Source organism: Garra rufa, chromosome 3 (assembly GCF_049309525.1).
Source record: "Garra rufa chromosome 3, GarRuf1.0, whole genome shotgun sequence".
NCBI lineage: Eukaryota > Metazoa > Chordata > Actinopteri > Cypriniformes > Cyprinidae > Garra > Garra rufa.
The window spans coordinates 54776689-54848777 of NC_133363.1; the positions used below are offsets into that span (position 1 = coordinate 54776689).

A 72089-nucleotide genomic window follows, 5' to 3' on the forward strand; every position below is an offset into this window, starting at 1 on the left:
TTACAATGCAATGTAAGCTTCACAGTGAACATTGTCAACGTAGACCATATCAACAACAAAAATCTATCTTGACTCCATATAGGCTAGTGGTTATTTTGGGAAAAACCAAGGCTTATAGTAGGATTATAAAAAATATATATGCTAATATAAATTTATAGCCTTTATAAAATTGCAAAATATGTCAGTACTTTTTTACTTAAGTACACAAAAAATGTAGTACTTTTGTACTTTCACTCAAGTAAAATGGAAAAAGGAGTACTTTTACTTTTACTGGAGTAATATTCTATTATACGTATCTGTACTTTTACTCAAGTACTTGATTTGTGTACTTCGTCCACCACTGCTTAACCCTTTGTGTACAGCTGGCATTGTAAGCTGCTCTCCCAGGTTCAGGAAACCAACACATTCTCACTCCCAAGTCGTCACATATTGACGTTTGGTCAGGACCCCTTGACATTGCATTTTGATGCTCAAGGTACCCCTTTAGCGTATTTTTTTGATGTGCAGTGTCCTCCATTGTTTTCAGTTGTTTGCCTTAATTTAATTGTTTGCATGCATTTGTAAAAAATATAAATCATTTTATATCAATTTATACTTTGATTGGAGTACCTAAACCCACCCCTACCCTAAACCTACCCACTTCTAAACAATATAAAACACAGGCAAATATAAGTACAGTCACAGGTATTTATTGCAAAAACTGACCATAAACAAGCAGTATAAAAGCATTACAAACAGGTCGTGTTGCATTCCAAGTCTTCTGAAGCTATACAATATCTATCTAACGTGCTCACATCTCATTAAAAAAGATACTCTTAAACAACGAGACACTTTTCACAACCAAGGCTGATGTAAGGCTTTTTGATTTCGCGTGACAAACAGGATGAGCTTTACAACGGACGGAGATGGTGATCGCGTCTGTTCCTCTCACAAATCAATCGTTTTGCCTCCCCTGCTGAAAAAACCAGCTAAAACCAGCCTAGGCTGGTTGGCTGGTCTTAGCTGGTTTAAGCTGGAAATGGCTGGTTTTAGCTGGTCTCCCAGCCTGGCCAGGCTGGTCAGGCTGGTTTTAGCTGGTGGTTTCCCAGCCTGACCAGCTAAGACCAGCCTGACCAGCCTGGCCAGGCTGGAAAAATGGCCAAAACCCCTCTAAAACCAGCCTGCCTCCCAGCTATGACCAGCTAAAACCAGGCTGGTTGACCAGCTAAAACCAGCCAACCAGCCTAGGCTGGTTTTAGCTGGTTTTTTCACCAGGGTCGGAAGACTTGGAATATAATTTTTTTTTTTAATAAATTGTGACTGAAGTTGTATCTGCCTGTTATATCTGTGTTTTATTGACAAATAGTTAAGTTTAGGGGGTGGGGTAGGTTACGTGCTCGTAAATGTGTAAATAGAGTAATATAAATAAAACTGTTGTGACTGTTTGCATTGAAAAATCACACCCCAATATATATGCAATAATGACAATATTCTTACCCAATATATCATTTAATCATGATTCCCAATGTCTTTCGCGTCAGCTTATTGACGCCAAGTGTTTCTTATTTAAAGCAGTGGAGGACCCTGCACGTCCAAAAATGACGCTGAAAGGGTACCCTCTAAATACAAAGTAAAACAAGAAACCATGTCATATGACCCCTTTAAAAGTCCTGGTTACAAAAGGTCAGTTAACTTTTCTGCTATTATGTGCATTACTCATTTAACAAACACTGATTCAGTGGCCTTTAGCACTATTATAAACATAACACTATTATGTATTTTGTCCCAATGTTGTTTACATATTTTCCAATTATTATCTCAGAGAAAACTAAGAAGGTTCTCTTGTTTTTCTTTTTAATCCAAGTATGTGCAGACTGCATTCCAAGCAGAAGTAGTACGGTAGAATATCATTCCAAACAAACCCTACGTCCTATACTTCAGGCAGCATTCAAAGTGTCAGCAGTCACACATGGCACCTCATCACCTCCAGCTGTCTCCCCTGACACTCTTTCCTTGGGCGGGAGACAATTTAAAGCGAATCGATAGCATTTCTCCCCTGTAGCATGGGAGGCAGGTTAGCGATTTCCCTGCCTCTCCCTGTCTCACCTCATTGGCATTTTCTATTTCCATTCCATTTTCAGCTAAATGCCGTTTGGCCTGTATTAAGCCCTGAACACAGCCGTCACTAATTCAGCACTGAGAGAGCGCTGAAGCCGGGGTTGAGTGGGCTTACTGCTTGGGTGGAGCGCAAATGGATTTAATACCATTTCACTATGAGCTTACCTGTTGGGCAGCATTTTAAGTCCTTAGAGCCTGTTCTGCATCCCTAAAGCAGGTTTGTTGGGGATTATTTAACATTAACATTTCAAATGAATAGAGAAAGCCCCCATGAAATGAAAATTGGAGTTTTGTGGCTTTTTGTACATGGCTATCTAGAGTGGGACTCAGTCGAGACAGTGGTAATATTGCTTGCTTGTATTCATTCATTCTATTTTCCAACTATGAATTTTGTCAACAGTATTGTTTAATTGAAATATGTAAATAAACTTTAGAATGTTTTTGTAGTGTTCTGAATTCGATTTTGAATCATGGATTGGTCTCATGTTCCGATAAATGCTGAAATTAGTATATTTTTTTATTTTTTTGAAAAAATTTTTTTTTTACATACATTGTAGAATGTAGTTTCCTAAATTAGATTTTGAATCCTGGATTGGTCTTAAATGTTTGGATTAACTAGTTTATTATTTAAAAAAAATGGAAAGGGTTCAAATACACAAAAATGCTGGAAAACCAAACAATTTGTGGGACCTGAAGATTTTTTTCTGAAGAACAGCAGCAGTTTAACTGTTTAAGCAGTTTAACAAAACAAACAAACAAACATTCAGATCATTCAGATAACAACAGAGTATTAAGAATCAAGTGTATGTAAACTTTTGAACAGTGTCATTTTTTTACAAATTCAACTTTTATTTTCTCTTGTGGACTGTATGTAAACATCTTTTATCTTACTAAGGTCAGTACTAAATAAAAAATAGCATGCATTTTGTTTGATCCCTCTTATTTTGTTAAAATAATTAACATTTTGCACATTCTGCAAGGTGTATGTAAACTTTTGACCTCAACTGTATATGCAAACACCATGTAAAAGTGAATTTTACATCCGATGTCCCCTTTAAAAACAAATAATTTGGAAATTTGGCCAAGAGGGACACTAGCATAATGCATTTTTTTATTTTTTATATACAGTTACTGTAACAGTGACTCAGATACTCACTGTGTCAAGCGTCTATAATCTGAAATGCTCGCCTCCACTTGACCACTCATTCAGCGGAGGTCTACAAGCAATTATACTATCTAGTTCAAGCCTCAGACAGAAGAACTTGTAATAACTCCAAAAGATGGAAAGTATTTTCATAGTAACGCTAGCTGGTAATGTAAGTTTCATTAGAAAAAGAGGCATAAAAGCTCTTCAGTTACAAACCAAAATAGCTGTGAAAATTGTACAATAAAGGTTTAGTGACAAAGTCATAAGACACTGCTTACACAAAGTGAAAAGAAATAACCACCAATGTGTGCTTGCCAACTCTAAACTTGGTGCAAAACATCAAATCCTCAACGCAGTCTTAACATTGAACATTATATGAAAATCCCACTGTGAGAAAGAAAAAGAAAATATAACATTAATCATTCAGATTCTTAAACATAGCTGAGAAACATAAATATTAGTTGTTTATATACCTAGCTTTGCATAAGCTTTCCATTATGTGGTGTTTACTCGGCAACGTCCCTCATCTGAATGCATGTGATAAATTCTGGATGCCATGCTAATGCTATTATGCATGCATGCTTCATGAATACTACATCTGGGGCTGTCATGTTTCTGCTTTCTACATGCATACACTGATACTGATAAGTGATTCAGCTTAACAATGTCTCTTTAATGCAACAGATGCAACACAGCAATAAATTTTCCCACAAGGCCAACAGCGGTGTGACATGGAGAAACTGAGATGAGAACAGAGATGAAGGAGTCAAGGATGAGTGAACAGTTGCTGTTTTATTCCCATTTTTCATTCAATTGCGGAGAGACAAGTTTGATGTTGCAGTCAAGGTGCAGATTATGTCATGGTCTGTGTCCTCACATAACACTGATTCACTAAGACTGCTGTAAACATCTGTACATCTGCAGTAGTTTTACCCTAAGATACATAAGATAAGTTGCCTAAGGTACAAAAGCTAAAAGGTACATCTTTGTACCTTATTTACTCCTTAAGGTACAAATTAGTACATTAAGTGTACATATTAGTACTTTTTGAAAGCGTACCGTCCCAGTGACGGTTTTGTGCCTTACAAATCTATTTACTGACTCCTCAGGATTTACTATTCATACTGTCATTTTGCAAGTAATGAAATTGGATCTGGTCGTTGAGATATTTTAGGCCGTTCAAAAGTTTCACTGTTTAAAAGTTTGACGTCAGTACGATTTTGTATTTATTTATTTTGAAAGAAATTCATACTTTTATTCAGCAAGGATGCATTAAATTGATCAAATGTGAAAGGAAAGAGGTTTACATTGTTACAAAAAAAAATTCTTTTAAACTTTCTATTGATCAAATAATCTGGTAAAACATGTATGGTTCCCATAAAAATACGCAGCACTAATGTTTCTTGAGCACCACATCAGCATATTAAGATGATTTCTGAAGGATCTTATGACATTGAAGACTGGAGTAATGATGCTGAAAATACAGCTGTATCATCACAGAAATAAATTATATTTTAAAATACACTACCAGTCAAAAGTTTTTGAACAGTATATTTTTTATGTTTTTTAAAGAAGTCTTTGATCCAAAGTGCATTAAAAACAGTAACATTTTGAAATATTTTTACTATTTATAATAGCTGTTTTCAATTTGAATATATTTTAAAATGTAATTTATTTCTGTGATTTCAAAGCTGAAATTTTAGCATCATTACTCCAGTCACATGATCCTTCAGAAATCATTCTAATATTCTAATTTGCTGTTAAAAAAACATTTAATGTGTTGAAAACAGCTGATTTTTTTTTTTTTGGATGAATAGAAAGCTCAGAAGAACAGCATTTATCTGAAATATAAATCTTTTGCAACATTATAAGTGTCTTTAATCATCACTCTTGATCAGTTTAAAGCATAAAAAAATATGAATTTCTGTCTTTTATCACTGAAAAAATGCTTTTCTTACTTTGATTGTTTTGTCTTGTTTCCAGCCAAATATTAGAAAATTCTTAAATCAAAAATAATTTTCTAGACAAGTAAAAATAATTTTCTTGTTTTCAGAAAAAAAAGTCAAAATGAAGTGCGTTTTTGCTTGAAACAAGCAAAATAATCTGCCAAGATTTTGCTTGTTTCAAGCAAAAACGCACTTAATTTTGACTTGTTTTTTTCTGAAAACAAGACAATCATTTTTACTCATCTAAAAAATCCTTCTTGATTTAAGATTTTTTAGATATTTTGGCTGGAAACAAGACAAAAAATGTAAGTAGGAGAAGTATTTTTTGCAGTGTAGTTAAATGCAGATTTTTGGATCTTTCTATTCAAAGAATCCTGAAAAAAAAATTGAAATATTGCAAAAAAAATAAATAAATAAAAAAATGAAAAAAAAAAAAAATAAAATAAAATAAAAATGTTTCTTAAACAGCAAATCAGCATATTAGGAAGATTTAGAAAAAAAACAACAACACCGAAAAATGTAGTAATTATGGTGAAAAATGTAGTTTTGATCAAATACTGTAAATGCAGGCTTGATGAGCAGAAGAGACTTCTTTAAAAAACATTAAAAATCTTACTGTTCAAAAACGTTTGACTGGTAGTTTATATTACTATAGAAAAGTAATTCAAATAGTAACATTTCACAATATTACTGTTTTTATTGTATCTCGGATTAAATAAATGCGGTGGACATAAGAGACTTTCAAAAACCAAAATCCCCAAGAGACCCTAGACTTTTAATAATTTTACACACTACTGTTCAAAAGTTTAACAAGTTAAATATTAAATATAAAGGTCAACAACTACATTAACTAATGTTAACAATCTTTTTGAAAAGTTTTCAAGTTACTTTCTGTTCTGACAGTATTGTCTCGGTTTCTGCAAATATATCTTCTGGGGAGTATTACGTTCAACATAGCGCTGAGCTTTGTCACATACTGAAAATTAGTAAACCATATAAACATTACATCTCATTTTAGAGGAGAGGTTGTCAAGAGTAAGAAAGTAATGACCTATGATGTGCTTTTGGCTGTTTTTAAGTGCTTTTCCCAAGTCTGTGACTTGGAAACAACTCTTTTCAGTTATCACAAACCCTTTGCCTTCCAATGAAAGCTATTTCCACAAACATATCATCTAAGTACAATTAAGTTGTATTTCCTTCAATAAATCATTAACCCATGCCAAACGTTACTCTGAATATTTCAGCAGAAGTTATAACCCCATCACATCCTTGAGTCAGCCACTCATGAGTGTCCTTGGTCTATAACACTTGGTCTTTATGTGGATGTTTGCTTTTGTTAACAACAAAATTAAGAAAATCCACAGCCTTTAATTCAAATTCAATGTGAAATTAAAAAAAATGGTCAAATTATTATTACTTAAACCGCTCAAAGAAGCGCGTGTAATGATAAACGAGTATGCTCCAATCCCAGGTCAGGCAGTTGTGCCTAGCTACTTTTGTGCTTCTTCAAATGATTAGCCTAATGATTGTCCCGATTAAAGAAACAGAAGAGCAGCAGTCGCCTACTGCATGTATTCATGGACAGGCATGCATGAGGGTGCAAAGGTTTTTCCTCAAAAATATCAAGAGCCTTCGCTTCTTCACTCCAGTTATTAAAGCTATTCAAATCAAGGTTTTCTATGCTAAAGACTTTCTTTTCATTACCAATGTCAGTTGGCTTCAGTACAACTCGTCGACCTTCATTTTGAGAGAGGAAATTTATTACATTTTGTATTTTAAAAAGCGTCAAAAGCACTTGATTTTTTTCCAGGGTTTGCTGACATATTATGATATTGAGGTAGTACACAAAGCTAGAAATGTGAAATATTAATTCATTCAGCATATACATACATACATATGCAGTTGAGGTCAAAAGTTTACATACACCTTGCAGAATCACCTTGTTGTTTCCTGAATGAACCACAGCTGTGTTTTTGTTTGTTTGTTTTCCCTGCTGAAAAAAACAGCTAAAACCAGCCTAGGCTGGTTGGCTGGTCTTAGCTGGTTTAAGCTGGAAATGGCTGGTTTTAGCTGGTCTCCCAGCCTGGCCAGGCTGGTCAGGCTGGTTTTAGCTGGTGGTTTCCCAGCCTGACCAGCTAAGACCAGCCTGGCCAGGCTGGAAAAATGGCCAAAACCCCTCTAAAACCAGCCTGCCTCCCAGCTATGACCAACTAAAACCAGGCTGGTTGACCAGCTAAAACCAGCCAACCAGCCTAGGCTGGTTTTAGCTGTTTTTTTCACCAGGGTTGTTTAGTGATAGCTGTTCATGAATCCCTTTTTTGTCCTTAACAGTTAAATTGATAGCTGTTCTTCAGAAAAATCCTTCAGTGTTCACAAATTCTTTAGTTTTTCAGCATTGTTGTATATTTGAACCCTTTCCAACAATGACTGTATAATTGTGAGATAAATAAATTTACACTTAGGACAAGTGAGGGATTTATATTACAGAAGGTTCAAACACTCACTGATGCTTCAGAAGAAAACATGATGCATTAAGAGCTGGGGGTGAAAACTTTTGAACCGAATGAAGATGTGTTCATTTTTCTTATTTTGCCTTAATATCATATTTTGATTCATTTAGTACTGCCCTTCAGAAGCTACTTACATGTTCCCCAAAAGAAAAAATAAGTTAAATTTACCCTGATCTTTAAATTAAAAGTTTTCACCCCCAGCTCTTAATGCATTTTGTTTCCTTCAGTGACTGAACCTTCTGTAATAAATGAGTCCTCAGTTGTCCTCAGTGTGAAAACATGGATCTCAAAATCATACAGTCATTGTTGAAAAGGGTTCAAATACACAAAAATGCATAAATTTGTGGGACCTAAGGGATTTTTCTGAAGAATGGCAGCCAGTTTAACTGTTCAGGACAAACAAACTGTTCAAAGAACAACTATCACTAAAAAAAAAAAAAAATGCAGCAGTATATCATTCATGTAACAACACAGTGTTAAAGGGACAGTTCATCCAAAATGAAAATTTGATGTGTATCTGCTTACCCCCAGGGCATCCAAGATGTAGGTGACTTTGTTTCCTCAGCAGAACACAAACGAAGATTTTTTTTATGAAAACCGGTGCAGTCTGCCAGCCTTATCATGGACGCCAAGCCTTATATATACTACGCCAGAGCGCCTTCACATGTCACGAGCCGGATGATGAGCTCGTGCTCATGACAGATGGACGTGGCTGTGTATCAAAGGTAAAAAATGATATAAATACTGTTCAGTTTCTCGCAAAAACCAATCGTTTCGTGTCTTAGGACATTAATGTATCGTCACGAGTCGCAGGGTGTAATTTGGATTTGTCTGTGCATGTTTTTGTTTACTTTTAAAGGTTTGGTGCCCATCCACGTCCATTATTTGGCTGACAGCCTGCACCGGTTTTCGTTAAAAATCTTCGTTTGTGTTTTTCTGAGGAAACAAAGTCACCTACATCTTGGATGCCCTGGGGGTAAGCAGATAAACATCAAATTTTCATTTTTGGGTGAACTATCCCTTTAAGAATCAAGTGTATGTAAACTTTTGAACAGGGTCATTTTTACAAATTCAACTATTATTTTCTCTTGTGGACTGTATGTAAACATCTTTTATGTGAAATATCTTATTCAGGTTAGTACTAAATAAAAAATACCATGCATTTTGTGTGATCCCTCTTATTTTGGTAAAATAATCAACATTTTGGACATTCTGCAAGGTGTAAATAAACTTTTGACCTCAACTGTATATATGCAAGATATAAAGATATGACAACAACATTGTTGAAATTACTGAATTCACTTTTTTTTACCCAACAGCTATAACAAAAAAATGATTTTGGAGGCAGAATGCACACTAATTTTTCTCATTTAGGAGGGTTTCTCAGACACATCCCTTCTGACAACTTCCCATGTGACAACTAGCACCAGTCTCTTCCATAATATGCTATTTAAATTCTCCTTATGTAGAATCTCATCAAATTACTGTTTATTACCACTTTTTTTCTTTTTTTTTGTCTGGAGGCTGTGCATTTATGCGCAAGTATGTCCCTGTATGTGTACAAAATGATTTATACTGATAATTTCATTCCAATAAACCCGATCCTCTCTGAATACACAGTGGATTGCGCTTGAAAGCATGGCCGAGAAAAACTGTCTTATTAGTGCAGTTCATTAAAATCATTAATAGTCATGAAATGAGAGTCGCCAGAGTCCAAAAGGCTTAATGCCCTATCCATATTAATTAGGCACTAGCAAATCTGAACTGAAAAAGAAAAGGATAGAGAAAACGGATGGGGGGATGGGGGACAAAAAAAAAAAAGGAGAGAAGCTGCACTGACAGCTCATGGATTACGCTGCGCTAACAACCTCCCTTGCCGGACGCACCCTGTCTCCCCCCACTCCGATTAAAATTCAGTTTAATTAAAATTGATTATATTAAGGGACTCATGTGCTTAATTAACTGCAGTCCATTCTGCTACAACTGACAGAGGCATTGTAGTACACCTGACCGTGGAAAGGTGAGGGCATAAGGAGGAGAACAGGTGAGGTATGGGATTTGTGTGAGCGTCTAAGCGTTGACACATTTTAACTTCTTTCACCTTTGCTTTGAGTATATATTTTTTCAGAGCAAGACTGCAAGTGACATTTGACATCTACATGCTAGAAGATACTTTACAGACTGCATGAGCCGAGATGCATTAAAAGCACATCTCTTGACCTACTATGTAGTACATATAGTAAGCAGTATATCAAAAAGTAGTCTGAATATGCTGTATTCATGCAACAGAAAGGCTAAAAAAAATCTTATGAAACTGTTCTTTTTTAGTCTGGAAAACCAAAACAAACACAATCAGTGACTGGCAATATTTTTAAGCTAATTTATGCAAGAATAAAAAGCCCAAAGGCTTTTATAAGTAGAAATGGCAACAAAGCAAAGAGAATGTGGTGGTTGAAAACAGCAGCTTTACCAGCACAAACAAAACATAGCGACTCTGTTAATTGTGGTTTACTTATTGTTTACTTTGGTCAACAATAGCATACACCACACTGGTTAAAAGTGTTGGCATTCATGTTTCTTATTTACAGCCACATAGTAGCTATGGTTATCACAATTACTGAATTTCTAGAGTGAATTGTGCTCCAAACACACAGAATTCACTCTTGCATTTAAACGACTCTCAAAACTTCTTAGTGCTTGTATGTCAGCCTTTGTGACTTTGTAGCACGTCAAAGACTGACACGGAAGAGAAGAAATTGATAAATAAAGTCATTATTTTTGTTTACTTTGCACATGAAAAGTATTCTCATAGCTTCATAACATTATGGTTGAACCACTGATGTCACATGGACTATTTTATTAATGTCCTTACTACCTTTCTGAGTCTTGAACGTGTCAGTTGCTTTGCTGTCTGTGCAGGGTCAGAAAGATCTGGTAATTTGGTCAAAAGGAAAATGATCCATTTGGTCCTGGTCTGCTGAACCTAAAGGCATACTGATATGTTCACAACCTAATTGGTCGGGTTGAATGATGTATATTTCGTGACGGAACTCATCGAACACTCCAAACAAAAGGAAAAGATGCGTTCGACTTAAAGTGGCACTGCGGGTGTATGACTTATTATTCACCCAGTGTCGCTTTAAAGGGGTAGTTCACCCAAAAATGAAAATTTGATGTTTATCTGTTTACCCCCAGGGCATCCAAGATGTAGATGACTTTGTTTTTTCAGTAGAACACAAACAAAGATTTGCGGCTCGTGACGATACATTAAGGTCTTACGACACAAAATGATCAGTCTGTGCAAAAAACTGAACAGTATTTATATCATCATTTACCTCTGATCCATCGCAACGTTCTACTCTCCTGAGCGTGTTCACAACAGATTGCACTCAATACAGCTGAATGTTCCAGTCGGATCAGAGGTAAATAATCAAATAAATAGTGTTCAGTTTCTTGCACAGACCAATCGTTTTGTGTCTCAAGACCTCAATGTATCGTCACAAGGCGCAGGGTTTAATTTGGTTTTGTCTATGTATGTTTTTTTACCCTTAAAGATTTGGTAACCATTGACTGCCATTATATGACTGACAGATTGCAACGGTTTGAGTTAAAAATCGTTGTTTCTGTTCTACTGAAGAAAAGTCATCTACATCTTGGATACCCTGGGGGTAAGCAGATAAACAACAAATTTTCATTTTTGGGTGAACTATCCCTTTAAGTCGAATACACCTAATGCCATCTGTTGGACTAAGTGCACTCATTACATGTATATGATTATTTTTACCACCTACGCACTCACAAAGAGCTCGTAATAGGCACTTTGCCTCCTCGTTGCTCCAGTACTTCCTGTTTTTGGTTCGTTTAAAAGTATTTGGTCCTTGTTGCGTGCATATTTCATTCGAACCGCACCAGAGTTCACTTGGAAGCAGACCGAGACCCATCTTTTTAGTGGTTTTGGTCCGCTTGTTTGATGCGCACCAGGGTTCGGATGGCTGCGTTCACACACTTACTCAAATGAACCGCACTAACAGAGCAATCGCACCAGAGTTCGTTTTAATCTAACCAAACAAGTGTGAATACACCCTTAATTGGACAGTAATTAATAACAGAATTTTCATTTTTGGGTGAACTATCCTTTTAAGGCTACAGAAAAAGTGTCCATTATCAAACAAAGCAAAGAATTAAGTAATGAGGTCAATAACATATTCTAAAAAACTGCATGGATTTTGAATAGAACAGAATAGAAAGGAAATTTGCTAAAATTTACTCACCTTCAGGTCATCCAAAATATCGATGAGTTTGTTTAAGAGAAATTTAGCATCACATTACTTGCTCACCAATGGATCCTCTGCAGTGAATGGGTGCCGTCAGAATGAGCGTTCAAACAGCTAATAAAACATTACAATAATCCACAAGTAATCCACACAACTGCAGTCCATCAGTTAATGTTTTGTTGTGACGTAAAAACTGTATGTTTGTAAGAAACAAATCAAGCATCAAGGTGTTTTAACTAAAAACAACTGCTTCTGCCCAAAATACAAGTCAATAATCCATAATAATGCTTGCGCCAGAAAAAAAGTTAATTCACTGTTGTCCTCTCACATCAAACTCCTCTGACAAAGCTTAGAAATGTTTTGGACTGTCTTCACTTGTAAACAATGGTTGATCTGTGCATGTTTCTCTTCTAATTCAGACAAGACTGCTTTTTTTTTTAGCTGGAAGCAACGGTTTGAAGTTAAAAACGTCTTGATGGATTTATTACAAACACAGCTTTCCACTTCACAAGATGATAATTAATGGATGTATTTACTGTTTTACTGTATTATACTGTATACTGTATTTTACTGTGATGCATTTATCAGCTGTTAAGACTCTCATTCTGACGGCACCCATTCACTGCAGAGGATCCATTGGCTTGTAAGTGATGTAATGCTAAATTTCTCCAAATCTGTTCCAATGAAGAAATAAACTCATCTACGTCTTGGATGGCCTGAAGGTGAGTAAACTGTATCAAATTTTCATTTTTGGTTAAACTATTCCTATAATTAGTTTTTCCACATCTAAAACAGGATTTCCCAAACTAAAATTTTTTAAATGGCGAATTTAATAATAATAATAATAATAATAATAATAATAATATGTAAATAAACCAAAAATATTAACTTAATTAAACTTTTTTTAATCAAACCTCTGCAAAGTAATTAAATGAAGTTATAGTCATGTCAGTCAGTGCATGAAACTAAACAAGAACAATTTGTAGTACTGTTACATGTACATGTTAGTGGGACATTTCAAACATTATCCTTATCTTCAGCAAGATCCTTCCTTGTATTCAGAATAATCGACCTCTTGTGGAGCTTACACGAACAACATCCGCTCACGTTCTCCACTCCCCTCATCTCTTTTCCTCCCTCGACAGAGTGAGAACTTATGGGCTCCGGCCAACGAGCTGACAGCGGTACAAACGCTGGATAGATAAGGCTGCGACCCAAGGGCCGGCCGGTGGATGAGATGAATACATTACTCAGACAGCGACGGGGGACCTGGGTCAGTGCGGTTCGAGATCCAGGGCGCCCTTAACTAAATCTGCTGCATCTGTAACAAGGAGGGCCGAGGGAGAAGAGGGCACGGCGCATGTAGAGAAGGAGAGAGCGAGAGAGAAACGGAGAGGGAGGGGGTTTGTCCTCCAGAGCCCCCCATGGCATCTCGCCGCACACGAGCAAGGTCTGCAAAATTGGCCGGCGTCCCAAATGCAAGGCCTCTTTACCACAAGGCCCCACTCTATCAAGTCTGCGAGTTGAGATGATGTGTGTGAGTGTGTGTGCCAGCCAATGGCATCATTTATCCAGCAGGGCAGACAAAAACAAGCTGCTGCCAGTATTGATGGGCCCTCCTCAGGGCCCTCTGTGGATTGGGGTCGCCGGGTCAGCGGTCGCCAGCAATCTGGAGGTAAATGGAAACTGGGGGCTGTTAGATGTACGACCGGCCACCGCAGAACAAAGCCCAGGTGTGTGTGTGTGTATGTGTGTGTTGGTATAAAAGCAAGTAGCTCCCTTTCTACTATATTGTACCGCTCTTCCTCTAACCCTGCCCTTTATAGATAACCGGATTAAGCTCTTGTTTATTGCCAGGATTTTGACCTCACTTACTCTCGTAACTTCATCGCACTGCCTTCCCAGTGTAGTGCGATAGCAAGCCGGCCAATTTGGAACAATAGGATTGTGCTGCGAGGCACACGCTTGGAAAAGCCCTCCTCTCAGATTCGCTCTCAGTGCATCTGAATGGCTGATCAAAGGAGGATGATGATATTGAACTTAAAGGGGTTTTTTTAAATAAAGGGTCTAGAAAATTTGAATTTGAGGAAAATTTGAGTGGTGCTTGGCTATGCAGAACTCACCAGTAAGATGTTGGGGTGTTGTAAATGGTCCTTAGGGTGTTGATATATAGATTCTGGAAGGTTGTTAAAAGGCTTACTAGCCCGTGCCAACATCTACCAATACCAAGACTGTGATGATGGCTTTTCGTGGTTAACATTTTAATAATACATTTAAAAATGTAATGTACATTTAAACTGTTCTTTGGTTTTGTAAGTTGATATTTAAAAAAAAAAAGGGGAAATTCTGTCAATAATTACTCACCCTCATGTTCCAAACCTGTAAGATCTTCGTTCATCTTCGGAATACAAATTAAGATATTCTTGATCAAATCTGAGAGCTTTCTGAACCTGCGTAAACAGTAATGATACAACCATGTTTGAGACTCAGAAAGGTAGTAAGGACATCGATAAAATAATCCATGTGACATCAATGGTTTAACCGTAATGTCATGAAGCGACAAAAATACTTTTTGCGCGCAAAAAAAAACAAAAATAATGACTTCTCCTAACAAAGACTCCTGCATCAGAAGACTGACATGGAAGAGAAGAAATTCTTGAATAAAGTTATTTTAGTTTTCTTTCTTTTCCTCGTAGCTACATAAAATTAAGGTTAAACCACTGATGTCACATGGACTGTTTTATCAAAGTCCTTACTACATTGGGTCTACAAAGTGTCAGTTGCGTTGCTTCTTAGGGCTCCAGACTGCGGCCAAATGGTAGAATTTTCGCAACCATTTTTTCTGTCGATGCGATTACATTTTATGAGCGCGCACTGTTGCAAAAGTGTAACAAAAGTACACTACCCGTTTGAGCCGCCCAACGCAGACCGTTTGTCAACTAGGACCGCAACGCAAACAAACTTGTCAAAGCTTTACTAGGAAACCAAAGTTGATTTTGCGACACTGTTACTGCACAGCGCTGCGAGAGAAGCATTCGAGTCATTTAAATTTCACCTAGAATTTTCTGTTTTGCACTTTAAAGCTCTAAGTGATCCAAATTGAATGTTATTTTTAATGGGATGACCAAAATATACTTTGTAGTAAACAAACACTTACGTAAAATAAAAAAATACGTAAAATAACCATTATAACCTATGAAAGCCTTTATTTTATTGCGACTTGTTATCTCACAATTCTGAATTTTTTTTCTCAGAATCGTGTGATACAAATTCACAATTTTGACTTTTTTTCTCAGAATTGTGAGATATAAACACAATTGTGAGTGAAAAAGTCAGAATTGCAAGATATATTTCTCGGAATTGTGAGTTTATTTCTCGCAATTCTGACTTTTTCACTCACAATGATGAGTTTATTTTACAAATTCACGCAAATTCCGTGATATAATTCACATTTGCGAGTTACAAAGTCAAAATAGTTTAGTTTATGAGTTTATATTACAATTATATTACAATTCTGAGAAATAAAGTCAGAATTGTGAGATATAAACTTCCAATTCTGTGAAAATATCACTCTTCTTTTCTCATCATAACTGGACTTTATAACTCACAATTGTGAGTTTACATCTTAAAATTCTGAGAAAAGTCAGAATTGCGAGAAAAAAGTCACAATTGCGAGTCCTGACTTTATATCCCACAATTCTGACTTTATACAATTCTGACTTTATACTTTACAATTGTGTGTTTATATCTCACAGTTCTGAGAAAAAAAAGTCAGAATTGCAAGATGTAAATTCAAAATGGCAAGAAAAAGAGCCAGAATTGTGAGATAAAAAGTCACAATTACCTTTTTTATTTTTTATTTAGTAGCAGAAGGAAACAGGCTTTCATAATAGGAGGTAGAGAAGCACTGTATTGGCTCATTTCATTTCTACTTTTTGCTTTATATTTTGAAATTATTAAAATCACTATTATAAAATATCAAATCATCAAGAAATAAGATTTTGTCAGAATTTTAGACATTTTTTTTGTGTATGAGAAAAGTCACAAAAAGTGCCACACATAAAATCACCTAAGTTGTTGGTCTGTTCCATATAATACTACAGAAAAATAATATTAAACTTATTAAAGCAAAACAATAGTAATTTTAGGATTGAATTATCTATACATTTTTAATATTCCCACACAGCACCCACCATCTGCTCTCAAATGTTAGTCTGGAGCCTTGTGTCTATGGAGGGTCAGAAAGCTCTCGGATTTCATGAAGTATATGTTAATTTGCGTTCCAAAGATGAACAAAGGTCTTACAGGTTTGGAACAAATTAGTAGTTCTTTTAAAACTGAAAACTCAAGCACATCTTACACATTTTGGTTTGTCAAATGCTCAGTCAGAGCCTTCTCTCTTGTGCAAGCGCTAATACTTATGGTTGTGGGGTTTGGCAGGCACATGTCTAATAAAGGAAAGCATATAGGGCAATAGAGAAGAGGATAGTAAGATGGCAGAAGAGGAGGAAATGCTGCTGATGGGAACCTGAGACCGTGCCCTTCCATTCACTCCGGTATCATTGTAACACATCATCCAATTTTCCGAGAGCTGGAGAGGGGAATGGGCCTGCATTTACATAATGCTGCGTCCTCAATATTTTAATTCACTTCAAGCGCACCCATGTGTGTGAGCTGCTGCTATAGCTGTTTGTGTGAGTGTGCGCAAGTGTGTTGTGGCAGGGTTCTTCAATTCTAATGGTAGATGAACTCTCAGGTAAGTTAAGCATAGTGCTCTTCAGATGAAGTACCAGAGCCTTACAGAGACGAGCATATGCTGCCGACATATTTTACACCGCATTATTAAACAGCCAATAGCATCGAAGCACTTGATACCCTGACACAAATTAGGCCTGGGCGTTAGACAAAATGCAGATTAATAGGCATTTTCGTCTGAAAATGTTTGAAATGACCATATAGTCATAAACTGTAAAAAACAAAACAACAAAAAAACAAAAACTCATATCTTTGAAATGTGTGATATTTTATATATTATATATATATTTTTTACATTTCACGCTTGCCCTATCTTAGATATTTGTGAATTAAAATGCATATTTAAAAAATGATGAAGATGAAATGAAAGATGAAAATTTCTCGGTGAGACAGAACTACAGTAGTGCTCACTTTAAAAGTCATTTTTGCTGTGTGCTTTAAAACACATACTTCAGCGCCACCTGCTGTCAAAATTGACAATAGACAAGAATGTGTTTGAACCACAACCAAAAGTTTCTCTTTCGTACATTGTTACTCAAATTAGATAGATTTGCTTGGCTTTTCTATATTGTTTATTTATGACCATACAATTATTTCTACTAAAGGAATAAATGTGCAGGTCTGTAAACACAAGCTGCCAACCAGTGGACCGCACATGTGAAAAGTCAGAAAATATTCTAATGGAAAATTTGATGCTTGGTACTACTGGTTGAAACCTTGGTACTAATATAAAACAAAACATGTGGCCCAGTTTGTAAAACCTTCTATGCATAATTGTAAAGTAGGTCTACTCATAATGCAAAAGCCAAGCACGAAGTCATCAAAAAACTTCCTGCAATACAACAGTATGGAAATTATTTTAATTTATATATAGTTTGTGCTATAAAATCTGATTGGAATTGGAAAACACTTTCGTAGAGGCCACCTACCCATAAAGGGAAAGCAAAGTCGTCAATACTCACAGATATTCGCAGACATTGTTTGGTTATCATGCCCTCTGTAAATCACGATAATCGACATTAAGTGAAATGGGTGGAAATTGGTAACGTGTGAGAACAACAGCGCGGTAAATGACACCTGTATAGGGCAAACTGAATTACAGCAATATCCTTCCACGGATCATGATGAAACTAGCGTTTCCGGTTGGTAGACATGCGCAATATATTCTGACGCGTTGCAAACATAGGCACTGAAACAAAAGTCTTACAGAAGTCTGTCTTAAGCGCCCCATGGCGCAGCTACTCTGGAATTTATATGGTTGTTTAAATGTCTTTATTGCATGTTTTTGATGTCATCAATGGTTAGAGTTCCTATGTTGTAACTTGTTTGTCACATTTATGTAAATGGTAACACGTATTTTCTTCATTACAAAACATGTTTTGTTTGATCAGATATATTTTTCACAGTGGAACTAAGCCGTTTTTGATGAATGTGCGAGACTTCCGGTTCATTAGCGCTGTAGGTAAATAACAAGAAGAATAATAAAGTGCAGTAAACAGTAAAACTGTTTGCACTACAAACCAGTGTGTAACATTAAAATAATACAATAAAGGTATAGTTCGCCCAAAATGAAAATTTGATGTTTATCTGCTTACCCCCAGGGCATCCAAGATGTAGGTGACTTTGTTTCTTCAGCAGAACACAAACGAAGATTTTAAACTCAAACCGGTGCAGTCGGTCAGCCATGGCAGTGGATGGGCACCAAACCTTTAAAAGTAAAAAAAAAACATGCACAGACAAATCCAAATTACACCCTGTGGCTCGTGACGATACATTGATGTCCTAAGACACAAAACGATCGTTTTTTGCGAAAAACTGAACAGTATTTATATAATTTTTTACCTTTGATACACAGCCACGTCCATCTGTCCTGAGCATGAGCTTTTCATCCGGCTTGTTACATGTGAACGCGCTCTGGCGTAGAATACGCAAACGGTGTAAGGGGAAATCGGTGAAAAGTCAACAGTCCCGGATGAGTTCGCGCAAGCAAACATGATCTTTTAGCTTTAAATCAGTTTGAACAATCAGGATAAGCGCAAGTAATTGCCATTTTGAATAGCCGCTATACCCTCAATATCTGGGCACTGTATAAACAATGAGTGTCCTATACACGCAACAGATCGCTTCTGGCATTTGCACGAGTAACGAGCCTGATGATGAGCTCGTGCTCAGGACAGTTGGACCTGGCTGTGTATCAAAGGTAAGAAACGCTATAAATACTGTTCAGTTTCTCACAAAAAAGGATCGTTTCGTGTCTCATCAATGTATCATCACGAGCTGCAGGGTGTAATTTGGATTTGTCTGTGCATGTTTTTTTTTTTACTTTTAAAGATTTGTCATTATATGACTAACAGACTGCAATGGTTTGAGTTAAAAATCTTCGTTTGTGTTCTACTGAAGAAACAAAGTCACCTACATCTTGGATGCCCTGAGGGTAAGCAAATAAACGTTAAATTTTCATTTTTGGTTGAACTATCCCTTCAAAATAACATGGTAAGACACACCAGTTTGCAATATCAAGCACCAAAACGAGCTGTTTTGTACAGCTAAAAATACCTGAAAGCAGGTAATTTTAACGCTTTTGATTTGAAAAATGCAAGATGCGAGCAGTGGAATGGGAAAACGGGAGGTCTCGAATTATACTTATTTTAACTTAAACTCTGCATTTTAGAACAGTCAAATGCATCACTTTATCACGTGTTTACTTCAAAAAACAAAAAAGTGGCACAATGGAATGGAAAAACGCTTTCTGTATGAACGGCTCCTGATGGATAAATGCATCCTGAGGTAAAAGGTGCTTTCTTAAGTTTTTCGGACGACACTTGATTCTTTTCAACTGCTCACTTTATATGCTGTTGCTACGCATGTTCTGTTAATAGTGTTATTTCACCAAAAATATTCAGAGCAATGACTTCACAAATGTGCCTTATGACACTAAAACCGCCAGGTGGCGGCAAATACCTGTTTTATTAAATAATTCATATTTTGCTCGTTCAGTCAAGGGGATGCTTTTTGCACAGACTGTAAAAAAGGCTTTTTGTCGTTTTTTTCAACAAGGGGGATTCCATCACCCCTCAATTCGAGTCCTGACTGTCAGTGATATTTAGAACAATGAGCAGATTCGCAGTGAACTTTTAGTTAGAGCTTTTTAATTCTAATGCCCTTTGTGAAACAGTCAGAATTCACATGATTTATATATGCATTGAAGTTAACTCGACAAGCTCCAACTGTGCTGAATTGTTTGATTATCTGATTCTGCTCCTCCCAAACCTTGTAAATAAAACATCTTATAAAAGGACAGGGTCAAAGTCTGATTTGTTCAAGACAGAATGGGAGCCTACTGATGAATGACAGATCTGTTAATGTTGTATGTCCTTATTGTATTAAAAAAAAAAAAAAAAAAAATCCTAACTGAAGCGCTCTAAGTGATATCCACTCACAGGTACATTTTGGAAATATCTCTTATTTTTCAGATGTTCATTGTTGAGTCTAGTTTAGACAGACTGAACACATTGAAAACTGCACTTTGTTGGTTAGATGAGAAAATTCTATTATTTTTGTATAATTCAATAATATATATGAGAATGTATATGAGAATGAATATAATCTGTTTTGCATTCATAATTTTTCATTTGTGAAGTGCTGGCTTTAATATGTAAAATCATAATAAATGGTAACAACAAAACGTTACAAATAGAGTGATTTTAATGATTTAATGCTGTAAAATTACATATTTGCTCTGCTTTATTTTTCCCTGATGAGGCCTACAGAAAAGCATAGCAATGGCAGAGTCACACAAATACAGAGAGAGTATGGGTCACTCTCTATGTAAGTCAACTGCTGAAAGTTTGACTGAATAAAACAAACAATAAAAAGAACTGTAAAATCTTAGCATCATGTCCATTGACAGTTATTTTTTACTCTACAAGTAATAATACCTAATATGTACAGTAGACATGAATTGCAGATGATACATTTTTATTATTTCTCTTGTTTTCAGCTCTGTCATCCTCCAGTGGTCCTCTGGCTGAGGAGCTTCGGTGTTCAGTGTGTCTGGATGTGTTCACTGATCCAGTTACTATTCCATGTGGACACAACTTCTGTAAGAGCTGCTTGAACCAGTGCTGGGAAAAGAGTCAGAACTGCATCTGTCCATTGTGTAAAGAAAGATTCAGTAAAAGACCCGACCTCAATATCAACACAGCACTTAGACAGGTTGCGCAACTCTTTAAGAAAAAGCCCAGTGTGAGTAAATCTAAAAAAATGATATGCTTTGTTGCTTGATGATACACTTCTCACTGTTGTCCTGTTTCTGTAGCTCTTTCCATTAGGCTAATCAGGTTCCTGTCATGATCCTCTTCGTTGACTCCACATACTGCAACGTCATCTGCTATGCTGATTACACCATGAAGACCTTCAAGGATTTGGTCCATCTTAGCTTTAAAAAGGTCCTGGGACACACTGAGACCAAGTGCGGAACGTGGTAAGGATTTGTGACTCCTCATCTAGATGTATCGAACAGTATCGAGTTTTTGCGTATAGCTTGCTGAATACTTTTGGGTTTGCAAACTTTGGGGTTAATTCTTCCAGAGTTGTAATTTTGTGAGGGCACCTCTTCAGGCTTGCATTTACCTGTAGTTTCTGTGGGTTTTAAACAAATCCGAAGTGACCCGTCTTTTTTTGTGCTGAAGGCAAGACTAGAACACCAATCCGTGTGCTCTTCTACTTTTCGCAAAACTCCTTGGCTAACAAGTTTAACTCATTATGAAGTTTGTCCTTGATGTGGATACTGCATTTACATGGAGGGTCAATGAATGGGTTAGCACCTTCCTTTAGAATGACCTTTGCTGTGCCTGTGAAATTGCCAATTTTATCCAATTGGTCTGGGTATTTCTCTTTAAGTTCTTTGATGTTTACTACGTGTTGTTGGGCTCTCTTTTGTTTGTTTCCCCTCCTTTGCTTTGTTTTCTTTTTCCGTCATTGCATCAACATTTACTGTCACAAGGGTGAGGAGCTCACATGTGGGTAGGCCAACCACAGCTGGTCCGGGTACGTAAACGACATAAAACTTTGCATCAGTCCATCTGGATTCTTTGTACTGGCATGGCATGTTGATGATTCCAAAGCAGGGAATTACATCACCAGTGTATGATGTCAGTTTAACATTGGACGCTGGTTTTAGATGTTCCATGCTTTGAGTCGATGTGCCATACATCTGTCTGAATGTGCGCAGTGGAAGTGTGTTTCCAGATGCCCCAGTATCTATTTTCAGGCGAAGCGTGTATCCATGTCCTTCCAGAAAAGGTGGTTTAACATTCAGTTGTGTATGCTTCTTCCCTGGGTAGTTTTACATGGATACTTTGCATGCATTTTGCACTGATGGTGATGGAGTAAAAGTGTTTTTGTATGCATACTCATCATCGTCTTTGGTAGTATTTACAGCGTTGAGGCTGGGCTCATCTTTACGTTTGTGGTCTTTTCTTGAGTTGGTGTGGCTTTGGTACCTGTTGCGTGTTCGTGACTTACTCCTACTGTGCTGATTTGATATCCGTCTTTGTCGTCTGCTCTTTTTACAACATTTTGCCCAGTGGCCTCTGTTACCACACATAGAGCCTGTATCATTGTATGCCGGACATTGTCTTGTGGTTCGTGTCACAATTTTGACATATTCGTCCTATTGCTATGGTATGGACCTTTTCAGTGTTTGACATGCTAAGCTGTTGTATCTATTCGTTTCTGGCTGCTAAGGCTTCGTACTTTCTCCCCTCTGTTAGTACATCAGCAATGGGATGGCCTTTAGGCTCGCTGTACAGATCATTTCTGAGAGCATCAAAAGGAGTACTGGCAACGATAAGCTCGACAAGACGTTCATTGAGTTCATCGTCTGTGAACTGGCACTTTAGTGCTAAAGTTCTGGCTCTAGTCACAAAATCATCAATGCTTTCATTTGGCTTTTGCCTGTATTCCATAAGATGGAGTCTGTGAATTCTGAAGTTTACATTAAGTTTGAGATGTCCTTCGAAAAAATTCCACAAGGTGTCAGGCTTTCTCTTATTTGCATCACTGAGCCCACTTGCATTAAAGGAGTACTTCACTTTCAGAACAATTTACAGATAATTTACTCACCCCCTTGTCATCCAAGATGTTTATGTCTTTTTTTCTTCAGTCGTCAAGAAATTATGTTTTTTAAATTTCTCCATAAAATGGACTTAAATGGTGCTTCTATTTTTGAACCTTCAAAATGCAATTTAAATGTGGCTTCAAATGGCTGTAAATGATCCCAGCTGACAAAAAAAAAAAAAAAGAGTCTTGTCTATCGAAATGTTCGGTCATTTTCTTAGAAAAATATATTTTTATATACCTTTTAAGCACTGAACCTCGTCTAGCACTAGGGCTAATGCGCGTTCGTGTCTATACATACTACGTGATCACGTCGAAAGGTCACACATGACGTATGCGAATCCCAGTGTTTACTAGCTTGGAGACGAAGGACCGTTCCTGTCACGGTTTCTATAAGAGAGGAATGCACTTCCTGATGCAGAATGATCAGTGACGGTTATTTATTGAACAACGGGCAAGACAAGAGATGGTGAGGGGAGTGAACACAGTCCAAACAATAGGCAGGGAGGAACTTGAAGACATGCAGGCGGTGTAAATGACAACTGAGTCCAGGTAACAGTCCAGTAGCGAGCTGAGATGGCTAGAAGCTGGAAGCTGGAAGTTAGCTGCTGGGCCAGACAGGAACCTGAGTGGAGGCCACTCCACACTCGGACCAGGAGCACCGTCTGCAGGACTGAACAGGACGACACAAGACAGGACTGGAGAAGAGACAGAATTCCACAAACAACTTGGTAGGGTATTAACGGTATATCAAATGGTAGACAAGCAGTTGATTTAGACAGTTACACACACAGAGGTAGAGTAAACAACGAACTAGTAAAGACAAGAGGGGAGGTGCACGCTAATATAGGGGACAGGATACATGAGGAACAGCTGAGAACACTCATACAAACGAGGACCAAACGAGAGGAACAGGTGAAGACACTCAGACAAACGAGGGCTAAACAAGGGGGCGTGGAAATGGGAAACAAGGAGGTGGGACAAGAGGAGCACATGGCAGACAACAACAAAGACAAAGCCATGTGCTCAAACACAACACAAACATAGACACATTAAACAATGACAAAACAGACATGACCTGACAGTTCCAGAGTTATTGCGTGGGGAATGACACAAATAAAATTCCTGCTTCCTGTGGGCATTTTCCACATTTGCACCAACATCTTGTCTCGTTTGAACGCGGTCTGCCCGAGGCTTGTGTCGCCGCCGCAGTATTCTCTCTCTGACTGAGTTCATCGTCTGTGTATTCCAGCTCAAAAAGGTAAGGAACGGCGAAAAAAACTCCATCTCATGTGCTCCTCCAGCTTCAAAATCATCCGACATCGTTGTACTTTATGTTGTACCTTGTTGCTAAAGAATGTTTGATTGCGTTGCACTTCTCTCTTCCCAAGTTTGCTTTGTAAACACTGGGTCTGTAGTTTCACAAACGTCACACGTGACCTTTCGACGTGATTACGTAGAACGTATAGACGCGAACGCGCATTAGCCCTAGTGCTAGACGAGTTTCAGTGCTTAAAAGGTAAATAAAAATATATTTTTCTAAGAAAAGGACAAGACTCTTCTTCGTCGACTGGGATAATTTACAGCCCTTTGAAGCCGCATTTAAACTGCATTTAAACTGCATTTTGAAGGTTCAAAAATCGGAGCACCATTTAAGTCCATTATATGGAGGAATTTCCAGAAATGTTTATCTCAAAAAACATAATTTCTTGACGACTGAAGAAAAAAAGACATATACATCTTGGATGACAAGGGGGTGAGTAAATTATCTGTAAATTATTGTTCTGAAAGTGAACTACTCCTTTAAAGGAACACTCCACTTTTTTTGGAAATAGGCTCATTCTCCAACTCCCCTCGAGTTTATAAGTTGATTTTTACCGTTTTGAAATTCATTCAGCCGTTCTCCTGTTCTGGCGATATCACTTTTAGCATAGCTTAGCATAAATCATTGAATCCTATTAGACCAGTAGCATCGCGTTCAAAAATGACCAACGAGTTTCGATATTTGTCCTATTTAAAACTTGACTCTTCTGTAGTTATATCGTGTACTAAGACCGGCGGAAATGTAAAGCTTCGGTTTTCAATGCTGATAGGATTAGGAATTACACTCCCATTCCGGCGTAATAGTCAAGGAAGTTTGCTGCCGTAACATGGCCGAAGCAGGCGCAGTAATATCACACAGCGCCTGAAATTAGATCCCAGCTAGGTAACTTCCAGTGTGACTGGTGCTAAGTTTGTGTAATTCAGGTTGTTGCAGCTGTCAGAGTTGCAGCTGGTAAATTGTTAGTGGCTGGATTTACCTGTGTGTGATTAGCTATGGTTATGTGCATTGTAAGGGGCTGTGATAGTAAGTCGAAGACGTAATCTACTACCATGTTTTATAGAATTCCAACGAAAAAAAAAAGCAATTCCGACTAATGAATCAATGGCTGGCTGCTCAGAACATGGATCTCAAAATCCATTATGACACTATAACCGCCAGGTGGAGGCAAATACCTGTTTTATTAAATAATTATTTGCTCGTTCAGTCAAAGGGGTTACAGAGGGGATGCTTTTTGCACAGAGTGTAAAAAGGCTTTTTGTCATTTTTTCCAACAAGGGGGATTCCATCCCCCCTCAATTCGAGTCCTGACTGTCAGTGATATTTAGAACAATGAGCAGATTCACAATGGACTTTTAGTTAGAGCTTTATAATTCCAATGCCCTTTGTGAAACAGTCAGAATTCACTTGATTTATACACATTGAATTTGTATACAGTTTAATGCAATACTTTCCATAAACCCGGAATGAAAGTCAAAGACAGGGAATGGTTTACTGTATACGTATTGAATCGATCAACTGGACAAGCTCCAACTGTGCTGAATTGTTTGCTTATTTGATTGTGCTCCACCCGAACTTTGTAAATAAAACATCTTATAAAAGGACAGGGTCAAAGTCTGATTTATTCCAGACATTATGGGAGCCTACTGATGGATGACAGATCTTTTAATGTTCTATATCCTTATTGTATTTTTAAAAACAACCAAAATCCTAACTGAAGCACTCTAAGTGATATTCACTCACAGGTAAGTTTTGGAAATTTATGAAATATCTTTTATTTTTCAGATGTTCATTGTTGAGTCTAGTTTAGACAGACTGAACACATTGAAAACTGCATTTTGTTGGTAAGATGAGAAAATTCTATTATGTTTGGAAAATTCAATAATATAAATAAGAATGAATATAATCTGTTTTGCATCCAATTTGTGAAGTGTTGGCATTAATATGTAAAATCATAATAAATTGTAATGAGGAAATGTAAAAAATGGAGTGGCTTTAGTGTTACAGTGAGGCTGGTTTGAATAAAAAATGGTTGATCTTGGAAGTTAACTAGCTCTTGTAAAAAAAAAAAAAACTTTTACTCACTTCACTGACATTGCAATAAACCGAATTGCAATAAAATTTTACAGTCCGACTGTAAAACTTACTTTGAGCCTTTTCCAAGAGTCTTGAATTTAAAGAAACAAACTGATGAATATAAATGACTCTATATGTCCGAAACACAAGAGACGTAAAGAGAAGAAGGCACAAAAAATAAACAAAACAATAAACTTACTTTGGTAACTTGGATTTAAATATTCCAACAAGTGTCAGAAGATGAAATATAAAAAATCATGTTGAGTGTTAAAATGTCTGTTTATAGACTGTCTATAGACTCTACATATAATGTAGACACAAAAATTGCCCATCTGCGGATAAAGCGAAAATGAAAATGTGAGATCTGTTAATGTTGTGTCATATTTCTTTTTATGCGTTTTACAGCGTTGCACATTATAACCAATTGCACACGATTCTGTTGAGCTTATGAATGCAATGGCCAATCAGAAGGTGTTCAGATTAGTCAAAGCTGAAATGCTGGAGTTTTGTTGAGGGCACATGCATTCTCTCATCATAAGCAACAAAGTGCAGTGTACAGGGTGCCACTGGTCCTCTTAGCAGCACAAGAAAAATTGCATTCATATTCTGAAGCCTAAAAAGCGTGCAAATAGCGCTTCCTTTAAAATTACTAAAAAGCTGTTTAAATAAAATCAGTAAATCTCTTACATTGTGTATACACTTTGTTTGTTATCATAAATCTGTGACGCCAATGTCCTATTATTACAGTTTCAACTGAGTCCTATAAAACTGTACACAAAGACACGACACAGGGCCAAAGTCTGATGGGAGCAAACAACAGCCTAATATGCATAACGCTTTAACAAAATAACCCAAATCCTAATTGAAGCATTCTTACTACATGTGACATTCACTCACAGGTGTTATTTATATATATTTATATATATTCCATCATTCTAATGTTTGTTGAGTCTAGTTTAGACAGACTGAACACATTGAAAACAGCACTTTGTGGGTTACACTGAGCAGTGCTTGTTTAATATTGGGAAATACTACATAAATCTTACCTGTTTCATTCACATATGACTGATGCATATGAATCACATTAAGTTTATTAATATGTTTATATTAAAACTATGTAATCCAAATGCATGGAAAATTTGCATGTAATTTAATTACATAAAGTTTATGTTTAGACCGAAATATTTTTTTGAGTGAAGATGAGAATTTCATTACCTGAATATTTTGATCATGTGGTCGTAAATTCACAAGAAACTGCATAACACTTATTCGGAATCATTTAACAGCTCTCTCTTCTAGTTTTAATTATTAAACAAGTTGTAGTAATCAAAAAGCACAACAATCATGAAACTTATACAATTTATCAATTTATTTAGGGCCTAATGATATCCATTATATTTATTCTTGTTTCTGTTTTTTTTTCTCACCAAATTCATTGTTTTAATTTTTCTGAATTCCATTTTAATGGTTTAATTAAATTTTTAGTAATGAAAAAAGCATGTCTAATTGAATTAGTAAATCTGTAACAATTTAACGGTTTATTATTGTTGTATTAGAATGTTTTTGTTTTTTAGAAAACAGTGTTGTTTTTCTCAAATGAATTAGTGAAATGCTGGTAAAGGGAAGCTTCACAGACACTAGTTTGTATGATGCTTTAATTAGGTTTACATCCCTACTTTTAATTGATTTAATTTGCCCAATTTTGTGACACTCCATGAACAACGAATTCCATTTTTATGACTGGATTCCACATTGTGGAAATTATAGAGCCCTAAAATGTTACGATGTAAAGTGAAATATGCCCTATGACTTTTTTTCTGAAAGGTCTAAAGAAAAGAAATGGCAGAAAAAAATCAATCACGAAAATACAGTCGCAGTAGCAATAACCCGCCACGTAAGTAAATTACTAAAAAATATTATTGAATAAAGCAAGTCATAAAAAGAACTGTAAAATCTACATCACCTACAATGACACTTAAATTGCTGTTTTGGTTACTGTACAGATACAGTTAAATAGTATTTGAATATTATTCAATATTTGCAGACATGAACTGCAGGTGATGCATTTTCATTATTTCGCTTGTTTTCAGCTCTGTCATCCTCCAGTGGTTCTCTGGCTGAGGAGCATAAATGTTCAGTGTGTCTGGATGTGTTCAAAGATCCAGTGACCATTCCATGTGGACACAACTTTTGTAAGAGATGCTTAAACCAGTGCTGGGAAAACACTAAGAACTTCATCTGTCCATTCTGTAAAAAAACATTCAGTAAAAGACCTGACCTCAAGATAAACCCAGCACTTAGAGAGGTTGCACAGCTCTTTCAGAAAAAGTCTAGTCTGAGTAAATCTAAAGTTCTCTGCGACATCTGTGGTGAAGTAAAGTTGAAAGCCATGAAGTCCTGTCTGGTGTGTCAGACCTCTTACTGTGAAACTCACCTGGAGCCTCATCTAAGAGTCCTGAGCTTCAAGAAACACAAACTGATGGACCCTGTGGAGAATATAAAGGACTATATTTGCCAGAAACATGAGAGACCTCTGGAACTGTTCTGTAGAGATGATCAGACGTGTGTTTGTGTGTTCTGCACTGATGGAGACCACAAGTACCACAACACTGTTACTCTAGAGGAGGAGAGTAAAGAGAAGAAGGCATGAGTTACTAACAACATTCAAATTTACTTCAATAACTTATTAACTCTGAAATATTCCAACTGTATCTTTTGTCAAAAGGTGAAAAAACTCTATGTTTAGTGATCAGGTGTGTTTGTGTGTTCCTGCTTGTCTGTAGAGTCAGCTGATGAAGACACGGAAAGACGTACTGCAGATGATCCAGGACAGAATCATAAAGATTCAAGACATCAAATACTCAGCAGAACTCAGAAAAGTGAGTTCAAGATATTTAATCCTTTTTTTTTGTTTGATACTGTAATGAAGCTAACTTATTAAGGGTCAAGCTCCTTCTTTTTCTTTGTGTTCTTCTTTTTATTCAGAAGCTCATAAACCACTACTTTTTCTAACTCTTCCTAGACAATTTTCTGTTTTAAAGCATGTTAAGATGCAAAATTGACATGAGGCTATGTCTCTGCATCTGATTCAGACCAAACTTAGTATGTGTTATGCTAAGCATGACCTGAGGGCACATGAGTACACTCTTAAAAATAAAGGTGCTTCAAAAAGTTCATCAAGCGATGCCACAGAAGAACCATTTTTGGTTCTACAAAGAACAATTCAGTCAAAGCCATTTCTTGCTTACCTTTTTATAATCTAAAGGACCTTATTTGGCACAAATAACCTTTTTTAAAAGAGAAAGATTCTTCAGATGTTAAAGTTTCTTTATGGAACCATTTAGACAAAAAGTTTCTTCTATGGCAGAGGTCTCAAACTCAATTCCTGGAGGGCCACAGCTCTGCAGAGTTTAGCTCCAACCAGCTCAGCTCACACCTGCTTGGAGTTTCTAGTAATCCTGAAGATCTTGATTAGCTGGATCAGGTGTGTTTGATTAGGGTTGGAGTGAAAATGTGCAGAGCTGTGGCCCTCCAGGAATTGAGTTTGAGACCAATGTTCTATGGCAGTGGTTCTCAATCCTGGTCCTGGAGGACCCCTGCTCTGCATATTTTGCATGTCTCTCTTATTTAACACACCTGATTGAGATCTTCAGCTTGTTAGTTCAGTTCATGGATCTCTACTAATGAGCTGATGATCTCAATCAGGTGTGTTAAAGAAGGGAGACATGCAAAATGTGCAGAGCAGGGGTCCCCCAGGACCAGGATTGAGAACCACTGTTCTATGGCATCGATTTTTCAGACTGTAGTTTCAGCATTGCGCCATCTACAGGTCAAAATATATAAAAATTGACATTTTTATTTATAACTTCTGAACTTTTGTTTGGCCGAAACCTTAAGATTAATCTTGTTATATTCAGAGGCATACCAAATCGAAAAGTACCCAATTTCCTTATGTTGGCCATTTAGTTGTATTTTACAAACACGTTCTGTAATGAATCTTATAGAACTACTTGTGGGAAAACTATGAAATTTGGCACACTAAGAGAGGCCGTTTTCAGTATAAAATCAAACAATTGTGGAATCTCTAATGCAAACTGTCTAGCACCAACAGGCCAAACTTGCATGCTTCTGCTAATAACTCTTGAACTGTAAAGGCTACAAACAAAAATTATTTTGCCTCTGATTCCAAAGCGAATGCATACCATACTTTGAATTTGTGTAGGTAAAGATTTTTTGCAGTTACTTACTGTAACTTAATTGCAGAGTACAACTATAAAAAAACTGTTTTTCAGAAAAGTACAGTACAAGAGAAAGCAGCCAGTGTTGAGCTGTTCAGCGATCTGATGCGCTCCATTGAGAGATGTCAGGCTGACCTGCTGGAGATGATTGAGAAGAAGCAGAAAGCAGCAGAGAAACAGGATAAAGAGCTCATTGAAGAGCTGCAGCAGGAAATCACTGAGCTCAAGATGAGAAACACTGAGCTGGATCATCTCTTACACACTGAGGATCACTTTCACTTCCTACAGGTCAGTGTCTCTCTGTCTGCTTACTGTACATCACAGGACTCGCACTCCTCATGCTGATTTTTCCTGTAAGAATCCACTCACTGGCCTGAAAGCGAAATCCAGCAACCTGGTTGAAGGTTTACTGCATGTTCAGTCTTTTCACAGCGCTTCTACAAATTTCACTTGAATTATCAAGATTTAGTTTCATTTTTGATCTAGCTCCATCTTAATCTAACTCCAATGATCCAATGATCATTAAATTTAGACTGTATTTCCAATCAAAAGCTGATCACAAACATCGATTATGAATTATTTAGATATTTGATCCTTCTAGACATTCTTTATTCTCAATTATTCGTTCATTGGCCTTTACGTGGATCATACGAACCAAACTCGCCAGCCTGATTATTAATCAGAGGTTGTAGAGGACTAATACCCTCTTAGCTAGCCGCCTACTGCTTGCTTTTCACAAAAAGTGTAGTTTACTGAGCCTTTCCCGTGCACAACTTGTTTACATCAGTTATAAGCAGAAATCAGGAGGTCTTAGAGGATGTGCCTACTGCTCCATCCATTCCCGAGCCTTCAGTTTGTCATATCCTGGCCATAGATTTGAGGTAACATCAGCCTTCATGATTTACTAGTCCTAATAATTTAAGGAGATATCTGAATAAATCAAATACAACATTTTATTTGTCAGGTAAAAATGTAAGCCAATTACACTATTAAACAATGAGAATCCAGTTCAATTTCAATTTAGATAACTACATAACCTCAATGACTCAAAGATGTATCTAAGAATTGGAAATGCATACCTGACTATCAGAGAGACACACTGCAGCATGAGAGAGACCTGGAGGTTTAGCTCCAGAGACTCTTACACACACAGTGTGGGGGTTCTTCTGACTACAGAATCCCCCATAGTGTTTTGTCATTTGCCTTATATACCAGACCCGAACAAACAAATCTTCCAATCAGTTGTAAAAACACAAAGACCTTTTGGTTTGTCAGGAGATCTTGGAACCCAGGGTCCCACCTGGTTGGAGATTGTCATCTCACTCTAAGGGGAAAACACACCCCTTAGCAGCAAACCCAATTCTATAAAAGTTTTCAATCTTTCTCAAGCTTCTTGGACTTTAACTTCAGCAAGTAATGATTTTGCCCCTTACACTCCTCTCTCCTGCTGTAGATTGATCCATCCCTGTGCAGTCCTCCAGATACCAGGAACTGGCCTGAGATCAGTATGAACACTGATGTGAGAGTGGTGACTCTGAGGAGAGGTCTGACTCAACTGCAGAAAACTCTAGATGAGAAACTCAGTCAATTCGGTAGGTCAATATCAAATACAGCACAAGGATTGATAGATGCTATTGTTCAAATTTGTAAAATTCCTTATGAGACACATACAATGGTCTTAAACACAATTTAAAAAATATTTTTGTAAGAGCCATTTAAGCTATTTGTTTATTTATTTTGATGTGTGAAGAATAATTGTTTAATTGAAGAATTGATAAATAATTGTGTTTTAATAATTTAAAATGTTTCTTAAAAACATTGAAAATGATGCTGATGTCATTTCCGGCGAGAGCCGTTAGAACTTGTTCAGGTAAAATTGGAGCGACACAGTTTTTTGACCGTTAAACATTTCCAGTTATTTTGTTATTAAACTTGCTGAAAGGAAATTGCTGGACTTTGGGATGTTTTTTCGAGTTCAAAATACGCTCACACAAGAAGACTGAAACTGAAATTAGACATTAGTTGGATCGCTACCACAAAATTAGTCAAAAAACTCGCTCTGTGAAGAAGGAAAGTGAAACTAAAAGTGCGTGGACGACGAGCTTGTGATAAGACATCATCGACAGAGGATCGTCTACGAATGAACACTGAAACGCTTGATGATCGTGGATTATAACCAGCGGACAATGCTTTATTCTCTGGTGGATTAAAAACTGCGTCATAAGAAGGACATCGCTACTCATTGAAGTTCAGCTTTGTGAATGAGGTAACGGACTTATGAATCGGCCATAAGATGACTCAGTGCACGTTTGAAGAAGCTGAAATGCATACGTTTGATGCAGAAAGGTATTGCGTATACTTTTAAACGTCTGCAAGCAGTTTGTGCGTTGATTAGAATTATGATGGCTGAGGGAGGAGAGGATGACGTTGCGGTTTTTGAACACAAGAGAGCGTGTAAACCCACCGAACGAGCATTAGAAGAACAACTTCACAGACGCATTAGTTTGAGAAGAGCGAAATTATCTGCTCTTACCAGTAAGATCAAAACCATTGAAGGGCTAATGGTTGATGATGCAAATCTGCAGAATGTACAAGTTTTGATGCTTGATTTTGCACAGTTGATAATTGAGTTTACGGATTTAAATGTGCAAGTTCAAGATCTTCTGCCTGAAGATGAAAAGACTGCAGATCAAAAAAATTGGTTTGAGCCTAAAATGGATTCCTTGAGACTTTTTGTAAAGAAAACGGAAGATTGGATGGCTGCTGTTGATGGAAAAGGCCAAAATGACAATCTTGATATGGAGGATGATGTTACTCCTCACGACAGTGCCTCACAGATATCTGTGAACAAGAGTAAATCAAAACCAAAACGTGATTCAGATATTGACAGTGGTTCAATTTCCTCTTCAGTACTGTCTGCATATGCACGAGAAGAATCAAAACGTGCAGCTTTGTTAGCAAGAGCAGCAGCTTTAAAGAAAAAACAACAACTTGAGATTGAAAAGATGCAGCTCATGGCAAAAATGGAAGAACTTGAAATTGAAACGGCGCTTGCAGAGAGTAGTGCTAAATTAAAGGTACTTAAAGAATATGAACATTCAGAGGATGGCAGAAGCAGTGTACAATCTAAGCACAGAAAAGGAATCCATCAGAAGCAATCAGAACTGAAAACAGAGCAAAAAGACTACTCGCCTTGTCATTCAGCTGTGGGGAAAAGTAGAACAAAGTCAATCTCAAATCCAGTGTCACTTGCAGCGCCACAGTTAGGCAATTCAGAAGGCCACAGTGTTAATCGTCCAGCAAATGACAGCATAATTCAAGTTTTGCAGAAACAACATGACTTGACGGAATTGCTTGTGAAACAGCAAAAACAAATTCATCTTCCTAGTAAAGACATCCAAGTGTTTACTGGTGATCCATTAACCTACAAATCCTTCATCAGGTCCTTTGAGCATACCATTGAACGTAAAACAGATAATGAAAAGGACAAGCTATATTATCTAGAACAATACACCGCAGGAGAACCCCAAGAGCTTATCAGGAGTTGTGAATATATGCCATCAAGCAGAGGTTTCAATGAAGCAAAACGACTACTCCAGAGGCATTATGGAGATGAGCTGATCATAGCAAGGGCGTATATCGATAAAGCGTTAAAGTGGCCTCAGATCAAGTCTGATGATGGTAAAGCCTTGTGCGCATATGCTTTGTTCCTGATTGGTTGCCGTAATACGTTGGAGGATGGAGAATCTATGGAGGAGATGGACAATCCTACCAACATGAGAGTTGTAATTTCAAAGTTGCCGTACAAAATGAAAGAAAAGTGGCGATCAGAAGCATATGACATCAAAGAACGCCAAGGAGTAAGAGCCAAATTTACTCATTTAGTTGACTTCATTGATCGTCAAGCAAAAGTGGCCATGGACCCTCTCTTCGGAGACATACTGGACAGCCGCAATGTTGTAGCAGTGAAGGTAAATCCCAAAGAGAAGTATCCTAAAAAAGGAATAAGTAAGAGCAGCTTTGCAACCAACATTTGCACGGAAGAAAGAAGGCCACTGGAGGTGTCAAGAAAACAGGTCATTCCACCCAAGATAGTCAATGCCTTTGAGAAACCATGTATGTTTTGCTCAAAAGGTCATGCTCTCGAGTCATGCAGTGAAATCAAAGAGCAGCCACATAAGGTACGTGTGGAGTTCCTGAAATCTAGGGGCTTGTGCTTTGGATGCTTAACTCAAGGCCATCTAAGCAAGATGTGTAAAAAGAGAATGGAATGTAAGGAATGTTCCCAGAAACACCCAGACATTCTGCACATTAAGGAGGACCACACAGGTACAAAAGATGTTGAATCTTCAGATAAAAAGATCTCATGTGCCCAGGTCTCCCTTAACCACCAATCAAGCAACTTCTCAGAGTCTGCAGGAGATAACTGTGTATTGTCAATAGTGCCAGTAAAAGTCAAGTCAAGTAAAGGTGACAGATATGTGGAAACATATGCTTTCCTTGACGCAGGAAGTACAGCTACCTTTTGTACTGAAGAACTGCGAAAGAAATTGAACCTGAAAGGGAAGCCAACTCAGATTCTGCTGAGCACTATGTGTCAAGATAAGCCAGGAGAGCAGAAGCTGGTAAGCAGTTTTATCCTTACAGACCTGGAGGTGTGTGCTCTGGAAGACACAAATTACTTCGAGCTTCCAAAAGTCTTTACACACAGCAACATTCCTGTTCAAAACGAGAACATTCCTAAACAGGAAGATATCAACAAATGGCCATACTTGAGTGAAGTAAGCATACCTAGCATTAATGCAAATGTGGATCTTCTAATTGGAGCCAACAATTCCAAAGCAATGGAGCCGTGGTACATCATAAATAGCCAACAGGATGGACCATATGCTGTGAAAACTGCTCTTGGCTGGGTGGTGAATGGAACCATCAAGAAAGAATGCAACACTGCAGAAAAGTCTAAACTGCCATACCATACAGTTAATCGTCTCTCAGTGGTAGAAATAGAGCAATTATTGATTCAGCAGTATAACTCAGACTTTCCTGAACGCCACTATGAAGAAAAAGAAGAAATGTCACTGGAGGACAAACAGTTCTTGCGGTCAGTGCAGGAAAATACGAAGTTTGAGGATGGGCATTACTGTGTGAAATTGCCATTGAAAACTGAATCAATAAAGATGCCAAACAATAGATGTGTTGCTGAACTGCGTGCAGCAAACCTGAAAAGAAAGCTTCAAAAGAACACAAGTTTGCTTGAAGACTACAGTAACTTCATGAAGAGCATTATAGAGAAAGGATATGCAGTTAAAGTTCCCACAGAACAGCTGGAGCGCAACGACAACCGAGTATGGTACATACCACACCACGGGGTGTACCACCCCAAGAAAAAGAAAATTCGAGTGGTCTTTGACTGTACTGCTTCCTTTCAAGGCATGTCTCTGAACAGCCAGTTGCTGCAAGGTCCGAACCTCACAAATACACTCATTGGTGTGCTCACCAGATTTAGAGAAGAACCGATAGCCATGATGGCAGACGTGGAGTCGATGTTCTATCAAGTGAGGGTTCCTAAAGAGGACGCTGATCTGCTTCGCTTTCTTTGGTGGCCAAATGGCAATTTGAATGCACCCATAGAGGAGTACAGAATGATGGTGCATCTGTTCGGCGCCACATCATCGCCTAGCTGCGCCTCTTACGCACTAAGAAAGACAGCGGAAGACGGAAAAGATGTAGCACCTGAAAAGGCTGTTGAAACAGTTCTGTACAACTTTTACGTAGATGACTGTTTAAGATCAGTGAGCACAGAACAAGAAGCAGTTGACCTAGTGAAGGACATTCGAGACTTATGTTTTGAAGGAGGTTTCTGCTTAACGAAATGGGTAAGCAATAGTAGAAAGGTATTATTGTCTATCCCAGAAGATCAAAGGGCCAGTGGAATAAAAGACCTTGACTTGGATCAGGATTCTCTGCCCATCGAGAGAGCACTTGGTATGCAGTGGTGTACGGAAAATGACACCTTCACTTACAACATCCAAATACAGGAGAAGCCATTGAACAGAAGAGGTATTCTCTCAGTCGTCAATTCAATTTACGACCCTCTTGGCTTTCTGGTGCCACTCATCCTACCAGGCAAACTCCTTTTAAGAGATTTGTGTAAACAAGGATACGGATGGGATGAAGAGATTGATGGCAAGCGTGCTGATCAGTGGGTCAGATGGCTAGAAGAGTTAAATCACCTCTCAGACTTCAAAATTCAAAGGTGTGTAAAACCAGAGAAGTTCGGAAACTCAAAGGAAGCACAGCTGCATCATTTCTCTGATGCCAGCGAAAACGCTTATGCCACAGCAACTTATCTGGTACTTACAAATGAACAAAATCAGAAACACAGTTCTTTGTTGATGGGAAAGTCGAGAGTGAGCCCACTCAAACAAATCACAATTCCCAGACTTGAGTTGTCAGCAGCAGCAGTGGCCGTCAAAATGGACAAAATACTAAGGCAAGAACTTCAAATCCCACTGCAGCAGTCCGTTTTCTGGACAGACAGCACTACTGTGCTTAACTACATTGGAAATGAGAGTGCTCGATTCAAAACCTTCGTAGCAAACAGGATCTCACTAATACGAGATGCTACTACTCCATTACAGTGGAGGTTTGTCAAGTCAGCACAGAATCCTGCAGATCAGGCTACTAGAGGTCTTAAAGCAAAAGACTTTGTGCAAGCTGGAACATGGATTAAAGGGCCCAACTTTTTGTTGAAACCAAAAGAAGAATGGCCACAAAGACCAGATCAATTGAGCCAAGTTTCAGAACAAGACCCTGAAATCAAAAAAGAAATCAAAGTCAATGTTCTCAGCATCAATGAAAGCAAAGATGTTATGAGCAAGTTAACTGATTACTACTCAAGTTGGTTTCAGTTGAGGAAAGCAATAGCGTGGATGCTAAGACTCAAAGAAACACTGTTACAATTACGCAAAGCAAGGAAACAATTCCAATCGTCCATTGCAGAAAAAGAAAAAGACCCAGAAAAACAAGCAGCCCTTTTACAGGATCAAATGCAAAGGTACAGATCAACGCTGAGAGGAAAGTCACTGAGCCTGGAAGACTTAAATCAAGCTGAAGTTCAACTCATTCAGCACAGTCAGAAACAACACTTCTTAGAGGAAATTGAAGCCTTGAGAAGTAATGTTCCTGTTAAGAGAAGAAGTCAACTGTACAAGCTTGACCCTGTGCTTCAGGATGGAATAATAAGAGTGGGTGGTAGGCTTAATAAAGCGGCCATGCCAGAAGAATCCAAACATCCTGTGATTCTTTCTAAGCACTCCAGAATTTCCACTCTCATTATAAGTGACCTTCATCAAAGATATGGACACTGTGGTCGAAACTACCTGCTATCTACGCTCAGACAAAAATTCTGGATCCCTCAAGCTAACGCAGCTATTCGAAAGCTTATAAACAAATGCTCAGTTTGTCGCAGACTCAGTGGAAGAGTTGGAGAGCAAAAAATGGCAAGCTTGCCAGAAGATCGCTTGCTACCTGATAAACCCCCCTTTACAAACGTGGGAGTCGATTACTTCGGACCCTTCGATGTTAAACGGGGCCGGAGTACTGTGAAAAGGTATGGAGTGTTGTTCACCTGCCTAACAATTAGAGCAGTACACATAGAAGTAGCTGATAGCTTGGACACTGGATCGTGCATAAATGCTCTAAGGCGCTTTATAAGTAGAAGAGGACAGGTGTCAGTCATGCGCTCAGACAATGGCACAAATTTTGTCGGCGCTGAAAGAGAATTGCGAGAAGCACTGAGCAACTTGAACCATAGCAAAATTGAAAATGCCATGCTACAGAGGGGGATTAAATGGATCTTCAACAGTCCAACTGCTTCCCATCAGGGTGGAATTTGGGAGCGTCAAATTCGTACCGTAAGAAGGATACTAAGTGCTCTCTTAAAGGAACAGCCTATCAACGATGACAGTCTTCACACCATCATGTGCGAGGTGGAGAGCATCATTAACAACAGACCAATAACTAGTGCATCAGACAATCCGAATGACCTTGAGCCTCTAACGCCTAACCATTTACTGTTATTGAAAACTCAACCCAACCTACCACCGGGTCTCTTCCAAAAAGAGGATCAATATGCGAGAAAACGCTGGAAACAGGTCCAGTATCTTGCTGATTTGTTTTGGAGTAGATGGACTCATGAGTACCTACCCATTCTACAGGAGCGCAGTAAATGGGTAAGATCTAAAAAAAACTTTGAGCCTGGCGATGTCGTGTTGGTGGTGGACAGTTCTTCCCCACGCAATTCATGGATAATGGGAAGAGTAACAGAAACCTTGCCAGACTCCAGTGGAGCAGTACGCAGGGTGAAGCTACAAACCAAGACTAATGTATTAGAGAGACCAGTAAACAAATTGTGTCTAATTCAAGAGGCAATTTAAATATGCAGAATAACGAAGAATCGTCAAGAAGAAAGACAAAGAAAATGTGAAGGAACTAAGTTGCTATTTCTTATTTTAAAATTTTGAAGTTTAATGTCTCTTAATATTTGAATATATCTGTGATAATTGGTTTGTCACGCGCCCAACCAATTAGGGGCCGGATGTGTAAGAGCCATTTAAGCTATTTGTTTATTTATTTTGATGTGTGAAGAATAATTGTTTAATTGAAGAATTGATAAATAATTGTGTTTTAATAATTTAAAATGTTTCTTAAAAACATTGAAAATGATGCTGATGTCATTTCCGGCGAGAGCCGTTAGAACTTGTTCAGGTAAAATTGGAGCGACACAGTTTTTTGACCGTTAAACATTTCCAGTTATTTTGTTATTAAACTTGCTGAAAGGAAATTGCTGGACTTTGGGATGTTTTTTCGAGTTCAAAATACGCTCACACAAGAAGACTGAAACTGAAATTAGACATTAGTTGGATCGCTACCACAATTTTTGTTTTATGATTGACTTCACAGTGTTGAGTAAGATGCAGCAATATGCAGGTATAATGTGATAGATTACATTTATTCTATCAAACAATTGTTGGAATATGGAGATCTTTGCTAAATTATAATTCATATTATCTGTTTTCTCTCTCAGTGGATGTGACTCTGGATCCTGATACAGCTCATCCATATCTGATCCTGTCTAATGATGGAAAACAAGTGAGACATGGAGACATTAAGCATGAACTCCCAGATTATCCAGAGCGGTTTAATTACAGTGCCAGTGTCCTAGGAAAAGGGGGATTCTTGTCAGGTAGATTTTATTTTGAAGTGGAGCTGCAGAAAAAGACTAAGTGGGATTTAGGAGTGGCCAGAGAATCTATTAACAGGAAGGGAAAGATCACAGTGAGTCCTCCATATGGATTCTGGACTGTGGCTCTGAGGAATGGGAATGAATATTGGGCTTGTGAGGATCCTTATGTCCCTTTGTCTCTAAACGTGAAGCTGCAGAAGGTGGGGGTGTTTGTGGATTATGAGGAAGGTCTGGTCTCCTTCTATGATGTGGAGTCCAGATCTCATATCTACTCTTTCACTGGTCAGTCCTTCACTAATAGACTATATCCCTATTTTTGCCCCTTTCCCAATGATACTGGTAAAGATTCAGCACCAATGATCATCTCACCTGTTAATTCTGAATATACAACCCAGATATGAAATGCAGCTCTTTATTTTCATTCTTTATGACACATTTTCATCTGAAAGGAGTATATAATGTATGCAGCTTGTAGTGCCTGGAGCCAATCAGACATGAAATAACTAGTTATATTCCTTAAATGACTTCTCCCCCATGATTAACACCTATGTGCTATGAGCCAGTCCTTTGTTCACTATCCAGCTCATCCCCCCACCATCAAGATAGACTTTCCTTATTCAGACATGCAGTCCCACATACAGTTATATAGAAATGTACACGTATCAATGTGTTACCTTTTCTTATATTGTTGTTTCTGTTATGTATGTCGGCCTCAAACATTAATCCGCAATAGGTGAATTATTGTGCATGCTAAGACTCACGTTTAGAATCACTCAGTCAACCGAGAAGATTCATAGATCATGTTTGGTGTCTATGAGCAGCATTTATTATTCCCTAAATGTTAATGTTTGTGGCATCCTAATAACTCCTTGCTTTATATGTATTATTGAACTTTTGAAAGTTTTGTGGCCAAACAACCAATCAGCTTCCACATGCGAAACAACATTTTGAGAGACAAAGACTTTCAATCTTCCCTCCAAAACTCAGATCAACCGGATTGGACAAGGTCCAACTGTGGGCGTGAACGACCTACAGGTTTATAAACCTTCCCTCATCTCTTTCTTGCTCTTGCCTTCGGGACACAAAGACACGTCACCCGCACCTCCCCCCAGATCCATGGGGGGGGGGGGGGGTCTCACCTAGCGGAGGAGATGATGAGGCCTGCAATACTCTCAAGGAACTGGAAAGGACTTTCTGAACTGAACATAAACGGAAACAATGCACAACAACAACAAGCTTGCAAGTATCCGTCCTTTCTACAAACGTAGATAGCTGCGTTTAAGGCGTTTTATAAAAGAAACGATTTCAGGATGTTCAGAACCGTTTCATTCCTGTCCCTTTGCAAACTCACTTTCTGTCTCTCTCTCTCTCTTACTCTCTCTCTCTCTCTCTCTCTCTCTCTCTCTCTTACTCTCTCTCTCTCACGCGTTTTCTGTCTATTTGTGTTTTATGTACGTTTGTCTATGTGCGATCGTTTGTAAGTAGAATAGTTTAATAAACAACCATATATTCACATATAATGATTCTCTGTGCTGAATGCTTACATTACAAAGTCACTTAAACTGTTTCGATCTCATATTGCTACCTTAAGCCCTATTCTGTTCAATTGTTTTAACTCCGTTCTGGTTAGTAAAAACGCGTTGCCGTGACGACGGGCCAACGTCAGAGTAATGGGTATCGCTGAATAATTTGCTGGACAAAGAAACCAGTCGATATCGTTATTACTGTTACTGATCAGAAACTGGAAATTGCGTATATTTAATGACGATTATTATACACGATTTCCTGTGAGTTAAACTACTTTCCCTGACTGAAATGTATGTTTTAAATAACTCATTTCATCCTATTCATTGGTCGTAAGACCTGGTGGAGTTTGCAGTGTATATGTGATGAGAGGAACAGTCTCATACATATACACACATATATTGATCATCTTAAATTCTTTGAGCTAACCAAAATTCTCTACATTAATTGGCGTTAGAATGCGGGCAGTTTTAAACTATGTGATGTGAGCGGCTCAGGAATAGTTTGTGTGTCTGCATGCTTGTTTATTCAAACTCGGCTCGCGACTCGCGTCTCTTTTGTTTGTGTGTGTGTGTGTGTGTTAGAACGGTGTGGCCAAGCCCACCTTTAACACCTTCACAGATGTTTGAGCCTCTCGCACAGAGAAACTAAACCGCTGTTGAAGATGTAACTTAACTGCAGTTTATATATTGACCCTATAAAACGAAGCAATCTTTTATAGCGCGTCTTAAAGCCACCCTAAATTGAGCGAAGAAAACCTCTATTTTTGCGTGAAGAAGCTGATTGAGCGATGTTCCTCTTTCACCTTACAAAGGCCATATCTTTATATTTTGAGTGTAGATAGATTAGCCATTGAGGTGCACTCCAATGCTAATCAGCTATCTTGCTCCTTTGGGTTAAAACCTCAGCTTAGCTAACTGATTAGGTTGACCCCGTTTGCTCGTCGAATAGATTTAATATAGTAAACAACTTCGCGTTATTACTGTACAAATCTTGATCGAGTGTTATTTATTTGTTTTGTGCAAAGCACACACAAGTCTTGTGTCAGCAGGCTGACTCAAGATCAAGGTGCACGCATCGTAACTAAGCAACCTTTTAATAGTGTAAGCATCCTATTAAGTTAAAGTTTGCAAACACATGTAGCCTACCTGTGTTCAGTAAAACGGACACAAGAAATATACACCCGCGATAACGCGTCGGCCATGGTAACTGCGCTTAGATGCGCGTTCAAATCCACACAAGGTGGAATCTGAAATCCCGCATAAAAGGTATTTCCTTCTATTAAAAGATAGAAGTCTGTCTAAAACCTCTTCCAATACCTATGCCTGATTTCATATTATTTATTTATTTTTTTATTTTATTTTATTTTTTTTTCTTTGAGCAACAACGCTTATAGATAGTCCCAGTCAGTCTCTCCCTTCTCTTTTCCTTTTGATGTTACATTATTAATTATTGTTATTTAAACCATAATGATAATTAACATAATGTATGTTTTTTCTCTTGTGTGTGTGATTTAATTTTAATTATTTCACCGCCTTAGATTCAACTCTCCTTTTAGCAATTATAATTGTATTTGCTCATTTTAAATTTTTGATTAAACAGTCTTGATTTAAATTTAAACTTTGACCAAATCGATCAAGTTGCACTCTCACTACCCCGGGTAATTCGGCCCATCCCAGGGGGGCCTTTCTCTCTTTTGCTCTCTCAGCTCTGCCATTTCCCAGGTGTGACGACTCCATAGCGCCCCCACCCGGTGGGCCCCGTCACTGACCTCAGGGCTGGCAGTCAGCTCACTTTCTCTCTTTTGCTTTAACCCTTTATACCTCTCTTTCTGATGGATTTTGTTTTTATTTTTCTCCCTATTAGAGACTGAACCTGTCTGAACATCAGTGAAATCTTTTGGTAACTACACCGATGAACTGAATAGCTCTAAAGTTAATCGCTCATCATTAAGTTTACTCATAGTTTCCTGTGTTTACCCACACAAACTATCTGACCCCTTCTTTACAGCTAGGATAATAAGCGTTTAGTTTGCGTCTCCATCTGATGACATCAGTTAAGGCGCAACACATAGCAACATTTTAGCTCATTAGTTCTGTACGGACTTGCATTGGCTCGTTGTGCTTTGTCTCTCCCTCTCTATTTGTGTCAACATGTCACTATCCAGTCTCGCCATCCAGTCCAGACAAGGCAAAGAGACCATCCTGCCCTGGGTCTAGTGACTACAGCCCCTGAGCGGAGAACAGCCGGACGACCGCGCACACAGGCGAATGGATCACGATCCAGTCAAGAGCTACGGCTGCAGAGAACCAATCAACTCATCTACAGCCCGGACCATCAGTGACCACGCCCTCAACAAGATCGTCTGACTAAAGCCGCAGCGGAGAAAGCTTCGCCCACGACGGAACCAGGACAGCGCGCAGAACCGCCTAGACCATCTGGATGTTCAGAGATAGCGGATGAAGAGGACAAGGACCTACACGAGGAGAGAGGAGAAAAGCTTCAAGACACGCCTGCAACACCCCCACAGACTGAGCGCAGAGAGCAGTACAGGAGAACACTCCTAAACAGCGGAAGCTCTCTTTACAATGGCCCCAGGCAGACAGCAACACTCATGCCACGGCCAAAGCCTTTTAAGGCCTCCTGCAAGCAGCCTACGCCGAAGTTCAAGTAACGACTCCGCAAAGAAACACAAAGTGAGCTGAACCCAGCACACCTTAAAGAACTCAAATGCTTGCAGATAACAATATGAACAAACAGGAGAGCTCAACACAAAATCTCTCCCGGGCCTAACAGCCCACCGTTCACACCTCACACGCCAGCAAGCTGGCCGGGAATCTGACAGCTGTCACCACAAAACGCTGTCTTCCTGAACACTGCAGTAGGCTACAACACACGCCTGTCTGCAAAACATTGACTCTTAAGCAAGAACATTGCCCAGTGTGACCACGAGACAGATCTGCTTAGCTCCACCTCCAGCTAACAGGACCCCAGCCATTTGTACCAGCAGTCAAAACTGTCAAAACTGAATACAGCAGCTAAGAACACGACTGCTACGACCAGCATCTGAGCCTACGTGAGACAACGCGACAGGCACCAAGGGAAGATGGCATCAACGCCAGAAAATCTTTCCCCTCAGATATCCACATCACACTGTGAGTCACCACCCAAATGCTACAGCCTTCTTCCGTACAGCGATCGCTCGATTCAGCGGACTCTACAGACCGCCGGAAAACAGCCAAGCACCAGAAGGCAATAAAGATTAGCAAAGTGATTGTCCAGCTGCCCCATGCCAAGGGGGGACGTCTGACTGACCAAGGTGAACAAACATACAGTGGTGTATGGGAGCTGAACACGCAGCGACATCACTGTGTGGGAGTGATCTGAGATCAGTGCAGGCCAACACTGAGGACACCTGTGCTCTGAACTTAACCTGGAATAGACAATGCAAAACCTGCTACTTCCTGTTTCTCACAGCCCTACGATACTCCCTCAACTGCGAGAAAGCCTTGCTAGATAAGATTACTCCCAGATGTTTACACTCTGGCGAACGAACTACCTGCATTCACCAAAAGGGGTCACTGTTCGGCTCAAAACACAGTGTGGCTAAAACCCTAATGCTGCACACACATTCAATGGAATACGTGAAGCAGTGCCCACTCTAGAAGCCACACCCCCTTTCTGAAAAGTAATCTTTTGCAGTGTACATACCATTCAGGTATTTCAAAGACTTTAAACAATTCCGTCATGAAGAGCCTAAAGGAAAATGGCCACTCAGAAATGGTGCCAAGCTGCTCTCCACATATGACGATGATGCAGAACTAATGTCATGTACAAGGCTCTCAGCAGAGCCCAGCACCCAGATGACAACAGCTGCGCTGCACAAGCCATCCAGCGATGTGCCAAGCACACCAGAAGACAAAGGGAATCACAGAGACCTGCCACCACTGTGTGATGTTTATAACTGTCAATGCCTGCAGACCAAGGATCCCACGCACACAAACCCATGTGCTCATAGACCCAAGAGCGAGGCAAGACACGCCCAGAGCAGGTACCTAGTGGAAAACGACAAGCCTGTCCCACTGCAACACCTTAAGCCGGGCCACCTGACATCACAGCACGAGTGACGGCAATCGGATCAACCTTTGTGTCACAGCAAGTCGCAAGAACTCCCTCTGAAAATTACTAACCTGCATAGACTCAAAGTAGGCTAAGCTCAGTTTCAAACAACACCACTCAGTTTGAAACAGACGAGCATCAACAACTGTTCCAGACAAGCAGTGCCATCACAATAAGAACATTTACATGCTATTCGTGGAAAAACAGTGAAAGGCCCAGAAAAAAACTGAGGGATTTTGTGGCTGCCTAAGGTTTTCAACAACAAAAAACCCACCCACCCAACCCAAGCATCGCTTCTAAGCCACAAGCAAACCCCTCACGCTGCTACGCCGCCTGCATCACACCCAGGCACACTGGCTCCACCTACAAAATAGCTCTGCTAAAGCAGCCTCCACTGCTCCCAAGCAATGCTGACACTTTGCACTGTCCGACCACACTAAGGCACTAAGCCGAAAACAACTCAGTGATGTCACACACATGCCGCATCTAGATGACACATCCTCACATTTGTTCCTGATAACCAAACACCGCCACAGCTCCCAGCTTTCCAGGAACAAAGGGGGGTCATTGCTGATGTATGCCCAAGATGCACCGTGCAGAATACACCAGAGTACCAAAGCCACTACCAATGCAAAAGTGGCGCACTGCCAAGCATGCAGTGACAGAGGACATCAGAATATGCTAAGTTTGATGCCAGCTCGAAACCAGCGGATTTCAAACGACACAGCCTCTCTACGATGCAAAGCAGTCAGTCGACGAGAAACATCTGTGAACGTTTACCACCAGATGGCACCAGAAACGACACCCGTGTCAACTAAGAGACCACCCGTGTCACCACCTACATTGCTCACCAGTACTTCAGTGAAACATGCCCGAGTGCGACACCTGCATCCAAAGAGCGCAGGAAGCCAAAAGCATGCCGCAGCCAGCGAGATTCACAATAGGAACTGTGAACCAGCGTGTCTCGGACATCCAGCCCTGCCACTCACCAGGACCAACTGGAGACTCAGCAGAGTACAGAGAACGGCATCCTTCAGCCTAAAGCAGCCAACGGCCTGCAATGGCAGAGAAAGGAACAGCAGGACTGCGACCAATGGACAACTCACATCCAGCCTGGACAACCAGGAGCTGAGCAGCATCATCTTCTCCTTGGCCCACACCCTCAAGGGCCTCAGACAGGAGGTAAATGAACTGAACCTGCAAGTCTCCGAGTACCAAAATTAACCGACACCCACAAGGACAGCTGGACACGCCTGCTTTTCCAGAACAGAGTGTCTGATGTTAACAAAGAGCTCCTTGAATGAAACTCCACTGAGAAGTACTGAAAGATAAACTTCTGACTCCTTGGCCAACGCAACACCGCATTAGACTTCCTAAAAGGAAAAAGCATCCCATGAGACCAGCCGACAGCTCAGGAGCAGCCAGACAATGTTGAACGGAGCAACGGGCCCACAGGACCAACAGCAAAACCCCTACCAACACAACTCAGACCCGCTCAAGTCAGTGTCGACACCCCCAACATCAGACGCCTGATGACATTTGAGCAAAACAGCGGGATAACAGACACCTGCTGCCCTCCTGCACCCTAACCGGGCCCGTCGGAAACTTCTTTACACTACAAAATCTTTACGACAATTCTCTGCGAACCCTGGAACTACCTGCCCTCTCACAAGTGAGAGTCCAACCAGCGATTCCAGACTGCAGGGACCACAGATACTAGATAACAACCACCTGACACAGACCAACCTGGGTCAGGATGACAAGTGACAGTGCCTCGACACCTGTTGCACAAAGCTCGAGGACCCATACCTTGCCACTGTCTACATTATCACACCTGATAACGTCGACCACGGCACCACAGCCACTCCTTGAAGCACCAACCTCCAGAGAGCCACCTCTCTCTTCCAGCCATGAGTGCCGGGTGCATGCCTGATTGTTCCGCACCTTTGACGTCGCTCGCAGTTGTCTGTTGGACGGACAACAACGTTCGAAAGAGGGGATATGTAGTGCCTGGAGCCAATCAGACATGAAATAACTAGTTATATTCCTTAAATGACTTCTCCCCCATGATTAACACCTATGTGCTATGAGCCAGTCCTTTGTTCACTATCCAGCTCATCCCCCCACCATCAAGATAGACTTTCCTTATTCAGACATGCAGTCCCACATACAGTTATATAGAAATGTACACGTATCAATGTGTTACCTTTTCTTATATTGTTGTTTCTGTTATGTATGTCGGCCTCAAACATTAATCCGCAATAGGTGAATTATTGTGCATGCTAAGACTCACGTTTAGAATCACTCAGTCAACCGAGAAGATTCATAGATCATGTTTGGTGTCTATGAGCAGCATTTATTATTCCCTAAATGTTAATGTTTGTGGCATCCTAATAACTCCTTGCTTTATATGTATTATTGAACTTTTGAAAGTTTTGTGGCCAAACAACCAATCAGCTTCCACATGCGAAACAACATTTTGAGAGACAAAGACTTTCAATCTTCCCTCCAAAACTCAGATCAACCGGATTGGACAAGGTCCAACTGTGGGCGTGAACGACCTACAGGTTTATAAACCTTCCCTCATCTCTTTCTTGCTCTTGCCTTCGGGACACAAAGACACGTCACCCGCACCTCCCCCCAGATCCATGGGGGGGGGGGGGGGTCTCACCTAGCGGAGGAGATGATGAGGCCTGCAATACTCTCAAGGAACTGGAAAGGACTTTCTGAACTGAACATAAACGGAAACAATGCACAACAACAACAAGCTTGCAAGTATCCGTCCTTTCTACAAACGTAGATAGCTGCGTTTAAGGCGTTTTATAAAAGAAACGATTTCAGGATGTTCAGAACCGTTTCATTCCTGTCCCTTTGCAAACTCACTTTCTGTCTCTCTCTCTCTCTTACTCTCTCTCTCTCTCTCTCTCTCTCTCTCTCTCTCTCTTACTCTCTCTCTCTCACGCGTTTTCTGTCTATTTGTGTTTTATGTACGTTTGTCTATGTGCGATCGTTTGTAAGTAGAATAGTTTAATAAACAACCATATATTCACATATAATGATTCTCTGTGCTGAATGCTTACATTACAAAGTCACTTAAACTGTTTCGATCTCATATTGCTACCTTAAGCCCTATTCTGTTCAATTGTTTTAACTCCGTTCTGGTTAGTAAAAACGCGTTGCCGTGACGACGGGCCAACGTCAGAGTAATGGGTATCGCTGAATAATTTGCTGGACAAAGAAACCAGTCGATATCGTTATTACTGTTACTGATCAGAAACTGGAAATTGCGTATATTTAATGACGATTATTATACACGATTTCCTGTGAGTTAAACTACTTTCCCTGACTGAAATGTATGTTTTAAATAACTCATTTCATCCTATTCATTGGTCGTAAGACCTGGTGGAGTTTGCAGTGTATATGTGATGAGAGGAACAGTCTCATACATATACACACATATATTGATCATCTTAAATTCTTTGAGCTAACCAAAATTCTCTACAAGCTGCTTATAGTCAAACAAGGAAATTTTACTATCAGTGTGTTTTCCATCTGCTTCTTAGCTTTGAAAATCTGCTATTATTATGCATAATCTGCAAAATTCTACAAAAATAAAAAATGTAGAACATTTGCACAGTTTGAGAACGTTATTTCTGCCTAAATATTGGATCAGTAAGAATACACAAATACACTGATTAAAACATGACTGAAAGAAAATGACGTTTATAGATGTGAGAGAAAAACGTTTCACAACCCTCCCAATCTCCCCCACTATTTTACTGGAATTATGCAACATGGAATTGGAAAAACATACCTAAACATACCTTGAAGCACTCATCTCATTCGTCCCCTTTGTTTGGTTCATGGTTGTAAGCACTTTGTTGATCGCTTGTTATTAAAAGTATATGTCCTTAAATTATTACAGGTTGAGAGAGTCTCTAATTTCCGCATAATAACATAATGGATGTTAAATTAAATGTTTTACAACCACACTGTCAGTATTTTGTCCTGTCTTGTTCTGTTTTCCTAGTGTTTTTCCCCCCCTCTGTTTCCAGTACTTATGGTTTAGTCATTGTCTCCCCATTTTGGTTTGTTCTTAGTTGGTTCAGTCTATGCCCATATTTGTATTTCCCCCTCGTCATCTCGTTATCTTGTTTGTTACCACGCCCTATGTTTTGTGTATTTAAGTCTGTGTCTGATCTCTCCCAGCGGTCCGTCGTTAACGTTTCATGTTCTCATTTCTTGCTCCTGGTTTTGATTTGTTTGTTTGTAATTTCAGTATTTTTGTTTAATAAACTTTATATTTCATTTAATCCGGTTCTCCTCCTTCATCGACACACCTCACCCAGCCAGACTGTGACACAAACCTGATTTCCCCTTCTATTTTACTAAATATAATTGATTGTATTCTATCAGTATTTAGCTTTCATCCAAAGTGATTTACATTGCATTAATTTAATATATTTTAATCCTGACCCATAACCTTGGCATTGGTAGCATTATGTTCTGTTGCTTGAGCTGTAGGAAGAGAGCGATATTACAGTAGGCAAAGACCACTACTGATTTTGTCAAGTCTATTCAAAACATTGTCAAAAATAGAATTCCTTGCTATTGAAGAACTTAAAAACCTGCTTTGCCTAATTATATTCTGTTATATGCTATCGAGCTCTTTCGCTTTCTGATGTAAGTTAACTTCTACACAACATAACTATAAAAATGTTCCTCTGGGCTGTAAAACGGCATAGGTGAAAGTCTGAAGTCCAGAAAATATGGGAGCGTGGCATGACTTAGGATCAGTGAGAGCTTCAGTGAATTAAGAAGAGTCTTTAATAAAGCTATCTCTGTAAATAATGATAATAACAACAACAATAGAAAAATTATATTGTTAAAAATAGCCATTCTGGGACATATGTGAACACACCTGATATTCACTTACAAGTAAGTTATGGAAATTTTGTTTCTAACGTTATTCATCTGCTTCCGTAGAGTGTATGTCTAATCTGAATGCGCTGGCCAATACCAGATTAAAGCACAAGTTCAATTGAACTAAACAAAAAGAAACAGGAAGTATGTGAACTAAAGACAGACGGAACAGAAACTTGCATTTCTTAGATTATATGAGAATTTCTTGTATTGTATATTTTAATGATGTTTGCCAGTTTATCTGATTTTTAGAAATGCAGAACACTCGGTATTTATGAATGAAAATTATTTATTTTACTTATACTCATAGAATATACTTATTTTACTCAATTTGAAATATACAATTGACATAGTTATATTTATTGATATATTTAACAACATTTCATTTCAATATTTTAATCTAGTCTGAAATTATAACTATTTTACTATATAACCAATGCGAAATGCTGAATGACAACAAAAACAAAAACATCAGCATTAAATCTAAAACCAAAGAAAAATCTAAATATGCGCCAAGGTTCATAGAAGTTGTGTAATGACATCCATCTAGAAAGTCACTCTGTAGTCCAGGGGTGCCCAAACATAACTTTAATTTTAAAATTTTTATTTTAATGATGTGGTCATGAATGCATCTGACTTTTAGAAATGCCAGACACTTATTTGGAATACTCAGCTTTCTGTACAGTTTCTATTCAGTGTACTGGATTTCATTACAACATGATCAAAACATTGATCAGTTTGGTGGTAAATATTTTTATTTATTTTTTAGGGGTTCTCAAACTTTTTTTGGTTCCAATTTCCAAGGACCCTCTTAGAATTTTTACTGACATTGGAACTTTCACTTAAATTTTTTCTGGAATTACAGTGCCTTGCAAAAGTATTCATCCCCCTTAATTTTTTTCACATTTTGTTTTGTTGCAGCATTATGTTAAACTGCTTTAAATTAGTTTTTCCCCACATCAATTTACACTCCATACACCATAATAATGACAAAGCAAAAACCAGATTTGCAAATTTTACAAATGTATTAAAAATAAAACACTGAAATAAGTACATTGCATAAGTATTCATACCCTTAACTCAGTACATAGTTGAAGCACCTTTACAGCCTCAAGTCTTTTTGGGTATGATGTGACAAGCTTTGCACATCAGCATTTGGCAATTATCTGCCATTCTTTGCCTCACATTTGCACCTCTCAAGCTCTGTCAGCTTGGATGGGGGCTGGCAGACATTTTCTAGAGTCCTAGTTGTTTCAATCCTCTTCCATTATGGATAATGAAGGCTACATGCTTCTGTGAACCTTCAATGCAGCAGATTTTTTTCTGAACTCTCCCCGAGACCATTGCCTTAGCACAAGTCTGTCACTGAGCTCTACAGGCAGTTATCTTGACCTCAGGACTTGTTTTTTGCTCTGATATGCATTTTCAGCTGTTAGACCTGAGCAGAGCTCATTAACATTTAAAGGAACATGCAACAGAATAGTTTGCTCTAAAAAGAGCTGTTTTTGACAAGGTAAAAAGAGTGTTTTATACACTACCATTAAGAAATTTTAACTAAAGTAGGGGAGAGTGGGGTGATTTGTGCCAGGGGGGAAGTAGCTCCACCCCTTGTTTCTAGAAAACCATAGAAGAAATTGGTCATGTGACCAAATACTTTTGAAGAGCCATCCAATTTACCCATCCCTCAAAGAAGAGAGACACATGGCATGAGGGCAAAGCACATTTTAGCTCAAAAAACAGTTTTTTTGTCTTTCAAAGTAAAATTTATATGATCAAGGTTTTTTGATTGTTGCGTCTGAACAATTATAGACACGATTGAAAATATTTGATATGTGTTTTAGTGCTTTAGTAGGCTACACATTGAGTCTATACAGTTAGCATAATGTTAGCTCTAAACTGCGGGATCATGCTAGTTTATCAAAATTGTCGGTTTGGGGTAATTTGTGCAAAAGGGGTAGGATTAAGTTGTGCCAGTGGGATGTAAAGTAAAAGTCCAGATCTAGACCATCTAGACCAGGGCTGACCAACACTGATCCTGGAGATCTACCTACCTGCAGACTTTAGTTCCAGTCCTGCTCCAACACAGCTGTCTGTAATTATCACATGCGACCTAAGAGATGAATTAGCTGGTTCAGGGGTGTTTGATAAGGGTTGGAGCTGAACTTTGTAGGAGGGTAGATCTCCTGGAACAGGGTTGGGCACCCTGATCTAGACCTACATACCCACAGGGGATAATCTGTGTGAGCAGATGAGCGTGCCTCATCAGTGAGTACGTTTACATGGACAACAATATTCCGATTTTAACGCGATTAAGACAATACTCTGATTAAGAAGCAACCATGTAAACTGAGATTTTTGATTAATTTAATCCGACTAAAGTCATAATCGGAGTAAACACAAATCGAATTAAGACAGGTGGAGTATTCCTATTTTAGTCGCATTATGGAAGACATGTACACACCTTAATCAGACTATTCCCCTTGTGTAGGACTTTTCGCCACATTTTGTGACAGGATACACACTAATGCTGCGTTCCAGGCAGGTTTTTGAGCTCGTATCACGTCTTCAAACCACGACTCAGGACTTTGTAGCGTTCCAGGCAAGTCACGCCAAGCATGTATTAATTTTAGCTATATTATTAATAATTTGATTGCAACGTTATATTGTCTTACACTCTATCTTTCCACCGTGTGCCACTTGCATAAACACCGCACCCCAGAGGCTTTATTGTTGTTTCGCGGGCTGTGTCACCTCAGAACTCAGAACTGGGAGTACGTCGATCTAGTACGAGTTCACGAGTGGGAATTCACGGGTTTGAGTGCCTTTCCAGTGCACTTTCACGGGTAGAAGTTTGGGAAAACACAGGTAACGGGTTGATCGCACGTGCTTATGCTTTGGTTTCATTTTTTTTTTTTTTTTTGCTACAACATGGGATTAATCAATGCTCATGGCTGATAAATGGTTTGTCTGTTATCATAATTTATAGTTTTATGGAAACGTAGTTAACCCGTTCTTTTTCATTAGTATTATTTGTGATTTTAATTTTGTGAACGGGATTTCCGCTATTGGAATGTCTTAGTATGCTTTTCACTTTTACTATCGGGTTCATGATCTTGGTTTTGCTTACATATATAGGCTACACCTATCAATTTTAAGATTAAAACAATTTTTTAAAAGATGGATTTGTTATTTTTAATTAAACAGCATAACAACAATAAAATAAAACCAGCTTATATCATTTATTAACAACAACTAATAAGACGAGGCATGGACTCCATCACATGCTGTGTTATATGCCGACTAAACAATTACAGGGCACGCAAACACTGAGCAATCAAATCAATCAATAAAAAATAAATAAAAGAAAGCCTCTAAAGCGTAATGTGAGGTAAACGGCAAAGATAACAGGGTTTTCAAAAAGAAAAAAGAAAAAAAAGAAAAACTAAAACTAAACTGGCTTTCGACTTGCGTGTTTTTTTTTTTTTTTTTTTTTCCCTAAAAACTGACTGCCTCTGAAACGCTCGCTGTATGGAGCAGACGATTTGGGGCAGCACAGCATGCACTCGCACAAATGCGACCACGGCAAATTTTAAATCACACATTCTAAAAAAATTGTTGCATGTCCAGAGCCACCGAAACATCTAAAAGTCTAAAACGAAGATGAACTGATAGCGTCGCGTGTGGACCTAATGATGTGTGTCATTAATCGATCTATGTACTATAACATGTAAAACGGGAACATGAAAGGAATATTTTAAAAGCAACTCATGTAAACAGCTTAATCATATTATTGTCTTATTCAGAATAAGGTCATTAATTAGATTACTGGTGTCCATGTAAACGTAGTCAGTGTTTGATTTACCTGCCATTTGTCAGTTTTTTAATGGGATGTTCAGAAATGTTCATAAGAAAGTAACATTTTTCCTATGTTACATAATTGACAGACAGCGTTTTGTTGACAGACAGCGTTCTAATTATTCACAAATATCATATATTGTGTATTTAAATTTTTTTTGTGTTTTCCGAAAAAAATAGAAAATATGACATTTCAGTAGTTTAATAGGGTAACGACTTCTAAATAAACCTTAAATGTGCAATTTTGTATTGAATTCGTCTTGATTGAATATAGCATTACAGTTCATGACAATAAAATGTTCTTTTTTACTTTAATAATCACTGGCACAATTTACCCCGTATTCTCCCCAAAGGCACAACTTAACCCGCACCGGGGGCAAGTTGTGCCACAAGACCACTTTTTTTCTGAAAGCTATAATTCTGAATCAAAGTTATTGTTGCCAGGGATGCACCACATCCTGAAATATATGTAAATGCTTAAATTGGAGGGATTACTGTCATGACTTCATCAAAGTCACTTTGAGTAAAAACTGGCACAACTCACCCCACTTTCCCCTATGTTATAGACTTCATCATTAAGACCCTAAAGAATCATATCAGCTTGTGGAAAATAAGCAACAAGTCATTTGATGGGTCGTCATAGAGGCTTTTGAGTTTGTGTATATGGTATATGAATTTTTGAAATGGTGGCATTCCATGACACTCCAGAAAGAGTCAATTCCATTTTATGACTGGATTCCACATTATAGAGCACTAAAATGTCATGATGTGTAATGAAATATGTCCAATGACTTTTTTTTTCTGATAATGCTTAAAGAAAAGAAAAGCAATGGCAGCAAAAATCCGATCACGGAAATACAGACGCAGTAGGGATAACCCTCCATGTAAGTCAATTACTGAAAATATTATTGAATAAAGCAAGTCGTTATAAGAACTGTAGAATCTACACATCACTTGCAATGTCACCTAACTCCTGTTTTAGTTACTGTACTAATAACAATATTTTTGTATATTATCCAGTATTTGCAGACATGAACTTCAGGTGATACATTTTCATTATTCCTCTTGTTTGTACAGTTATGTCATCCTCCACTGGTCTTCTTGCTGAGGAGCTTAAGTGTTCAGTGTGTCTAAATGTGTTCACTGATCCAGTCAGCACTCCATGTGGACACAACTTCTGTAAGAGCTGCTTGAACCATTGCTGGGAAAACATTCAGAACTGCTACTGTCCATTCTGTAAAGAAACATTCAGTAAAAAACCCGACCTCAAGATTAACACAGCATTTAAACAGGTTGCACAGCTCTTTGAGAAAAAGTTTAGTCTGAGTAAATCTGAAGTTCTCTGTGACGTCTGTGATGACAGTAAACTGAAAGCCCTGAAGTCCTGTCTGGTGTGTCAGACCTCTTACTGTGAAACTCACCTGGAGCCTCATCAGAGAGCCCTGAACTTAAAGAAACACAAACTGATGGACCCTGTGGAGAATATTAAGGACTATATATGCCAGAAACACGAGAAACCTCTGGAGCTGTTCTGTAGAGATGATCAGATGTGTGTTTGTGTGTTCTGCACTGATGGAGACCACAAGACCCACAACACTGTTCCTCTAGAGCAGGAGAGTAAAGAGAAGAAGGCATGAGTTACTAAGCTGAATTACTTAGCAATTAAAAAAATACTTCAATAACCTTTTAGCTTTTAAATATTCCAGCTATATATTTTGTTAAAAGATGGCAAAAACATATTTAGTGACGAAATTTGTGTGTTCCTGCTTGTTTGTAGAGTCAGCTAATGAAGACACAGAAAGATGTGCAGAAGATGATCCAGGACAAAAACGAAAAGATTCAAGAAATCAAACACTTCACAGAACTAAGAAAAGTGAGTTTAGGATATACAGTATTTAATAATGCTTTAGTTTGATACAGTAAATAAAGTTAATTAGGGGCCAAGCACCTTCTTCTTCTTATAATAATAATAATAATTTGTTACATTTATATAGCGCTTTTCTAGACACTCAAAGCGCTTTACAGTGTCAGGGGTATCTCCTCATCCACCACCAGTGTGCAGCATCCACCTGGATGATGCAATGGCAGCCATAGTGCGCCATACTGGTGGAGAGGAGACAGAGTAATGAAGCCAATCAGAATATGGGGATGATTCAATGGCCGTGATGGTCAGAGGCAAATTTGGCCAGGATGCCGAGGTCACACCTCTACTCTTTTCGAAAGACATCCTGGTATTTATAATGACCACAGAAGCTTTTCGGCAGTACAGTGTCCCCGTCACTATACTGGGGTGCTAGGACCCACACAGACCACAGTGTGAGCACCCCCTGCTGGCCTCACTAGCAACCTAGTTTTCCCAGGAGGTCTCCCATCCAGGTACTGACAAGGCTCAACCCTGCTCAGCTTCAGTGGGTGACCAGTCTTGGGCTACAGGTTGATATGGCTGCCGGTCCGGTTTCTTCCTCTCTTGACACAAAACAAATTGACATTTTTATTTGTAATGTCACAGTTTTGCCAAAACCATAAGATTAATCTAGTTATTTTAGAGTGAAATCGAGCAGTACCCAATCTAACTATGTTGGCCACTTGGGGCATAGATCTCATAGAAATTTGTAGTAAAATGCTGTGTTTTACAAACATTTTAGTTTATTTCTATGAATCCTATAGACGTATTTGCAGGAAAGTTACGAAATTGGATGGCAATGAGGAGAGGTGTCACAAAAATAATAATTTAAAAGGTTTGTTCACCCAAAACTGAAAATTAGCCTCAAGGCGTCCTAGGTGTATATGAGAGAATACAGTCAATGATCAAATAAAAAATTATCCTGGCTCTTCCAAACTTTATAATGGCATTAGGTGGGTGTTTCTGGTGTTAGAAAAGAAGTCCAATAAAGAACATCCATCCATAAAAAAAGTGCCTTACATGGCTCCAGGGGTTGAATAAAGGCCCCCTGTAGCGAATCGATGTGTTTTTGTAAGAAAAATATCCATTTTTAAAATATTATAAACACTTTTCTCTAGCTTGTGCTAACTGTTGGAAAAAACGAAATCCATGTGCCTGTGAGAATATGCTAGTCTTGTGAAAACAAATGTTTGTTTACAGGATCAAAGGAAGCAAAGTTTCCGTTCTTTAGCAATGGAAAACCTCTTGGGCTATATCGAAATCCTCCATGATTTTTCTTTACAAATCCTCATTTTGTACTTGTAATTCGTGACCGTTGACCGCTGTTGCTCTCTTCTCTGCGCGTCTGCGTCTGTACACATTCAATCAACTTCATCCACCTGGAATGGCTTCCACGTATGACAGTTAGCGCAAGCTAGAGAAAAATGATTATAGCATTTTAAATACGTTAAACAAAAACATAACAATCCTCTACAGGATGCCTTTATTCACCCCCCAGAGCCATTAAGGATAGAGGAACTTTATTGGACTTATTTTTTGGACTGTTGAACAGAAACACCTGCCCACTGCCATTCTAAAGCTTGGAAGAGCCAGGATCATTTTTAATATAACTCCAATTGGATTTGTCTGAAAAAAGAAAGTTATATACACCTAGGATGCCTTGAGGGTGAGTAAATCATGGGCTAATTTTCATTTTTGGGTACTAATCCTTTAATGAATCGATAGCCAAAAAGCTATGTTGTTTGCCATTAAACAATCATTTTGGATTTAAGTATTTTTAGAGTATTAAAAAAAATGCAGATTTTTTTAGACAGGTAGGTATTAATTTGCTGTACTTCTCATTCATTCCTGTGGAATCCATAAACAGCTATTCAATTACAGTATAACTCGAAATGTACTGATGGCTTGCACTGAATTTCTTTCAGAGTTGCGTGACAGTCAATCACTGATCTGATTGTTTATTAACGCATACATTTCAAGTTGACCGATACACTTTCTTCAGTGGAAGAACTGCAGACCCTTGTATCTCAATAATAAGACAATTTCTGACTAAAGTGTGCAGTAAGGTAGCCGTAACCGTTTTTGCCTCTGTTGTGCTTGGCTTCTTAATTGCAGGCTAAAGCTATATATACAGTAGAGAACATTTGAAGTGGATCTAAGAATTTAATCAAAATTCTCCTAAGACAAGGACTGTAATGTTTTGGTTTAGGACAACTTTGATGAGAGGTTTTGATCCACTTCAAATGTGGACTACTATATATATATAAATATATTATTATTATTTTTCAGGCAAGCACAGAGCAAGAGAAAGCAGCCAGTGTTGAGCTCTTCAGCGATCTGATGCGCTCCATTGAGAGATGTCAGGCTGAGCTGCTGGAGATGATGGAGGAGAAGCAGAAAGCAGCAGAGAAACAGGATGAAGAGCTCATTCAAGAGCTGCAGCAGGAAATCACTGAGCTCAATATGAGAAACACTGAGCTGGATCATCTCTTACGCACTGAGGATCACTTCCAGCTCCTAAAGGTCAGTGCATCTCTGTCTGCTCACATCACAGGACAACACTCACACTCCTCATGCTCAGGGATTTCTCCTTTTTCCTGTTGTAGATTGATCCATCCCTGTGCAGTCCTCCAGATACCAGGAACTGGCCTGAGATCAGTATGAACACTGATGTGAGTGTGGAGACTCTGAGGAGAGCTCTGACTCAACTGCAGGAAACGCTAGACGGGAAGCTCAGTCAAACTGGTAAGTTAATATCAAATACCGCATGCACATCATAGGATGTTATTGTTACACTATTTAAAGTTATAAATTTACAAAAACAAATATAAAATCTTTTTATGTTTTATGATTGACTTCACAGTGTTCAGAAGAATACAACAGCATGCAGGTACAATGTGTGATTTTTCACTCTTCACATACATACAGTATGTGAAGAACAGAAGAATAAACAGAAATAGTTTATTTTTATTCTACCAAACATGTCAACATGTGGAGATCTTTGTATTGGTAAAATATGATTCATATTATCTGATCTCTTTTAGTGGATGTGACTCTGGATCCTGATACAGCTCATCCAAATCTAATCCTGTCTATTGATGGGAAACAAGTGAGACATGGAGACACTGTGCATGGAGTCCCAGATTACCCAGAGCGGTTTGATAAGTGTGCCTCTGTCCTGGGAAAAGAGGGATTCTTGTCAGGGAGATTTTATTTTGAAGTCCAGGTGAAAGGAAAGACTAAGTGGGATTTAGGGGTGGCCAGAGAATCTATTAACAGGAAGGGAAAGATCACAGTGTGTCCTCAGAATGGATACTGGACTGTGGGTCTGTGGAATGAGAATGAATATTGGGCTTGTGCTGATTCCTATGTCCCTCTGCCTCTGGGAGGGAAACTGGAGAAGGTGGGGGTGTTTGTGGATTATGAGGAGGGTGTGGTCTCCTTCTATGATGTGGAGTCCAGATCTCATATCTACTCTTTCACTGGTCAGTCCTTCACTAATAGACTATATCCATATTTCTGCCCCTTTTCTAGTGATACGGGTAAAAATTCAGCACCACTAATCATATTACCTGTTAATTACAATACATGAATATACAACCCATATATGAAATAATCAATGTAAATGAATCAAATAAATAATTTACTATCATGTTTTTCCATCTGTTTTTTTTCTTCCTCAGTTTTCCATAATTATTCATAATCTGTACAATTCTACATAAAATAAAATGTAAACATTTTCACAATTTCTGCGGGAGAACTGGATCACTACGATTACTGGAGTACACCACAGTAAACAACACGACTGAAATAATATAGTGAAGCAATTTTGTTATATATGTTATTATATGTTATATAATTCTGTATTTATATAGCATGGTAATGGGGAAATGCACGATTTATTTTATTAAATTAAAAAACGCCTTTTCCATACTGCCTGATTACCTATGTTGACGTTTGCATCACACAACCAGCTCTATATGTGTTGCTCTTCTGACGTAGTAAACCTGTTTTGTAGCTCTGGTACAGTGTAGCACTTGCTACACGAAGTGGTCGGGTATAGTCAACGAGTCACGATAAAATGGCATGGCTTCAGGTAATGGATTAGTTTTTCTGTACATGGTAGCAGGTAATTTTTAAACTCGATACTGATATACAAACTGCCTCTTTAGGCTATAACATAGGAGGAGCTACCCTGTATCAACCTCCCGCTCTCTCTATTGAACCAACACGGAAGTGGCCTTAGTATGAAGGTAAAACAGTAGCAAAACTCTAGAGCTTGTTGATCTGAATGTGAAAACTTGTCATATTTATATTCGTATTTGTAAATGGATATTTGCACTCACAGCTGTGATCTGAAAAGCTGAATCTTTCGATTTGCACACACAGTGATCAAAACACTTTTGAAGTTGCAAATTAATAGTTACAAATGTGTAAAATGACATTCACATAAATAAAATGACAGACGCAAGTGTGTACTACATATATTATTTCGCGCATTAGTTTCACTGTGCAACCTCTAGTGGGCGAGTTCCAACCTCTCACATCTGGCAGTACAACTTCAAATCCTAGCGCTTTGACTTTTGCTACTGCTTTTTCGACATTCCTGTAGCAAAACTCATTGGTGCACTTGTAAATCAGGCATCGACCAATGAAATGTCTTTATTGACACCCTAGCCCTGCCCCCGACTCTGTTCTCTCACGCAATATCGCAAATCAGAGCTGTGAGTGCAAATTTCCAATTACAAATACTAAGGGGTGAGCGGGGCAACCAACCTAACGCGGGGTTAATTGTAACACGCGTGGTTTAAATATTTCCACACACGCTAGCATAACCAAATTTACGGTGTTTACTAGTTGCCATAGCAACACTATGCAGAGAAAAAAGAGCGCCAGAATTCAAAAGCCTTTTGAAGATATCGCTGAATATTTATTTTACCATAGTAAAAGTACATTTCTGGCTGAAGTAAACTTTTCATTTCAGTTTTAAATATTCATTTAAAATTAGACAAATCTGCTATTATTTTAATCTCCAATTTGTTATTTATCAGTTTAGATGGTTTATTAATGCTTCGCAAACCAGCAGAAGACACTAACCTGTTTTAAACTCCAGTCGCGCAGATGGGGAACGATGTAACTCTGTGTTACAATATTCCCCGCTGTTATTAAACTATGCTATTCTGTGACATTAGCGGTGCAGTTTACACGATTTACTTCTAAGGATTTCGATAAGATACCTCAAGAAACAGGTGAATAAAGGCTGACAATCAATGTTTAATGTTCAGAAGTTATTATTTCAAGTAATGTAAAGCATTTTGGCTCGTTTATGTGTGTCGTGTTCTATGAGAGCTGTGTGTGGAGGAGTTGAGTGTTCTTCTGAATACAGGGCTCGAAATTGCGACCATTTTGGTCGCATATGCGACCAAAAATTAACCTGTGCGACCTCAAATTATATTTGGAAGCATTTGTGCGAGTGAGAGAAATGATTGTGGTGCGACTCGATTTCAAAACTGTCGCTATCCTTACTGCACAGACTGCTGTGAGCTGATACAGTGACGGTTTCGCCGATTTCTCCAACATTACATAACTATTTAAGTTAATCTTCACATTATTACCTTAAATGCAGATTTGAGATATTAGCCGGCAGGGCTCGTAAAATCGCTAGCCCGACGTCCCTGGGCTCTTGTGTTTCCAGTAAGGCTACCAGAGTGTTTCACCGGACTGTCAGACGTACTATCGTGAAGTAGAGGACTTCTGCAGGTCCTTAAAACTCCTCAATTTATTTGTATCAAATGCAAGGCCATAAAAAGTTATAAACATGTAAAATGGTGTAAGAAAAGTCTTGATTAACGTACAAGTTTAAGAGACGGAAAGTCTGGATAAATCTTCAAAAAGGCAATGATGTCATTGAATAAATATGCAAGCTGTACGTTTCAAAGTCAAAACGCGGCACGGATGTCTTTATATGAATGTATCTGAAGGGAACCGGCTGTCCTCAGAAACGTGTCGTTTGCATTGTCAATTCATGTCTGATAAAACTGCGTTAAGGCTGGTTTGTGTACAGCTGTTACCATGGAAACCGTATTATTTCAGCGCTCCTAAAGCGCCCCCTCGTGACAAACATTAATTTTTATTTCTAATACATTTTTTCAACTGTTTATGGTCAAATTATTGCAATTATCGATCCATGTGTAAATGTGAAAGAATTTAATGTGCCTTTGTTTTAATAATCTAAACAATTAAGTAATACTAATGTTATATATCTTATATAAATATAAGAAATTATAAACTTGATTTATCCCTTTTAATGGTATAAAGGTTGAAATGCCATTTTATTAGATATTTTTTTTGTGTCTGTATCTGAATTATAAATCATGTCATTTTATGGCTTAATATTCTACCGTACATTGTCCAACCCCAGCTCTTTAAAAAAAAAGGGGTCATAAATTGCCTTAAATTGATATTTTAAAATGCTGCAGCGACACTAAATGGTGAAATAAAATTCCTTCCTTGATATTTGTTTATATTTGTGTATTGAAAACATTTTTGATTGACATTTAGACTCCTATCTGATTTTCTATATTTAAAAAAAAAAATGTCTTTTTTAATTTGGGCTAGTTAAATTAATTTTTGGGCAATCAAAATCTGTTAATCAGAATCGCCCATGAAGAATCAAGATCGGTGCATAACTAAAAAGAAATTGGGTGCTCCTAAATTTTTTGGGATGCTCCTAACTTTTTAAAGTTGGGAGCACCAGTGCTACCAAGTAAAAAAGTTAATTTCGAGCCCTGGAATATCTAAATGTGTTTCATCTATCTGTCCACATTGTTTTGAACTACTGTACAGCTGTGTGTTGCGATCAGGGCCGTTCAAAGCATTGTTGCAATGTGTTCATTTTCAAACTCCAAAATTAGATCATTTTTATTTTTTTAAAAAACGTCATTACTTCATTTGAAAAAGTTAACTCATGTATTTTACTGACAAAATATTTAAGTTTGTTGTGTATATTTTTTCCATTCGATCAGATAACATTTTAAGCTGTCATATGGTCGTGTTACAACGTGTCCCTCAGATGTTACAATGTACCCCACCTATGGGGCATGTTGTCACGTTTCACTTCCTTTCTTTTGAGGCAAATAACGAAAAACGTATACACTGTAAATATGAAACAAAGCGATATATTTTTACTAGACAAGTGTGAAAATAACCTGGATAAAAAATTGTACTCTGAACCCCACGTCGATTTACATAAACCGCGAAATTCAAAAAGTGTTAGGTTGTGCCCCGCTCTCCCCTAATTTAGCTCTCAAACGTTGCTACTGTTTTACCTTCAAAGTAGAGACCAAAGAGAAGAAGGCATGAGTTACTAACAACATTGAAACTTAGCTACTTAACCTGATTTTAAATATTCCAACCAGGTCTTTTGTCAAAAGAGTGATAAAATACGTGTTCCTGCTTGTCTGTAGACTCAGCTGGTGAGGACACAGAAAGAAGTGCAGCAGATGATCCAGGACAGAATCAAAAAGATTCAAGACATCAAACACTCAGCAGAACTCAGGAAAGTCAGTTGAAGATGTTCAATATTTCATTGATGATCTTTTGATTTGCCTTATTACTAATGCTGATTATTTAACATCAATCTGTAACAGAAATCTACAGAGCAAGAAAAGGCAGCTGATGTTGAGCTCTTCAGCGATCTGATGCACTCCATTGAGAGATGTCAGGCTGAGCTGCTGGAGATGATGGTGGAGAAGCAGAAAGTGGCAGAGAAACAGGATGAAGAGCTCATTGAAGAGCTACAGCAGGAAATCACTGAGCTCAAGATGAGAAACACTGAGCTGGATCATCTCTTACACACTAAGGATCACCTCCAGCTCCTACAGGTCAGTGTCTCTCTGTCTGCTCACGTCACATCACACTCATACTCCTCATGCTGAGAGATTTCTCCTTTCCCCTGATGCAGATTGATCCATCCCTGTACAGTCCTCCAGATACCAAGAACTGGTCTGAGATCAGAATGAACACTGATGTGAGTGTGGAGACTCTGAGGACAGCTCTGACTCAGCTGCAGGAAACTCTCAATGAGAAACTCAGTCAAAGTGGTATGTCAATACCAAATACAGCAAAGAGATTATATTTTGCACTGTATCAAGAAAATTAGCTATTTGAAAACTGAAATGGATCACTTGCACACAAAAATGTAAAGAACTTTTGTTTATCTCTACAGTTATGAGGATGATGCAGCAGCATACAGGTAATGTGTGATCTGTTCATAAAAATAGCATATATTGTCATATTTATTCTACTAAACACTTTTAAATAATGTGATTCATATTCTCTGATCTCTCTTTCAGTGGATGTGACTCTGGATCCTGATACAGCTCATCCAAATCTCATCCTGTCTGATGATAGAAAACAAGTGAGACATGGAGACATTAAACAACAGCTCACAAACAACCCAGAGAGGTTTGATCAAAGCTTCTGTGTCCTGGGAAAAGAAGGATTCTCCTCAAGGAGATTTTATTTTGAGGTTCAAGTGAAGGGAAAGACTGGCTGGATTCTAGGAGTGATCAGAGAATCTATTAACCGGAAGGGACAGATCTTAATGAGTCCCCAGGATGGATACTGGGTCGTGGGTCTGTGGAATGAGAATGAATATTGGACCTGTACTGATACCTATGTCCTCTTGTCTCTGAGAGGCAAACCGCAGAAAGTGGGGGTCTTTGTGGATTATGAGGAGGGTCTGGTCTCCTTTTATGATGTAGAGTACAGATCTCATATCTACTCTTTCACTGGTCAGTCTTTTGCTGAGAAACTCTATCCTTTCTTCAGTCCATTACCCAATGATAGACGTAAAAATTTAGCACCGCTGATCATCTCACCTGGTAATTGCAATAAATGATTTGACACCCAAGACATGAAATACACAATGAAGATCATATTTATCTCAAAAGAGTATATGTGCATTTGTAACAATAATGTTTGTAAACAAAAACAGTCATATTGTGTTTTATTGTGCACACTTATGAAAATATATCTGATATAACAGTGAAGTTAAAGATGCTAAATCAAAAGGTTTAACAACTCTTGTTTATTAGTTACAGAATAGTGCTGTTTTTAAAGTTACTTTATCTTGATGTTTATTCTTTGTCCACAAGATGGAGACAACATAATAAATACTGAAGCTTGCAGCTTCAAAAGCTGTGCTGCAAAGACATGGGACTCAAAATAATTCATAATCATGAGTTATATTTAAAACAAAAGCAGAGTTAGTATTTTAATTCTAATGCCTTATTGGGACAGAAGGTTGAAGATTTTTTATATATCTTAAAGAAACGACAACAACCAGCTTGTTATTGAAGCATTCAATGTTAACAGCTGATATTCATTCACAGGTGTTCATTCATATGGTTGTAGCAGGGTTTATGTCTAACTACAATGAGAGTTAAAGCATGAGTTAAGTATTTAATTTTAGCATAATATGTCATTTGTTTGCTTACAGGGATGTTGATGGTCTACCAGTTTATTGCTAGTTTATTTGAATAATCTGGTTAATTTACACATATTCATTTTGCTTTAGATTGTTTTGTACTTTATTTATTTATTTAGAAAGGCTATCCCAATTACTGTCATACTTACCTCTAGGTAAGTCAATATAAAAAAGACTGAATAAAGTAAATAGCAGTAATTAAAGAAAAAGACTGAAATGAAATGGACGGCCAATGTGAAAAGTCAGAAAATATTCTAATGGAAATTTGATGCTTGGTACTACTGGTTGAAACCTTGGTACTACCATAAAACAAAACATGTGGCCCAGTTTGTAAAACCTTCTACTGTATGCATAATTGTAAAGTAGGTCTACTCATAATGCAAAATCCAAACACAAAATCATAAAAAAAAAACCTTCCTGCAATACAGCAGTATGGAAATTATTGCAAAAAAGTTTCTGCTATAAAATCTGATTGGAATTGGAAAACACCCTCATAGAGGCCACCTACCCATAAGGGAAAACAAGGTCGTCAATACCTACTCACAGAGATTCGCAGACATTATTTGCTTATCATGCCCTCTGTAAGTCATGATAGTCGACATGAAGTGAAATGGGTGGTATTTAATAGATGAACGTGTGATAAATGTGTGAGAACAACAGCACGGTAAATAATGACACATGTATAGGCAAATTGAATTACACCAAGATCCTTCCACGGACCATGATGAAACTAGCACGTTTCCGGTCGGTAGAGTGCACATGCCCAATATTTTCTGACACATTGCAAACATAGGCACTCAAACAAAAGTCCTACAAATGTCTTTAGCGCCACACGACACAATTTATATATTGTATAAATGGCATTAATAAATGTTTTTGATGTCATCAATGGTTAGAGTTCCTATGTTGTAACTTGTTTGTCACATTTAACTAAAACCAGCCTAGGCTGGTTGGCTGGTCTTAGCTGGTTTAAGCTGGAAGTAGCCGGTTTTAGCCGGGCTCCCAGCTGGACCAGGGTGGTTTTAGCTGTTGGTTTTCCAGCGTGGCCAGACTGGAAAAGTGGCCAAAACCCCTCTAAAACCAGCCTGCTGACCAGCTATGACAAGCTAAAACCAGGCTGGTTGACCAGCTACAACCAGCCAACAGGGGTTGGCAGTGGAATGGGAAAACAGGTCTCGAACTGACATGATTTTAACGTAAGCCCAGCGGTTTTAGAACAGTCAAATGCATTTTCGCGTGAAAAACAGAAAAGTGGCGCAATGGAAAAACGCTTTCTGTATGAAAGGCTCTTGATGGATAAATCCATCCTATGATAAATTTTTTCTCCTAAAAGGTGTGAAAAAAACTTAACAAATGTGCCTTATGACACTAAAACCGCCAGGTGGCGGCAAAGCCTTGTTTTAATAAATAATTATTTGCTCGTCCAGTTAAAGGGTTTACAGAGGGGATGCTTTTTACAAAGACTGTAAAAAAGGCTTTTTGTCCTTTTTTTCAACAAGGAATCCCCCCTCAATTCAGGTTCTGACTGTGAGTGATATTCAGAAAAATGAGCAGATTCGCTGTGAACTTTCAGCTAGATCTTTTTAATTCTGATGCTCTTGTGAAACAGTCAGAATCCACATTCTTTACATAAGTACATTGAAGTTGTATACAGTTTAATGCAATACACTCCATAAAAACTGGAACTAAAGTCTGAAGGTAGGTAGGTGTGGAAGTCTGCTGGTAGGTAAATCTCCAGGAACAGGATTGGGGACGCCAGCTGTATACAAATAAAATTTATCAACTAGACAAGGTACAATTTGTGATTGTGCTCCTCCCGAACCTGTTAAAAAAACATCTTATGAAATGTCAGGATCAAAGTCTGAATTGTTCCAGACAGAATAGGAGCCTATGATGGACAACAGGCTTTAATATCCTTATCATATTTTTAGAAAACAACCAAAATTCTAATTAAAGCTCTCCAAGACCTGCTATTCACTCACAGGTAAGTTTTGGAAATATATGAAATATCTCATATTTTTCTCATGTTTGTTGCTGAGCCTAGTTCACAGACTGAACAAATTAAAAACAGCACTTTGTGGGTTAGATGTGGAAATTGCATAACTAAATATATTTTGATGTGTTTAGGAATTCTTCTTACTTCTAATAAGGTAAAACACTTATTTTTAATAATTTAACTCAGTTTTTAGTAAGTAATTGTTAAAAGCTGTATACGGAAGTGGATGTGATCTGTTTTGCCTCCATAAATTTATTTTGCAAAGTGCTGGCATTGATATGTAAAATCATAATAAATGGTAACAATAAAATGTTACAAATAGAGTGGTTTTAAAATTACATTGTGCTTCTGGGGTCATCATGTTTACTGAATAGCTTTAAAATACCCCTTTATTGCCTTGATTTGAGAAAGGGGTGGGGATTTCATGCTGTAAAATGATAGATTTGCTCTGCTTTATTTTTCCCTGATGAGGCCTACAGAAAAGTAGAGCAATGGCAGTCACAAAAATACAGAGCATGGATGACCCTCCATTTAAGTCAATTGCTGAAACTTTGACTGAATAAAGCAAACGATAAAATAACTGTAAAATCTTAGCATCATGTCCAGTGACATTTATTTTTTACTCTACAAGTAATAATACCTAATGTGTAGACATGAATTGCAGATGATACATTTTTATTATTTCTCTTGTTTTCAGCTCTGTCATCCTCCAGTGGTCCTCTGGCCGAGGAGCTTCAGTGTTCAGTGTGTCTGGATGTGTTCACTGATCCAGTTACTATTCCATGTGGACACAACTTCTGTAAGAGCTGCTTGAACCAGTGCTGGGAAAAGAGTCAGAACTGCATCTGTCCATTTTGTAAAGAAACATTCAGTAAAAGACCTGACCTCAATATCAACACAGCACTTAGACAAGTTGCGCAACTCTTTAAGAAAAAGCCTAGTGTAGTAAATCAGTGTAGTAAATCTGATGTTCTCTGTGACGTTTGTGATAAAAGAAAGAAGAAAGCCCTAAAATCCTGCCTGCTGTGCCAGGCTTCTTTCTGTGAAACTCACCTAGAGTTTCATCACAAAGTCTATTTAAAGAAACACAAACTGATGGACCCTGTGAGGAACATGAAGGACTACATATGCCAGAAACACAAGAGACCTCTGGAGCTGTTCTGTAGAGATGATCAGATGCGTGTATGTGTGTTTTGCACTCATCGAGACCACAAAACTCACAACACTGTTACTCTAGACGAGGAGAGTAAAATGAAAAAGGCACGAGTTACTAACAACATTGAAACTTGTTCCAAAGCCCTGATTTTATAGTCAAAAGATGGAAAATGTTGATGTGATCAAAATGTGTCTGTCTGTCTATAGACTCAGCTGATGAAGACAAAGAAAGATGTGCAGCAGATGATCCTGGACAGAATCAGGAAGATTCAAGACATTGAATACTTTGCAGAACTCAGACAAGTGAGCTGAAGATGTTCAGTCTTTAATGAATAATGTTTTATTTTGACACTGTAAATTAAGATGAGTACTTAAAATAAAACTGTTTTTCAGAAAAGCACAGATCGAGTAAAAGCAGCTGATGTTGAGCTCTTCAGCGATCTGATGCGCTCTATTGAGAGATGTCAGGCTGAGCTGCTGGAGATGATGGAGGAAAAGCAGAAAGCGGCACAGAAACGGGATGAAGAGCTCATTCAAGAGCTGCAGCAGGAAATCACTGAGCTCAAGATGAGAAACACTGAGCTGGATCATCTCTTACGCACTGAGGATCACTTCCAGCTCCTACAGGTCAGTGTCTCTCTTTCTGCTCACATCACAGGACAACACTCACACTCCTCATGCTGAGAGATTTCTCCTCTCTCCTGTTGTAGATTGACCCATCCCTGTGCAGTCCTCCAGATACCAGGAACTGGCCTGAGATCAGTATGAACACTGATGTAAGTGTGGAGACTCTGAGGAGAGCTCTGACTCAACTGCAGGAAACTCTAGATGAGAAACTCAGTGAAACAGGTAAGTCAACAATAAATACAGGACATTAGTGAATTTATGTGAGACACATGCAAGTTTTGTACATAAACATTTGAAAATCTTTTATTTTATGATTGTTTGACTTCACAGTGTTGAGGAGGATGCAGCAGTATGCAGGTACAATGTGTGATTTTTACTCTTGACATACGTAGTATGATAGTTTACATGAAGATCTTAAAATATAGTTAAAATATAACTAATTTTATCTGATTTCTCTCTTAGTGAATGTGACTCTGGATCCTGATACAGCTCATCCATATCTGATCCTGTCTAATGATAGAAAACATGTGAGACATGGAGACATTAAGCATGAACTCCCAGATTACCCAGAGCGGTTTAATTACAGTGCCTGTGTCCTGGGAAAAGAGGGATTCTTGTCAGGTAGATTTTATTTTGAAGTGCAGCTGAAGAGAAAGACTAAGTGGGATTTAGGAGTGGCCAGAGAATCTATTAACAGGAAGGGACCGATCACAGTGAGTCCTCAGGATGGATACTGGGCTGTGGCTCTGAGGGACGGGAGTGATTATTGGGCTTGTGCTGATTCATGTGTCCACTTGTCTCTGAGAGTGAAACCGCAGAAGGTGGGGGTGTTTGTGGATTATGAGGAAGGTCTGGTCTCCTTCTATGATGTGAAGTCCAGATCTCATATCTACTCTTTCACTGGTCAGTCCTTCATTAATAGACTATATCCATATTTTTGTCCCTTTCCAAATGATACTTGTAAAGATTCCGCACCAATGACCATCTCACCTGTTACTTACAATAAATGAATATATGAGCCAGATTTGAAAAACAGTACTTTATTTTAATTGTTAAAGACATATTCATTGGAAAGTATATACTGAAAAAATGTTATAGTGTTTTCCATCTGCTTTTTTAGCTTTGCAAATCTGCATAGTCTGTAATATTCTCCAAAAAAATAAAAATGTAAACGTTTGCACAGTTTGAGAATTTTGTCAGTAAACATCTGAATGATTCAGAGTGGATGGGTGAAAGTGTTGTGGTCAGATAACACTAATTTCAAGCTCTTTGGCATCAACTCGTCATGTTTGGAGGAGGAGGAATGCTGCCTATAACCCCAAGAACACCATCCCCTCCGTCAAACATAGAGGTGGAAACATTATGCTTTGGGGGTGTTTTTCTGCACCGGGACTGGACAACTGCACCGCATCAAAGGATCTCACCGTCAAATCTTGGGTGAGAACCTCCTTCCCTCAGCCAGGGCATTGAAAATGGGTCGTCATTGGGTATTCCAGCATGACAATGACCCAAAACACATTGCCAAGACAACAAAAGAGTGGCTCAAGAAGAAGCACATTAAGGTCCTGGAGGGGCCTATAGCCAGTCTCCAGACCTGTGAACAGAGCTGTTTTAGACAAGTTAAAAAGGGTGTTGTTTTACACTACCATTGAAAAATTTTAATCAAAGTATGTTGTTGACTTTTCAATAAGACCCTAAAGAATCAAATCAACTTCAAAATGGGCGTCCAATGACCCCTTTAATCATAGAAAAATTTGTTCTATATAAACAGAACATGATGGTGTAGTTTATCCTGAGATAAATGTTTTCTTCTAAGAGGTGCTACACAAAGTTTTAATGACGTACGGCCTACACTCCACTCTTTTCAACCACTGTTCATGGTTTTATTTTACCTAGAATATTCAGAGCAATACAAATGTGCTTTATGATGCTTGTGTGATATAGAAAAATGAAAACTTGCTTGAGCTTGTGCACAGGCAGCTCATTGCAGAATTGCATTCTGATTTTAATATTTCATTTGCATGATCAATTTTACATAATACATAACATTATAATCTAACAGGATTCAGAACAATCCAGAACAATGAGCAGGTTTGCAGTGAACTTTCAGGTAGAGCATTTTAATCCTAATGTCCTTTGTCATAGAAACAGTCAGAATTCCGTGTTGCGAATTCACATGCTTTATATAACTATATTGAAGATGCATACAGTTTAATGTAAAACACTCCATAAAAACTCCATATAAGACACGAGACAGGATCAAAGTCTGAATTGTTCCAGACAGGGAGGCCTACTGATAGACAACATTCTTTAATGTGCTTATTGTTTTTTGAAAAACAACCAAAAAATGAATTGGATCTATGTGATATTCACTCACAGGTAAGTTATGGAAATATATGAAACATGTCTTAATTTTCTAATGTTCGTTGTTGGGCAGCATGTGAACAGTTTTGTCGTGGTAATATATTTCTAAAACGTTTCAAAGAGACACTGTAACATGATAAAAAAACGTTAGAAATACGTTTCTGCAGTCTTGCGAAAATAACGTATTTATTACGTAGAAAAATAAAATACGCAGAATAACGTTATCACAGGTGAAAAAAACACTTTTGTTTGCTGGGTGGGCGTGGCTTCTGAAGGCACACTTGAATGTGACCGCGGGCTGAGGGCGGGTTTCTTTGAAAATGAAACTAAACTCATACAACAGTCTGTAAGCTTTTAAAACTCTTTAATAAACAGGATATTTAGGACTCATTCAAAGACGAA

The 72089-nt window shown here is 38.4% G+C and overlaps 4 protein-coding genes across 4 annotated transcripts in view; all 4 read left to right on the plus strand.

Moving 5' to 3' along the window:
* The first annotated feature begins 20066 nt into the window (after window positions 1-20066).
* On the plus strand, window positions 20067-40195 carry LOC141332224 (E3 ubiquitin-protein ligase TRIM39-like). The gene is made up of 9 exons (XM_073837346.1): window positions 20067-20171; window positions 20492-20557; window positions 20730-20944; window positions 28552-28890; window positions 29030-29125; window positions 30539-30772; window positions 31938-32076; window positions 39449-39475; window positions 39573-40195. The coding sequence occupies exons 2-9, from the start codon at window positions 20512-20514 to the stop codon at window positions 40130-40132; spliced, it is 1656 nt and encodes a 551-aa protein (XP_073693447.1). The 5' UTR covers window positions 20067-20171; window positions 20492-20511; the 3' UTR covers window positions 40133-40195.
* A 9987-nt stretch (window positions 40196-50182) lies between these two features.
* On the plus strand, window positions 50183-65270 carry LOC141331660 (zinc finger protein RFP-like). Its single transcript, XM_073836697.1, has 13 exons — window positions 50183-50312; window positions 54970-55036; window positions 55230-55783; window positions 55930-56025; window positions 58333-58578; window positions 58662-58800; window positions 58919-58945; window positions 59100-59644; window positions 63522-63617; window positions 63705-63938; window positions 64019-64157; window positions 64283-64309; window positions 64410-65270. The coding sequence occupies exons 2-13, from the start codon at window positions 54982-54984 to the stop codon at window positions 64955-64957; spliced, it is 2706 nt and encodes a 901-aa protein (XP_073692798.1). The 5' UTR covers window positions 50183-50312; window positions 54970-54981; the 3' UTR covers window positions 64958-65270.
* A 2869-nt stretch (window positions 65271-68139) lies between these two features.
* On the plus strand, window positions 68140-70423 carry LOC141331661 (E3 ubiquitin-protein ligase TRIM39-like). The gene is made up of 7 exons (XM_073836699.1): window positions 68140-68146; window positions 68206-68807; window positions 68910-68999; window positions 69090-69323; window positions 69407-69545; window positions 69654-69680; window positions 69786-70423. The coding sequence occupies exons 1-7, from the start codon at window positions 68140-68142 to the stop codon at window positions 70331-70333; spliced, it is 1647 nt and encodes a 548-aa protein (XP_073692800.1). The 3' UTR covers window positions 70334-70423.
* Window positions 70424-72010: 1587 nt separating this feature from the next.
* The window catches only part of LOC141331373 (E3 ubiquitin-protein ligase TRIM39-like), a 4911-nt gene continuing 4832 nt past the window's right edge, over window positions 72011-72089 (plus strand). Inside the window, exon 1 of the mRNA XM_073836406.1 lies at window positions 72011-72089. This exon is cut by the window's right edge and continues 28 nt beyond it. The gene's annotated coding sequence lies outside the window, so the exon portion shown is untranslated.

What these genes read in the sequence shown, in the direction of transcription:
- LOC141332224 (XM_073837346.1), top strand. Translation starts at nt 20,512, where the DNA reads ATGGCAGAGTCACACAAATACAGAGAGAGTATGGGTCACTCTCTAT. An exon ending in ATCACTTTCACTTCCTACAG is followed by an intron (nt 30,773 to 31,937) that starts GTCAGTGTCTCT and finishes CTCCTGCTGTAG; the next exon opens with ATTGATCCATCCCTGTGCAG. An exon ending in TAAGATGCAGCAATATGCAG is followed by an intron (nt 39,476 to 39,572) that starts GTATAATGTGAT and finishes TTTCTCTCTCAG; the next exon opens with TGGATGTGACTCTGGATCCT.
- LOC141331660 (XM_073836697.1), top strand. Translation starts at nt 54,982, where the DNA reads ATGGCAGCAAAAATCCGATCACGGAAATACAGACGCAGTAGGGATAAC. An exon ending in AGGAGAGTAAAGAGAAGAAG is followed by an intron (nt 55,784 to 55,929) that starts GCATGAGTTACT and finishes GCTTGTTTGTAG; the next exon opens with AGTCAGCTAATGAAGACACA. An exon ending in ATCACCTCCAGCTCCTACAG is followed by an intron (nt 63,939 to 64,018) that starts GTCAGTGTCTCT and finishes CCCCTGATGCAG; the next exon opens with ATTGATCCATCCCTGTACAG.
- LOC141331661 (XM_073836699.1), top strand. An exon ending in ACTTTGCAGAACTCAGACAA is followed by an intron (nt 69,000 to 69,089) that starts GTGAGCTGAAGA and finishes ACTGTTTTTCAG; the next exon opens with AAAAGCACAGATCGAGTAAA. An exon ending in GAGGATGCAGCAGTATGCAG is followed by an intron (nt 69,681 to 69,785) that starts GTACAATGTGTG and finishes TTTCTCTCTTAG; the next exon opens with TGAATGTGACTCTGGATCCT.